The following is a 72,089-nucleotide window of genomic DNA, read 5'->3' as shown; positions in this document are numbered from 1 at the left end:
ACTAGCTCGGACTTGGTTCAGGAACATCGCGCCGGGCTCGATCAAAAGTTGGGCACAGTTCATGGATATGTTCATGACCCACTTCATCACTAGTAAGAAGTTTCCGAAGTCACAAGAGAGCCTTCTGAACGTGGTGCAAAGGGAAAATGAGTCAATTCGGAGCTACATCAAACGTTTTAATGAAACGTGCTTACAGATACCGGATCTTGACCCAGTAGTGCGCCCCACTACAGCACGAAAGGGAGTTACACACAAGGAGTTCAGATGGTACGTCAGAGTAAATCGCCCGGAAAACATCACAGAATTCCTAGCATTGGTGGAGAGGTTCATAAGCACAGAAGAAAAGCTCAGCCAAAAACTGGAAAGCTAGCAGGGTGAAAAGAGGAAAAGAGAAGAAGAAGGAACAAGCAACGACAAGCACAAAAGAAAGAAGAGCAAATCACCGAGAAGAAGCAACTCACCTCGCTCGAGAAGTAAGTCCCCCTCTCAAAGTTACAGGTCAAGTCGGTGATCCAGGACCCCTCTTGTAGAAAGAACAAACTATACTCCCCTCAATGCAAAGCAAGGAGAAACCCTAATGACAATAAAGGAGTCCTCGTTCGTCAAGTGGCCACCAAGGCTACGGGGAGACCCAACGACTAAGAACCAGGAACCAGGAACCCAAAAGAGAGACGCTCCATAGTCGAGCAAATAGAACGAGCAGCCACCTCGACAGCTACCTGAAGAGAGACCAACCCATGGGGTAATCAACATGATCACCGACGGATCCATTGTAGCGTGGTGTACCATAGCAGCGGGGAAGACCTCGGCCAGAGAACTGAAGCACGAAGCAGAAAACCCATCGAAGCGACCTCAGGTGGAAGAGTCCATTTATTTCATCGAAGACGATGCGCGTGGGATACAGTATCCTTACGATGATGCTCTGGTCGTGAAGCTTATCATAAATGATTTTGAAGTGAAGCTGATCTTGGTGGACTCAAGTAGTTCGGCCAACATCCTATTCAAGGGGACCTTCGACAAGCTACAACTAAAGCAGAGTGACTTGAAACCAATAGATACACCCTTGGTGAGGTTCAGCGGCAAAGAAATTAGAGCCCTTGGCCGGGTCACGATACTAGTAGAGGCACAGATGTGGCCAAACGACGCGATTCGAGCATACTTTCCTAGTGGTCGTGACTCCGTCCCCCTACAACGTGAGTCTTGCAAGTGCTACGTGGCTGTAGTAAAAGGTATGGCAAAGTTGGCAGATGATGTCGAGTTAAAGCAACCAGAAGACTAAACTGAGGAGTGAGCTACCCCGATGGAGGAGACAGTTCATATACTAGTTTCCAAAACTGAGCCAAACAAGAAACTCTAGATCGGTGCTCTGATAAACGAACCGCTCCAAACACAACTAGTAAGTTTTTTACTTAATAATTTAGATGTTTTTGCTTGGTCCTTGGTAGAAATGCCCGGCATCAACCCTAGTGTGATTACTCACAAGTTAAATGTGGGTCATTTAGTCAAGCCAGTTAGACAAAGAAAATGCAACCTCACCCCAGAGTGGTGGAGGGTAGTCGATAAGGAAATTGGGAAACTCCTCACCATAGACTTGGTCGGGGAGGTCCATTACCTAAGTTGGGTGACCAACCCCGTGTTGGTGAAGAAGGCCATTTGAAAGTGGTGCATGTGCGTCGACTACACAACCTGAACAAAGCCTGCTCGAAGGACAGCTTACCCCATTCCAGAATAGATCGCCAGGTAGACGTGACCTTGGGGCACGAGTTGCTGAGCTTTATGGACGCTTACCCTTCTTTAAAGCAATAAAAAAGAATAAAGACTTTGTATGGACCAAGGAGTGCCAACTCACGTTTGATGAGATGAAAAAGTACCTAAGTACCGCATCTGTTTTGACCCGACTTAAGGAAGGTGACGAATTGAAGTTGTACCTCTCCGTGAGTGATGAGGTGGTCACCTTGGTATTAATCAGAGAAGTAGACCAGGTCCAATGGTCTGTCTACTACGTAAGCAAAGTTTTGTAGGACGCGGAGACAAAGTATCCCGACATCGAAAAGTTAGCATACACGCTAGTGGTAGCAGCTCAGAAACTATGCCCATACTTCCAAGCCTATACAATTGTCATCCTCACCAACAGACTTCTAAGGCACATTTTGCTTAAGCCTGAGGTGTCAGGTAGGTTGACAAAGTGGTCCATTGAGTTAAGCGAATATGATATCCAGTTTGAGCCACGTCCAGCGATCAAAGCCCAAGTCTTGGCGGACTTCATAGCAAAATGTACGTTCAGCACACTGGCCCCTGGGCTGATTGAACTCGCTAACGAGTTGGAGGAAGTGGTGCTGGACTGATACTATACAGCACCGGTCCCAGTCAGGGTTAGATCGACTTAGGACGAGGAGCCCTAGATTCTCCACGTAAACGGCTCGTCTAACTAGCGAGGAAGTGGTGCTGGACTGATACTATACAGCCCGAGTGAGGTGAAACTAGAATATGCCCTCTGGTTTGGATTCGAGGCATCAAACAATGAAGCGGAGTATGTGGCACTGATTGTCGAGGCTAAGTCTAGCAAAAGAAATGGCTATAAAACACCTCGTCACGTGCAATGACTCTCAATTGGTAGTAAACCATGTCAATGGTGACTATGAAGCTCGTGATTCAACCATTGCAGCTTACCTCGCCAAGGTCAGGGAAATCCTACTTACTAGGCAGATTCTGAGGTCCAAGAACGCTGAGGCCGATTCCCTGTCACACTTAGCAAGCACTAGCAACAACACAATGCGGATTGTATACATAGAAGACCTGCCTCGACCCAGCATCCTCAGGGGGGGGGGCAGAAGAGGTTGCTCCTATGTTACAAGCATAACTAAGTTGGATTGACCCGTTCGTTGATTATCTGCTCCACGGGACCCTACCAGTAGAACGCAATGCAGCTCGGAGGGTAGAGCGTCAGTTAGCTTGGTACGACTGTATAGGAGGTCCTTTACACTCCCCTACCTACGTTGCTTGTAACCTTCAGAAGCCGAATTAGTACTTCATGACATCAATGATGGACTATGCAGAGGACACTTGGGGGGCAGAGCGGTTGCCCAAAAAGCACTTAGACAGGGCTGCTACTGACCCACCATGAAGGCAGATGCACTCGAGCTCGTTAAGAAATGCGACAAATGTCAGAGGCACGCCAACATCCTCCATCAACCTGCTGCCGATCTAAAGTACCTGACCAGCCCGTGGTCCTTCGCACAGTGGGGGATTGACATCCTCGAACCATTTCCGTCGGCAACCAGGCAGAGATAATTCTTGGTCATAGAGGTAGACTACTTCACAAAGTGGGGGGAGGCTGAGCCGTTGGTGAATATTACAGCTCAGAACGTGCAAAACTTCTTCTAGAAGAACATTGTGTGCCTTTTCAGACTACCCAAGGTACTGATCTCGGACAACGATAAGCAGTATGAAGACATCAAATTCCAAAACTGGTGTGTCGAGATGGGGATTTAGCAAAACTTCACTTCGGTGGCACACCCGTAGGCAAATGGACAAGCCAAAGTGACGAATAGGGCTATACTTCACGGACTAAAAGCTCGCTTAGCGCGAGCTAAAGGGTTGTGGGTGGACGAGCTACCCAGTGTCCTTTGGGCCTATAGGACAACCATCAAGACTGCAACCGGTGAAACCCCCTTTAACTTGGCGTATGGAATGGAGGCAGTGATTCTGACAGAAATCGAAGTACCAACGTTGCGGCTCGAAGCATATGACGAAGATGCAAACAACAAAGAGCTCCAAACCAACTTAGACCTAATTGAAGAAGTACGCGACCTGGCCTATATTTGGAACACGACCTACCAACAACGGGTAGCTCGGTACTATAATGCCTGTGTCAGAAGGCGATAGTTTCAAGTTGGTGATCTGGTGCTCCAAAAGGTAATGATACCTGAGCCCGACATAGGTAAGCTCGGACCGAGCTGGGAGGGTCTGTACCGGGTGAGACGAGTGTTCGAAGAGGGCACATACGATCTCGAGACTATGGAAGGGAAACAAGTACCTCGAGCTTGGAACGTTGACAACTTGAGGAGGTACTATCTATGAGCTTGCGACTCCAGTCCGACTAAAAAATTTTCTAAGTCCACAAGATCATCGAGTTGGTCAAAAGGACGTCGAGCTGGAGAGAGGACTGTGAATCACTCCCAAAGCCTAAGGGCTATGGTGTCGATATGATCTCGGCACAATATAAGTCCTAGTCTTCTCTTCGGCATGGGCATATAAGTCCTAGTCGCCTCATCGGCATAGGCATGCTAAGACCTAGTCGCCTATTCAACACGGTCAACCTAAGACGTAGTCGCTTCGGCATAGGTAACCAAGAACCCAGTCACTTCGGCATGGGCAAACAAGTAGCTCGTGCGCAGACAGGTCAGGTATATACCCTATAGTGTCTGTTCACTTCAGTGTACATTCAGATCGGGTTACCCCTACTCGGACCTAGCTCATCAACTTGACACTTCGGGAGTGATCCACACTTAGAAAAATTTTGCACAACAAAGACTTTCGAAACTACTACATTGTATTAATGAAAGAGAGTTTGAAGTACATGCAAAAAAAAAGAAGAAGAGCTACATCTACTCAACCGAGCTCGGAGGCTCAGGACATCATATATGTACGGGGGGTCCAAGAAAAGAGGTAGATAAACATCAGTAGATATGGGGCTCCTCGTCTCCAACAGTAACTCCGGCAAGCTGGTTGGTCTCCATATAATCCTTGGCAGCAGCATTTCCATCTCCCTCCTCTGTTGTCTCTTCATCGAGGAGGTCATCATCACTCTCCTCCTCAGAGTCTGAGTCCTTGGCAACCTCCCCAACCATCTCCTCGATAACTCTGGACGTGGTGATAGCGCTGAGGTCGAGCTTGGGGAACTCGCGCCGTGTCAGCTACCTGCTGAGCTTGAAGCCCTTGTAATAGGCCGTTGTGCCAGTCTTGATCAGTAATTTGCGCAACTCCTCCGAAGACTTATACTGCTCGATGACTTGAACCTTGGCATCCTTGATCGCATCTTCGAAGATCTCTGTGCGCTCCTTCATAAGCTCTTTGAGGTTCAACTTCTCCCTCTAGAGAGCCTCCCTTTCCTCCTTAAGCTTCTTCTTATCCTTCCTCTGTAGCACAATCTGCTCCTTTTGAGCTCACACATCCTTCTCCAACTTATGAATTTCACCACGAGCTAGGTCTAGTTTGCGCTGAATGCTCCGGTAGGATTCTTTGGCCTGAAGGGCCCGCTTCATATGCACCTCGGATTGGCAAGCTAGAGAGTGAATTGTAGAGTTCACCTACCAAGGAAGAAACAAAATCTAAGTAACAAGAAAGAGTGGTAGGGAGCCCGTCCAAGGATCAGATACGTACCACCATACAGTGAGTAGCCGCTTTGCCCCGAGCTAAGCTACCGGTAGATTGGCCCATTGCACAACCTCCTCGGTGAAGACTGTATCCTTACTCTTGAGGAGACCAAGCTTTGGGGTCAAAATGCTTCGAGCTGCTCGGGAGGAGACATCCCCCGAAGGGGTGGCCACCTAAGTGGACTAGGGCTCGGTCACTATAGCCTCCTCGGGTAGGTGAGGTGGAGAAGCCCTACCTTGGTCTTCCTTGACCAAGTCAATAATGAGAGGATGCTTGGTGGCGGCAGTGTCGACGTTGGATGTGGTGGCGGCTTCATGGGGACGGGCCTTCCTCTTCTTCCCCCTCTTCATACTTTCGAAGAGCTCAGTAGCAAGGATATCGGCCATGGCTCCTACAAAAGGTAATGAACATATTGGTCACAAGATTAAGACAAGTTGCAAAAAAGAAAACAAGTGTGTGCACCAAGATGGCAACCTACTAGGAGGACTCAACCCAGCTTGTAGGAGCTTCTCTTCAGACATGAAGTTTCCGAACTTAAACCCGAGCTTCGCCCAAGAACGGACTTCCTCCTGTGTTTCTTCGTCCAACCTGATGCTGGGGTCCCGAATGACAGGCCTCCAGTAAGTTGGAAATGGCCACCCTGAAGTATTACGAACCATAAAGTAATGCTTCTTCCAGGCCGAGACTTTGTTGGGGAGGTCATGCAAAATCTTGTAACCAGGATAGGGAGACATGTAGTAGCTCCGCCTATGCTTCGAGAGGACATAGGCTGAGTTCTTTTTGATAGAGTAGGTCAAAGAAAAAATGTCGATGGTCAAGGGCCGGTGGTAGTCATGAAAAAGGGAGATGGTACCTACAATGTTGCGAATCGAGTTGGGGTGGAGCAAATCTATGGCGATGTCAAAAACTTTGACGACCTCGATGATAAAGGGGTGAAGTGGGAAACGTAGCCCAAATATGAGCTATTCCTCAAACACCACGATCTCATCGTGACCGTGGTCCCAAGGAAACCTTCCTAAGGGGATATCGTATACAAGGTTGTTAGGCAGGTTGTACTGAGCTACCAAAGATAGGAGTCTATTAGCCGTCATTATGGAAGGACCGAAGTTGTCTGGTCCCCAACCCTGACGCAAAGTGGAGGCCTCTTGCTTGAAGCCTCACGCTCCTGTTGAGGTGAGTCTGCCTCGGACGGGTTGGAGTCCAAACCCCACACTGAGGCATTCACCTCGGCAGGGTGAGACTCAGCAGCCTGCGTCGAGGTGCCCACCTCGGCCCCAACGAACTCTTCACTACCATCAAAAAGACTACCTAAGCTAACACTAGACATAGGAAACGGAAACAAAGAAAGATGAACTCATCAAGAAGATCGAAGGAAGCAAAATGACCTTATATGCAAAGGAAACTAACATCGACCTAGAAGACTGAAGCGACCTCAACAAACTCGAGCACACAATATGTGGTGAGAAAAATGGGCCCCTCTGGCCCTTATTTATAGCCACCACGACCGAGACTCAATGGTTGAGATCTACATGATCCGACGGCTCCTATGAAAACTGGTTGTACACCACCCGAGATCAAAATCGATTGAGCGCACGATTTGACATCTGCGGAGTTTATAAATGGCGTGGCGTCCACCATACCTAATACGCAATCTGGTGTATTCCCTAGTTGAGCCAAACGGGTCATGAAGGTCTGACCGAAGAGCCACCCTCCAAACCACCTAGAAGTCGTGCTAAATCCACCTAGGCTCGCCATGAACTCCCCGTGCCAAGTTAGGACCCCTGGCACGAGGAGTGGGGGAAAATTGATGAGGGGTGATTTGGCCCGACTTAATAAGTAAAGGACAAGTGGACGTGGCCTACTAGGCAGACGACAAATCATGTGGTTCCACGTCAGCAAATCGCGGAACCTTAGGTGCTCGGTTACTTCGGAGCTGGAGCACCTCAGCACCCACGTACGCCAAGGTGCCACATAACCAAACCTAGAAGCTCGCCAATTGTCTCTGAACTTCTCAAGATCGCACCACGTAACTGTAGGCATTATCCTCGCCCCACCCGAATTGGAGGGAAACAGTATGCCTCATTAACTAGTACGTTACCCTCCTTCCAAAGCGGAACGGATCCCTACCACACGGGTCAAGGATTCTAGGAGCGTTTCTTGAAACCCACGGCAGCCCAGCTATATAAGGGCATCAACCCCCAAGACCCAGGTACACACGATTACTTTCTCACTAGCTTACTTGCATTCAAGCTTTCAGCTTGCAACCGGAGTACAATACTAACTTAAGCATTGGAGCGACCTCACCGAGTTAGCCACCCCGGGTTCTCTGATCCTTTGTCTTGCAACTTGGTCCATCTCACTACAGGACTAGTGTCTAGGTAATCTTCTAGCTAGGAGCTTCCAAGTCGCGCACCATCAAGACTTAATACATATATGATCAAAAAAGGAGATAAGTTTCAAAACTGTTTCTTGCATATCTTTGACATGCTAGTGAACATCCTCCTAGCTATTTAAACTATTTACTATATTAGCCGCATCACAAAAAACAAATAAGTCCTTGATTTGGAGTTGTGTGATGATGCGCAATCTGACAGCTCCTTATTGGCGGACAGCTCAGTGGTCGAGTTGATGAGGTTGCCTGTTTGAGCTGCAAAAGACAGTATCAGAGTATTTGGGTTGCTTTACCCAGGGTGGGCACTCTAATGTTTAAGTTAGCGAATTGGAGAATTGAGAGAGCTAGGGAGCATGTGAGCTTAGTTGCGCATGTACCTTCAAAGGATGGAGGTGAGGCCTTTATATAGGCTAGATGCTGTGAGCCTCACGAACCGTGTCCGAGATCGTCGACCCATGTGGGTCGAAGGCGGCTTCATGCCTGGAGATGGAATCCATGTAAAAGGATGATGCTTATCTAGTCTCGCCCGAGACGAGCATGGTGAGAACCGACCCATCTAACGTGGCATTGTAATCTTGGGGGTGTCAAAGACAATAAGGAGGAGGTTGCCTGGTAGGCCGCTAGCTGAACTTCAGGTTAGACCGACAGAAGCGAGTCGCCTCGTATGCCGATGTGATGTCTTGTCAGGGCCAGGAAGGTTAGGTGGAAGAAGCTTGCCTCTTACACCGACTTGAGGTTCCGACTAGCTATTCGTAGTTTGGCCTACCAGGGTAGTGCCAAGGTTGCAAGATGCCCGAAGTGGCCTGCTTGTGTGTTGTTGAGGTGTCGTCTAGCTGTCTAGAGATCCTATGTGTCATAATACTATTTAGAGGACCAAATTGCCCCTCATCAATTGCCCCCCCACTCCCAAGTCTGGGGTGGTCGGCCCGATTAGGGAGTAGTCATAATTCGGGATGATTTGGTCTGACCAATGGTTCAAGATCGGGTTGGTTTAGTTAGTTTGGCCTCATCACAAGGTAGAGTACCGGAGACGTGCAGATGCCACATAACCATTAGATCGCGTGGATGTCAAAAATGCGCTAAACTGATTTCTCCTCAGAATACGAACTGTTGTACCCCAGCGAACTATTGGATCCAACTAATCTCAACCGTTCTTAGTTTAGTCACTTGCTTATAAGTAGGATCCTCGGGGTCCCATTTTCCTCATCCCTGTCTTTGGAGTTTTCTGGTGAGATCATGAAGCTTGGCGTTATTGGGGTGCTTGGTCTTGTCGGCGAGGTCAGTCCACTCTTCTTAGGTGAGTCATTTCCCTTACCTTCATTTTCATTCACAATGTCTTCTAGTAGTGAGTCCAGAGAAGAGGGGCATCAATCCTTCCAAGCCGAGGGAACCTCGGCTCAGGACCTGCGTTGTTTACACAAGAGAGCCTCGTCTTCACGTAGGGTTAGGGCACCCAACCAGTTCGGTTCCATCAAGCTTTCCGCTAATAAAGTGTACAAGCTCACTACCCAGTATAGGATTCCAAATGAGTTTGGATAGTTTCTTCCTCTTGAGGGGTACCCGTGGGAGAATAGGGATGATGAGACAACTGTCTTCGAGGAGGGCCTAAAAGTGGGTCTTTGGTTTCCCCTTCATCGGATGATCCCCGAGGTGCTGAACTATTACAACATTAGTTTAGATCAGATCCACCCTAAATCCATTAGGACTTTGGTCAGCACTATTTCATTTTGTCACCACGACGGCTTCCCCTTAGATGTTAAGACCTTCATTGGCATGTGCCACATAAAAAAAAAACCTTCGAGCACTCCCAGGATTTATAGTTATTACTTGTCCTACCAACCTAGGTGCAAACTATTGAACGACTTCCCCTCCAAGACGCTAGCCTGGAAGAGGAAGCATTTCTTTCTTGACCTAAATGGTGGGTGGTAGGGTTGTTCACAAATAATGCCAAATTGACCAAACCGACCAACCCGGCCCAACCCAACCTAATTTAGTCGGTTTTCCTTCACCACCGGTTGGTTTCGAGCTGTGAAGAAGGATAAATCGATAGTTTGGTTCGGTTTCGATGTTCATGTGTGAAAATCAAAATTGAACCAAACCAAACCAAGTTAGTTAGTTACTAGGTAATCCCTATCCTAGCTTCTTGTTTCTAGTTAGTTACTTATTTTTAACATTAAAGAACAATAAAATAAAACATTAGTTACATGGGAATTACTTTTGTCTTTAGGATTATTTTCCTTTTTTGAGTAGGAAATTTTACATTAAATAGGAAACATTGAATATGTCTATGGAAGGAAAAGGTAAAATTTGTCAATTTCAAAAACCATTTTGGGATTGGCAAGCATTGCAAGCAAGACCCCAACACTTTTAAACTTCCCAAAAAATGTATTATATATGATATGTATATTTCTGAAATGTACAATTCAATTTTAAATGTATTTCCAAAAAATATATTCTCACTAAAATATATCACAAGTATATATTATATATATTTAAAGCAGAAATATATATTTCAGAAATGTATATATATATATACATATATATATATATATATCAGTTTTAAATATATTTCCAAAATTTCCATATTCTAAGACATATTTTTATATATTTCAGTTTTATTAATGTTAGATAAAAAATAACATATATAGTTTTTTGATTAAAACCAATTAGTTGCTTTTTTCTTAACTTGTTTCATTAGGGATGTTCATCTTGAGAAACTCAAAATCATTATAAATTTATAATGGTATTTTATTTTCAGATGGATCCTAAAAGAAAATGTGTATGGAGTTGATGAAGTTGAAGATCCAGTAGCAATGGGCTTAAAGCAACAAGATTCTAAGGTTGCAAATCCGGTAAAAAATCCCCTTGCTCCTCATAAAATTACTAAGACACAGCCCATTAAAAAAAACAAAAGGCAAGGTTCTAGACTAAAATTGGAAATTTGGGATCATTTCACTAAAATGGAGGATAATGATGAACCTAGGGCTGCATGTAACTATCGTGGCAAAGACTACACATGTGACACAAAAAATCATGGCACTAGTAACATGTAGAGTCATTTGCAGCAACAGTGCATGAAATATTCTTATAGGGTTGACAAAAGACAAAAGACATTATCTTTTGAGCCTAAAAATGAGGGAGGAGAAGATGGTCTCACTACTGGTAAGCTAAAAGCATTGACCTTTAATGTTGAGGAAGCTAGAAAGGAGCTTGCTAAAATGGTTATAATTGATGAATTACTATTTAGGATTGTGGAGGGGAAGGATTTAAGAACTACTCTTGAGCTTTGCAACCTAAGCTTATAGTCCTATCCCATATCACACTTTCTAAAGATTGCATGAAAATTTTTCTTGAGGAAAAGATGAAACTGCAAAAGGTGATGGAAAATTAACGTATATGTCTTACCACTGATATTTGGTCATCAATCCAAATTTTAAATTATATGTGCTTAACTACACATTGGGTTGACAGTGAATGGAACTTGAACAAAAACATTTTAACATTTTGTCAAGTTCCTAATCACAAGGGAGAAATAATTGGTAAGACTATTGAGGAGTGCTTGCTAGAGTGGGGCATTGATGGAATTTTTACAATTACTATTGATAATGCAAGTTCTAATGATGATGTAATTAGATATTTAAAAAGAACTAGGGATTGAAAAGGCACCATCTTAGAACATGAATTCATGCATGTTATGCTCATATTGTGAGTTTGGTAGTGAAAGGAGAAAATAGAAAATAGGAATCTTGTATGCCTTGATGTTGAGACTAAGTGGAATTCTTCCTATTTGATGTTGGAAGTTATTGAAAGATTTGAAAGAGCTTTTGACCGATTAGGTGAGGATGACCCAAGATATCTCTTATACTTTGAATGTGGTAATGAGGATGAAAATGAGGAGAGTGGAGGTAGAAATAAGACAAGAAAATGGAGAGAGAATAAACGTATTGGCCTCCTAATTATGATGATTGGGACAACACTAGACGTTTTGTGAAGTTCCTAAAGTTTTTCTATAATGTAACATTATGGTTTTTTGGATCTCTTTATGTCACATCAAATGCATTTTTTCATGAACTCGTGGTATTGCAAAATAGGTTCGTTTGTTTAGAAGTGGAGACAGTCTTTTGAGTTCTATGGCAGAGCACATGAAACGAAAGTTTGATATATATTAAGAGAACCTTGAAAATCTGAATTTCTTGTTATATGTTGCCATTGTTTTGGATCCTTGTTATAAATTAAAATATGTGAAGTTTTGTTTTGATCAAATATATGATAGCTAGAGGGCAAGAGAGATGACCGAGAGAGTAGAGGCAACTCTTAATTGTTTATATTACCATTATCATGATCATGAATGGATTTCAAATTTTGATGCAGGACATGAAACATCAGGTTCAAGTAAAGTTTCTAATGAGATGGATTTTGATGATAATGAAGATGATACATGGAGATTCTTAGCATCTAAATTTGCAAAAGCCAAGTGATTCATTTGACATTTTGATTTGGTGGAAAATTAATTCTCAAAAGTATCTTATACTTTCTCAAATAGCAAGGGATGTCTTGGCCATGCCAATTTCTATAGTTGCTTCTGAATTGGCATCCATCACAAGTGGGCGTTTACTTGATCAATTTAGGAGTTCACTATCTCCAAAAATTGTAAAAGCTCTTATATGTGGCCAAGATTGGTTATAGTGCAAACCAATCCCAATTGATGTTCGAAAAGCTATGGATGAAGTGGAAAAATATGAAGAAATTGCATTAGGTAATATTTATGATCTTGTGAATAAACCTTATTTCATGATATTATTTATAACTTATCTAATTTTTTAGATTACATACTAAAATTTGTTTCTTTGTTTTAGAATTCTCGGGAATAACGAAACATGTGTAATTAAGTGATGGCGAATGATGTTTTGGTAAGTCTTAATAATCTTTACAAGTGTAATTATTTTTTGTACAATTTAAAATTTCATTTTCCAAGTAATGTGACAATCTAAAACAAAATTTTCTTGTTTATTTCTTAACAATTAAGTAATTGGCAGGGCAGCATTTCTTCTTTAAACATGAAGTTCCAAAGTCCATTAGGCCACCTAGTTTTTGAATGGCTGCAAGAAATTTTGGATTAGTGATTAATGAACAACTTTTGTTATTAATTTTTTCATTTAAATTTTATCATTCAATGGTTGAAATGATGTTCAATTTATGACATTTTTTACACCGTAATTGTTTTTAAGTCCAAAAGTTAGTGATGTTCAGTTACAAGTATAAGTTTTATTGTAACTAGAATTTTTTTTAGAAGCCAAGATGGGTTTATTAGTGATGTTTAGTTACAAGTTTAAGCTTTATTATTAGTGATTTTAGTTAAGTTTATGGCTGAAAAGAGGTTCTGTTATAGGTTTAAGCTTTATTAGAAGCTAAGATGGCTTTATTAGTGATATTCAGTCACAGGTTTAAACTTTATTAGTGATGTTCAGTTCAATTTATGGATGAAATGATGTTTAGTAACTTCAGTTACAGGTTTAAGCATTTTTAGCAACCAAATTGGGAGAGATTTTGCTAGATTGCTAGTGTTATTGTAGGTTGTAGATGAATCATTCAGCCAAATTGGGAGAGTTGTTCTAGCAGCCAAACCGACCCTTCATGTTTGGGTTAGTTTTGCTTAACGGAAGGTTGGTTTCAGTTTGTTCTTTAAGTAACCTGACTAGGTCAGGTCGGTTGAAAAAAGAAACTATTAAATTGACTGGTATGTCCGAAAGCTCGTCGTTAACCACTTCGAAACACCAGTTTAATTATTTGTAAATTTTTTCGTTTGTCAAACAGCTACAAACATAGTAAATGGGTAAGAACGGGTCGTATCCACAGGGAAGCAAGCAAAAAATTAATATATACTTAGATCCGGACAAGAGAATGCAATCGGGAATGGAAGACAATACGAAAATAAAATTTATTATTGTTGAAATTAAAAGTTTTGAATTTAAATAAGACAATAAATAAAAAAATTGCGGATCCGGATCAACAAGGGATATAAAAGAAATAAAAGTGTTGAAATTAAAGTATGGGAATCAACAAGGGATATAAAAGAAATAAAAAAAAAAGATCAAGAATCCGGATCCGGTAGCGGTAGTTGCAAATCGGCCAGACAACTTGCAGAAACCCCTCCTGACAAGAAACGAGCGTCTGTTCTTTCTACAACTCTCGAACCCCTCGAGACACCTTAGCCTTGAACCAAACGAATCCAAATCTACAAAATAGAGAAATGAATAAGAATTAAATCTAAAAGATTGCAGAAATAAAAATAACATAAAAGAAAATAATGGTTAATTAGATCCAGTGGTGGTAGTTGCAGAATGGTTGAACAACTTGCAGGAACTCCTCAAGAAACCTTAGCTTTGTTAACTGAGTGGCCAACCCCTTTCTCAAAGGCCCCTGGGGTCCTTTTTATAGAGAATGGTGGATATAACTGGAATTAGAGAGAAAGAGGGGAGTGGAAGTTGGGTTTTAGCAAAAATATGGGTGCCCTAGGGTTTAGAATGAAGGGTTAGGATGGTTCTAGGATGATCCTAAGGCTGAGAAGAAAAGAAGAAGGCACCCAATATTATGTAAGGCTGAGATTTAATGGTTAAAGGCTGAATCGTGAAGATTAGAAGTTAGGTGGCTCCTAGGGTTAGAATGCTAAAAAGAGAGTGCCCTAAAATGGATAGTGGATATTAAAAGGGATGGAATGTGAGGATTTAGCAGTTAGGGGTGGCTAGGGTTTGTTAAGAGTGAAAAGAATGGGTTAAAAGGAGCCATAGGGTTTGCTAAGGCGTGGGGGGCATGCTAATACAGTAGGAGGGGTGCCAAACTGGGTTTAGCAGATAGGAGGCGCCCTCCTGCTTTTAGTTTTTCACAAAAACACCCCCTCTCTCAACTGGACTTCACACCTGCTTCCCAAAATTTGCATTTCAGCCATGAAAACTTTCTACTTTTCCCTAGAATTTGCACAGAGACCCTAAGAGGCCACAACATTGCATTTAACTGGGAAAAGGGCACATCTTGACTATTCTAAGGCCAAAAATACCCCTTAATTGAGGCCCTTAAGGCATCAAAATGCAGAGTTATCACACCCCCCAACTTAAACATTGCTAGTCCCTTAGCAATGCAGCCTTAAAATTATATTGGTCATAGAGATTTTCCCATCTCATGATCCTCCCTGACAGAATTAGTCAAGCATCCTAATTCCAGCATTCTCAAACTCTATATAGATTGGTATTGGGTTTTAGGGGTAAAACCATCTTGTTTTGAATATTACAAATGCTAGACAGTTTTTGTATGCCCTTAGCTTCAATAAGAATGATGTACATTATGAGTTTATTGTAAATGAATAAAGTACATATTTGATTCATGTTCCTGCGGTGTGTTTCTGTGTAATACCCTTAAACTGGACACTTAATGAGACTCGTGTTAGTTTAGAATGTTCACAGCTAGTGGATCGGTCTGGGGAGACCTATCCTGGTAAGGCTAACACTGATGTGCCACCAAGTCGGTTGGGGTGGCCTGTCTCAGCCGCCAGGGTGAGACCCAAGGCACATGCAGTGTAGGATTAATTGAATCTTTGAAGCGGACCAGATTTCCAGTATTGCCCTGGACCTTGGAGATTAATGGGAAAAACTAGAAAGTTACACCCGACCCCTAGACTCAATTATGATACTGCACTAGATGTCGGATTGGGCTGTCTTTGATGTACCATTCAGTGAGATCCTTAGCGGGGGTCAAAACCTGGGTATGTTGGGACAGTCTGAGAATTCATCTGAGTGGGTGATCATAGTGATAGGATCAGCCCCTTTGTCCGACAAAGGTAATGATCGGGGATGCACTCTCACTGATAGAAACCAAGACTGCCGGCAACCGATTTCAATCGTTGAGATTTGTTTTTGCAAAATATATAAAAGTATATATATATATATATGTTATGGTTTCCAAAATGTTTGCAAAAGGTTTTAATTCCCGGGATCCATATAAGCAGAGAGTGCAACACTGTTCCTTGCAGCCGAGGGAGAGGTCCTCTCTTGTTGGGCACTATTTGATCATTATGGGCTAAGAGGTTAAGTGTAACACCATAGAGGGTAATACCTGATAGGCTAATCTTGCATCTGCCCACAGTCCCTGGGTGTTACAAGGTGGCTTGGCCCAGGGACCACTTAGGGTAAGTGTTGGGCCCATAGAGCCCATATGATGGGTTTCAGGGGGTGCACTGTCCATAACAGTGTATTCTGCCAGGCCTTGTAACAAAGGCTGGGCCAAACCCATGTGGCTTATGTGTAGATCAATGTTTGGGTCCCACACCATACAAGGAAGCCCAACTGGGCAGCAGTTAGGAAGGCTAAGTGAGCACATAACCTTAATGGGCCTAAAGCCCATTTCGAACTGGGCTAATTTAATTAGTTATATATGGGTCGAATTCTGGGATGGATTAGCAGATAGGATAGGGTCTTAACCCTATCCACTCAGAGAGTCCATATCTGAATGTGATTCAGATTTGGAAACCTCCTAATGAGATTAGGAGAAGGCTGATCTAATCTGCAAATAAGATAAGGATTTATCCTTATCACCTAAAGGGATGTCTGATCCAAATATGATTTGGATCAGCAACTCCTAATGGGATTAGGAGATGATCCTTTTAAGGTTACAAAAGAAGGAGGGGGCGGCAGCCTTTAGATGACACATATTCTCATCCTCTTCAGAGCTGAAATCACAGAAGAAAGAATTAAGCATCCCTGTGAAATTCTTTCTTGCCGCCTCCTTCCTGTTGCCGCCTACCCTGCTAGTTCGATCTCCAGTTCAGTGGGAGAAATCAAGATTCGATCTTGACATCAGTTCCTTGTGAAGGGACTGATAGGAAGCTGTGCTCACGTGCCATCCTGTTACTTCTTGCTAAGGATTAGATTCTTGGAGAGAACACTGCTGATTCTGCTCCATCCTACATTGTGCCATCTTCAGTGGGAGCAGTCTTTGGATCCTTTCTTGGGCATGAACACCTTCGTTGGGAGATATTATTTCTCCGTATCATGTATAATCATCTCCTACTGCTTTTATTCAGATCTGGTTCAGTTTATGGTTCAAGATTGATCATTGAAAATATGATTTTCTAAAATAGGGAATGCGATTCCCAGTTGAAGGGAGAGAATTTTTTGAAATTCGCCCACCTTATTCCGCAAGATTTGGGCATCCATACGATGGATCTTTCATCCCTTCAACAAAAACATGGCTTAAAAATCTAATTTATCCTTCCATTTGCATACTGTCTTGATAAGTTGAGATTGATTCTTAAAATCAGACATGTATTCTTCTTATCATTTTTGACAATGGATTTCTACCCGTGAACTTGATTTGCACACTTTTTTTTATTGTTATCTTCCACCGTTTGACGCGAATCTCGACACTTGCCTTAGGTGAAGAGACTCGGTTACTAAGTGTTAGGTGAGTGTCTTTGGCATTCCCTTTTCCGTTTGACGCGAATCTCGACACTTGACTTAGGTGAAGAGACCCAGTTACTAAGTCTAGCGTGTCCATTGACCTTTTATTCTCTCTCTCTCTCTGTTTTTTTTTTTTTTTTTTTTTTTTTTTGTAGAAGCGCAGTTCAGGGTAGTTCACTATCTCTAATAATTTTGAAGATTTTTTTTTGTTTAATTTCTCAATCTCTCTCTTCTTATCTTGGCAGGGGAAAACTTGGGAGTATATTCAAATTTCTAAACAGTTTCGAAAATATTCAAATAAGACCATTTTTTTACACCTGTCACTCGCTACTAATTTCTACAGAATTCAATATTCTTTTATCAGTTTCCTCAACTTTTTCTACTTGGGAATCTCTTTCAATGGAAAATTTTTTTAATTTTCAATGAAATTTTAATTCTACATATTTAAAGGCTTAGCTTTTCAAATTTTTTTTAATATATATATATATATATAAATTTTTCTCTCTCTTTCCTCACCCCCCAACTTAAATGCCATTGTCCCCATTAGCATAACTAGACTGATGTAAAAAGGGCTTGGGCCAAAGGGAACAATTAATAGGCTTTCCTGAGGGGTTCAAGGTCTGCCACCTGGTCTCAAATCAAGAAAAGAAAAAGCTCAAATCCTAAATGAAGAAAAACTAAAAATTACGTTGGGTTGCCTCCCAACCAGCGCTAAGTTTAACATCTTCAGTCGGACACATTCACACACTTCTTCCATCTACACTCTCCGACACACTTTCATCTTCATACAAACAGGGCTCATATTGGACTAACCAAGGGGAAGACAGGGCATCTAAAAGATCATCAACTACATCTATCTTGCACTCATCTTCCCCTAGGTTTGGATGCTTAGAGGCACTAAAAGCATTTAACGGGGCTTTCTGCTCTCCAAATGAAATGTCTATTTCTCCCGATTTACAGTTGGTGTTTGTATTGGCTGCTGCTAAAAACGGACATCTTAAGATTATCGAGATATGGTTCAGTTCCTCGGTTAGGGGCATGTCTAGGATGATAAAATCCAATGGAAAGTGACAACCCTCTACCCTAACAATGATGTCCTCGATAACGTTTCAAGGAGTCTTGACCAACCAATCAGCGAATTGTAGAATTATCGGAGTAGGCTTTAACTCGCTGATCCTGAACCTATCATAAATAGACGAAAGAAGATTTATATTGGCCCCAAGATCCAATAGGGCCCGCTCGAATGTGATTCCAGAGATGACACAGTTTATGAGAGGAGCATCCAGTTCTTTCAACTTCTGGGGAGGTTGGTTTAGGAGAGTCGCACTTACATTTGCCCAGACCATCACTTTTTGTGGGGCCGGTCATGGCTCCATCATTTGAGTGCATAGCTCTTTCAAGAACTTGGCATAGGCTGGGGTATGTTGGATCGCGTCGAGGAGAGGGAAGTTAATATGGACTTCCTTGCTCTCCTCGTTGCAAATCTCTTTGTTCTTTCGCACCGGCCCGACTGTGAGTGCAGTTGGAAAGGGAACTATGGGTTGGTTTACTATAGGCTCTAGATATCCTTTCCTTTTTCTCCCCCCCCCCCAACTTATGGTTTTCTTGCTCCTTTTCTTCTTCATTAATTCTCTTTTCCTCACACGGGTCCTCTAAAATCCTCCCACTCCTTAAGATTATAATAGCCTTGGTATTTTCAAGCTCAGGGTTCCTAGGAGGTGGTTGAATCTGCTGTGGAGGAAAACTTGGTGGCTGATTTCTAGGGTTCACAACTGGTTGACTCGATAGTTGCGCTACTTCTCTCCTCGCCTTGGCTTTCGCCAGCTATTCTATTTGGCTCTCTAGTCTATCGATGGACTATTGCTGATTTAGGATCAGCTGGTAAAGCTACATGAATTGGTCATCTACTGTATGGGCTTGAGGAGGTTGTGGGTAAGCTTGATAAACTTGAGCTGGTTGATTCCTAGGGTACATCTACTAGAATTGGTTTTGTACTTGTGGCCTTTGAAATTGTTGGGCCATGGATTTAGATGGATGATGATACTGTTAAGACTGTGTATAGGTTTGACATGGTTGAGTTCCAGGGTAACCATTGTACTCCTAGTGGGTTTGGGCTTCAGACCATTGGGAGTGCATATTTGGCAGGGGGTTTCTTGGGCTTGGGCCCTGTAAGTGAAGTTGAGTTGATTCTCCCACCCAAGGTTATATGGGCAAAAGAATGGCTTAGCATTGGGTTGGAAAAATCTATTGGCCGCATGTACTTGGTTTGGATTGACTGGTTAACATGGGCTCGCCGCAGGGCACTGGCTAACATGATGGGCCGAGCTTAGACAGATGGAACATGATGGATAGTTTGATAAGGTTGGCTATGGGCCACTTTGTTGACGACGTGCAAGGACTTCGTCAAGTCTTTGGGCCAAACCATTAATCTTGTCCAGTTGTCAGAGACACATTGTTCTAATCAATTTGTGGCTTAGGTTGGAAGTAGTTTCTCATTCAACAAACTCCATCCATTGATTTCATTTTCTCTTATTTTGTTTTAACCCCTTCTCTTCTTCTTTTTTTTGAAATTTCAAATTTAGATTTTGAAATTTCAATTCTGCAATTTAAACTCAAATTTAAAATTTTAAACTTTTTATTCTCTTTTTTTTATGTTTTTTTTATTTGAAATTTGAAATTTAAATTCAAATTTAGATTTTGAAATTTAAATTCAAATTGATTTTTCTTTGAAATTTGAAATTTAAATTCAAATTTTGATTTTGAAATTTAAATTTCTAAAATTTAAATTCATATTTGAATTTTTAAAATTTTATTAAATATTTAGTTTTTATTTTTTTTGAAATTTGAAATTAAAATTTTTGAAATTTAAATTCAAATTTAGATTTTGAAATTTAAATTCATGAAATTTAAATTCAAATTTGAATTTTTAAATTTAAAAAAAAATGCAAGAAAATCAACCACACGACCTAGGGTTTCCTAAACTAATGGTTCAACCAATGTGAATATTCTTAGGTTCACTTGGAATTACACCACTTCCTTTGGTTAGCCAGGTAAGAGGTGGGGATATGGGAGGCTCCCCTTGATCTCACAAGGACCTAATTAAGTAACCACAAACCCGCTTAGGCGTAGCCGTTTGACCTCTTTCCTTAGACACCAACCGTTGGTTATGGAAAGTAATTACAAGTTTCCAAAAATTCAGCACACCTTTGAACCAAGTGTGAGGCTACCCTAAAGGATCTTACTATCCAAATTTTAAATTAGGGTTAGGGTGAACCGCACGTGAAGGGTGGTGATTTTTTGGGCCAAGGAAGGGTGATGAAATCCCCACCTTATCTTATTTAAGTTGGATGCCCTTAGAATGGATTAATGGAAAGAAACAAAATAAACAAAGCAAACGCAACTAATTGCAATGCATGCACAATTATCTCTAAATGCAATTCAGCAATACAACATAAAAGAATAAAATAAACGAAGCACAAGAAGCAATTAAAATATAAAGAAACCAAGCAAATTCATAACTAACAAAATAATTTCAGCAATTAAATAATCCTATATGATGCATGCTCTAGAACATATCAAATCCTAGATGTTGGAATGCGAATGCAAAACATTTAAAATATTAATTATTTTTTAATATTCTTTTCAAATTTTTTATTTTTTTTTAATTTTTTTGAAATTCAAATTTTTAAATTTAAATTTCGAAATTTGAAATTCAAATTCAAATTCAAATTCAAATTCAAATTTAAATTTAAATTCAAATTCAAAATTTAAACTCAAATTCAAAATTTTAAACAAATTCATATTTAATGATTAATTATTCAATTAAATAACTAAAAGAAAAGAAATTAAATAAAGCAACAAATAATAATTGCAAACAAAAAATAAAACAACAATTAATTGTGCTAAATAGAATTAACTACCAAAACTAAATTCTAACAAACTAATTGCTAATCTAAAAATTAAACAAAAAATAAAATGATCAAAAAGAAAATTATGCAAGAAATAGATAAGATAAAAGAAAAAAAATACAAATCTAAAAAAATTAAACCAAAAATAAAATAAACAAAAGAAAAAAATATGCTGAAATTTTTTTATTTATATTTTTTTAGCTTTTTTAATAAAAGAAAAACACAAATCTAAAAATTAATGAAAGAAATAAATGATGCAAAAATAAATAAAATAAAATAAACAAAAAATTATTTATTTATTTATTTTCTTTTTTTATCTGAAATAAAAAAATGAATCTAAATTTTAAATCAAAAATAAAATAATCAAAAGAAAATTATGCTACAAGAAATAAAATAAACAAATTTTTTTTTGAATCTGAAATAAAAGAAAAACACAAACCTAATAATGCAAAAAAAATCGAACAAGAAATTAAAATAAAGAAAGAAGAATATATCTAGAAACAAAATGGAAGAAAAATAATACTAAAAAAAGTAAATAAATTGGATCTAAACAAATTCATTAAACATTCGAAAATCACTATTTAACAAAAAAAAGAGTTCAAAAATAAAAATAAAAAAATCAAAAGTAAAATGGAACAACAACACCTGAAACGCAATCCAATTTTTCTTCTCTTCTCTTTCGTCCCGTAATGCTCCGGTACCCCACCTTTCGCTATTATGTCTTGCAAAATCAAAGAGAAACTAGAATTAAATTGAGATAACGGATCAAGTAATAAAATGAAAAAGAAAAAAATAATGAAACAGATCCGGATAAAGCAAATAAAAATTTTTTTTCGTGCTTCCCTAGCAATGGCGCCAAAAACTTGGTGTGTCCGGAAGCGTGTCGTTAACCACTTCAGAACACCAGCTTAATTATTTGTAAATTTTTTCATTTCTAAAACAACTACTAGCGTAGTAAATGGGTGAGAACGGGTTGTATCCACAGGGAAGCAAGTGAAAAATTAATATATACTTAGATCCGGACACGAGAATGCAATCGGGAATGGAAGAAAATACGAAAATAAAATCTATTATGCTGAAATTAAATGCTTCAAATTTAAATAAGACAATAATTAAAAATCAGAATTTAATAAAGTATGGGAATCAACAAGGGAAATAAAAGAAATAAAAAAATGATCCAGAATCCGGATCCGGTAGCGGTAGTTGTAGATCGGTCAGATAGCTTGCAGAAACCCCTCCTGACAAGAACCGGGCGTCCATCCTTTCTACAACCCTCGAACCCCTCGAGACACCTTAGCCTTGAACCAAATGAATTTAGATCTGCAAATCAGAAAAATGAACTAGAATTAAATCTAAAAGATTGCAAAAATAAAAATAACAGAAAAGAAAAGAATGGTTTATCAGATCTAGTGGCAGTAGTTGCAGAATGGTTGAACAGCTTGTAGGAACCCCTCCTGACAAGATCTGAGCGTCCTCCCCTTCTACGACCCGTGAACTCCTCAAGAAACCTTAGCCTTGTTAACTGGGTGAATTGACAAACCCCTTCTCCAGAGCCCCTGGGGTCCTTTTTATAGAGAATGGTGGATATAACTGGAATTAGAGAGAAAGGGGTGATCCTAAGGCTGGTTCTAGGGTTTAGAATGAAGGGTTAGGATGGTTCTAGGATGATCCTAAGGCTGAGAAGAAAAGAAGAAGGCACCCAAAATTATGTAAGGCTAAGATTTAATGGTTAAAGGTTGAATGATGAAAATTAGAAGTTAGGTGGCTCCTAGGGTTAGAATGCCAAAAAGAGAGTGCCCTAGAATGGATGGTGGAAAGTAGAAGGGATGGAAGGTGAGGATTTAGCAGTTAGGGGTGGCTAGGGTTTGTTAAGAGTGAAAAGAATAGGTTAAAAGGTGCCCTAGGGTTGCTAAGGCGCGGGGAGCATGCTAATACAGTAGGAGGGGCGCCAAACTGGGTTTAGCAGCTTGGAGGCGCCCTCCTGCTTTCAATTTTTCACTAAAACACCCCCTCTCTTAACTGGACATCACACCGACTTCCCAAAATCTGCATTTCAGCCATGAAAACTTTCTAGTTTCCCCAGAATTTGCATAGAGACCCTTAGAGGCCACAACATTGCATTTAATTGGGAAAAGGGCACTTCTTGACTATTCTAAGGCTGAAAATACCCCTGAATTGAGGCCCTTAATCTATCAAAATGCAGAGTTATCACTGACCCAACCCATCCCGTGAACAACCCTAGTGGGTGGTTATTCCTGACGACTTGAAGAGAGGGAGTGAGGGACTCCGGGGAGGACACTCTAAGTGAGCAGCTACAAGTGAGGGTGTAGGTCCTAGTGGACCGGAAGTCTAGGCTAAGTGAGTACTTAACCGAGGAGAAGATGATCCAGGCCAGGCTGAGTCCTCTGGATAGGTCGTCACCTCAGGCTTGGGTATTTTCTTTTCTTTTCTTCTTACAGTTTGGCTAGCCCTCGAATTTCTTATGCAAAATATATGTCAAGTGTGCCAACTTTCGGGCTATTATAGGCCATGAAGAGAAAGAAGAGGAAGGTACCTCACCAAGAGGCACCTCAGGTAGCTGCTCTGGAGGCTATGGTGCAAACTATTGAGCCCATGCTTTTCGTCGACCTGGATGAGGGAGACCGGCTAGAAAGGACATCAACAGAGTCTGAGGTTACTCATGTTTCCAAGGAGCACCTTCCACCACCCGAGGTCGGGGCATCTGGAGGTTTGATCGCCAACATCGTCCCATCATGTTCATTCCGACCCTCGTTTTGGACTCATTTCCCTTAAATATTTGTAGTTGAACACCTTGACACACTCTTTGTTGGGGCAATCTGAATGTAACCTGGCTCCGGCACAGGCTGTGGAAGAGGAAGTGGTAGAGTATAGATCCCGAGTTGAGCGGGCCGTTTGTTTCATAGGTGAACTGAAGGGCGAGATCGCGACTGAGCGGGACCGTAAAGTGGACCTGGCTTGGGAAGTTGAGAAGATTACCAAGAAGCTCGGGCATAAGGAGACTGAGCTCTCCGAGTAGGGGTGCAAGTTCCTCGACAACGTTTGTGCTGTCGATGTTCGTGTAGTTGAAGAGTTTAAGACTTCACCCAACTTCTTGAAAGAGATGGAGGAGTTTGGGCCCGACTCTTTTTGTCAGGGCTTCAAGCTGTATTGGATGCTTGTTGCCTCGGTATGCCTAGAGTTTGACCTCAGTAAATTGAAGTCCTCAGCATGCACCAACGGAATGTTGGCTAAGTCAAAATGTTGTCGAGGTATCGAATTACCACCATGTCTCAAGGTCGGCATAGGGGCCATAGAGCTAAGAACGGTTTAGCTTCCCCTTGTGTACATTTTAGCCAAAGTGTTCATCGATCGACTAGACCAAGTCACTAGGGCGAGTGGTCTTACTTTCACACTTAGTGAATTTTTGTAATTTTGGCAAATGCAACTCAAAACTTCCGAACTCTTTAAAAGTAATACCTCCTTAGGTTGTCAATGTTCCACGCACGGAATTATTGCCTCTATTCGAACATTTCGAGGTCATATGTACCTTCACCAATCACTTCGAGAATTCTATAGGGGTCTTCCCAATTCAGACCTAGCTTTCTTACGCCAGGCTCAAGTACCATAACTTTCTTGAGTACCAGGTCACTTGGGCATTATAGTCTCGAGCTACCGGTTGTTGGTATACTGTGGTCTGAATATAGGCCAAGTCACGGACTTCTTCTACCAGGTCGAAGTTAGTCTGTTGCTTGTCCTCGTTAGCCTCCTCATCATATGTCTTGACTACAAGGTTGGCACCTCAACCTCAGTTGGAATGACAACCTCAGTCCCGTATGTAAGGTTGAAAGGAGTTTCCTCGGTCATTGTCTTGATAGTAGTTCAGTAGGCCCATAGGACACAAGGTAGTTCATCCCCCCACAAACCTTTAGTTCAGGAGAGCCAAGCTTTAAGTCCGTAGAGTATCGCCCTATTTGTCACTTCGGCCTAACCATTTACTTATGGGCCACCAAGGTGAACTTCTATTGGATTCCCATCTTGGCACACCAATATTGAAACTTGATGTCTTTGAATTGCTTCTCACTGTCCTAAATTAACACCTTTGACAATCCGAATCTACAGATGATGCTTTTCTAGAAGAAATTATATATGTTCTGAGCTGTGAAGGACACCAACGGCTCAGCTTCCACCCACTTCTTGAAATAATCGACCACGACGACCAAGAACCTCCTTTGCCCGGTCGCAGGTGGAAAGGGACCAAGAATATCTATCCCCTACTATGCGAATGGTCGGCAATGGGTTGGTGTGGTATGTTAGCATGCTACTGGCACTTGTCACACTTCCGGACCAATTCTATTATGTCCACCTTCATCATGGGCCAATAATTTCCTTGCTGAAGTGCTTTCTAGGCGAGCGCTCTACCCCCCAGGTGACTTCCACAGAGTCCTTCATGGATCTCGCGTAGCACCTAGATTGCTTCAGTCAAACACAATCAACGCAGGTAGGGGAGCGTGAACAACCTCTGGTATAGTTGCTCACCTATGATTACATAGTGAGCTGATTGTCATTCTACCCTCCGAGCTGCATTATGCTCTATAGGTAGGGTCTCGTGGTGTAGATAGTCAATGAATAGATCCATCCAGTTCGACTCTACAGCCAAAACGAGAGTGACCTATTCCGCCACCCTTTCTATACTAGGTCGTAGCAGGTCTTCAATGTAGACAATTCTCCTAGTAGTGTCTGTTACACCGACTAGCTTTGAGAGTGCATCGACCTCTGTGTTTTCAAACCTTGGGACTTGCTGAATGTACCAAGAGTGAAAGTTGGCAGAAGCTCTCTGACCTTGGCCAAGTTGGCCAATATGGCAGGCTCCCGAGCCTCATATTGCCCATTCAATTGGTTGACAACCAATTGTGAGTCGCTGCAGACGACTAGGTGTTTTGCACTGACCTCCTTTGTTAGGAACAGCCCGAATATAAGCACCTCGCATTTAACTTCATTGTTTGAAGCTCGGGACATGAACCAGAGGGCGTACTCCAACTTCACCTTGCTAAGTCCATAGAAGATCATCCCAGCTCCTTTTCCTCGCTGGTTGGATGAGTCATCCACATAGAGGATCCAGGACTCCTTGTCCCAAGTCGGATCAAAGGCTGTACACATTGATGCCTCTAAGGTGGTCACAAACTCGACAACTTCAAGGGTTGGCGTGATGAACGTACACTTGACGATGAAGTCATCCAGGACCTACGCCTTAATCATTGGGTGTGGCTCAAACTGGATATCGTACTCACTAAGCTTGGTTGCCCATTTTACTAGTCTACCCTAGACCATGGGATTCTAAAGGACATGCCTAAGGGGTCGATCATCAAAACCACAATTATGTGGTCCTCAAAATAAGGTCACAACTTGCAGGGTTCTAGCACCAACAAGAAGGCCAGCTTCACAATGTTCGAGTACCTAATCTTTGCGGTGTGTAGGACTTTAATCACATAGTAGATAGGTTGCTGCACCTTGCCTACTTCTCAAATAAGGACTAAACTGACTACTCGTCACTTGCAAAGAGGTAGAGTTTGAGCTCGTCTCCGGGTTCCGGCCTAGTTAACATAGGTGGCGAATTAAGATACCTATTGAGCTCATTAAACGCGAGTTGGAACTCTTCAGTTCTCTCAAAACCTTGGTTTTTCTTTATGGCTTTGAAAACTAGAAGGCATCGCTCAGTCGATTTAGACATAAACTAGTTCAGAGCGGCTATCTGGCCTGTTAGCCTTTGCACTTCTTTTATTGTTTTTGGTGGTCGCATATCTAAGATGGCTTGAATTTTGTCCAAGTTAGCTTCAATGCCACATCGGTTCTCTATGTACCTGAGGAACTTGTCCAATGTGACCTCAAAGACACACTTGTTCAGGTTGAGTTTCATGTTATACTTTCTCAAAATATTAAAAACACAATTTAGGTTGGAAATCAAAGAGTTCAAAAATTGTGTTTTTACTACCATATCATCAATATAAGCTTTAATTTTATTTCCAATCAAATCAGTAAAAAAAAATTTACAAGGCACTGGAAAGTTGCTCTAGTGTTTTTTAAACCAAAGGTCATAAATTTGTAACAATACAAGATCATCTCAATTACAAAGGTAGTTTTCTCCTCATCAGTTGGATCCATCTGGATTTGGTTGTAGTCGGAGTACGCATCCATGAAACTCAATAGCTCAAACTCTGAGGTCACATCTGCCAAACGGTCAATTTTAGGGAGTGAGAAGTTGTCCTTTGGGTAGGCTCTATTGAGATCGGTGTAGTTGGCGCACATGTGTCACTTGCCATTGGCTTTCCTCACTAGCATTGGTTGGCAATCCAACTCGAATATTGGACCTCTAACAAAGTCTATTGCGAGGAGCTTCCCGACCTCCTCATCTATTATCCTCCACGGTTCCTGGGCAAGGTTCCTTTCCCTCTACCGGATTGGTCTGACTAAAGGGTCAAAATTTAATTTATGAATTATGATAGAGGGGTCTATACTAGGCATTTCTATTGCTGACTAAAAACTACATCTAAACTTTTAATTAAAAAATGTACCAAGTCAAAACACAATGGTTCAATGAGGCAAGCTTTGACTTGCACTATCTTCTCAGGGTCGATATCTGAGACTGGAACGAGGACAGTGTCCTCCAAGGGGTGAGCTCTTTCGTCGCCATTCTCCGGGGGCGGCTCTAGGTCGATGTCAACGGCCTACTTTCCCTTGCACTTTAGCGCGGCCACATAGCACTTGTGAGACTCGAGCAGGTACGACAACGGGAACTTCATTGCCAAATAGTAAGTCGACACCACTGCTTGGAGGGCGTACAAGATAGGTCGGCCCAAAATGGCGTTGTAGGGTGAGGGCGTCGCAACCACTAAGAAGTCATAATCAAATTGTTCTGAGTTCAACGCCAAGCCCGCCATTATTGGCACCCTCACACGGCCTAGGGGCCGGACCACCTCTCTACTAAAGCCAACCAAGGGGATGTTGGCCAATTGTAGGTCCTTCCTCTAGAGTTTTGTCCACTCGAACGCCTTTAGAAAAATGATTTTGGTCGAGCTTCTAGAGTTGACCAGAATCTACTTTACCTCGAAGTCATTTATTACTAGCTTGATGTGGGCATCATCATGCAGATACTGGATCCCACGGGCATCATCCTTTGTGAAATAGATCACCTCCTCCACACAAGGGTGCTTCGACGGGTTATCATCCTCATGCTCGAGCCCCAAACTAAATTTTTCCCCGTTGAGGTCATGCATCTTGCTACTATCGACCAACCTTTGATCATGTTAATGACACTAGGGATGGGCCGCTCTGCTTGTGGTGGATCTCGAGGAGGCTGATCTTTGTCTTGATTCCCATTCGATTGTGGCACATCTCTTGGCTGTTCGGCAAGTCATCTACGGTCATCCCTCTTGATGAACTACTTCAGGTACCCTCGGTGGATCAGCTCCTCGATCTCATCCTTGAGGTTGCGGTAGTTCTCTGTATCATGGCCGATGTCCTGATGGAAGTGGTAGTACTTGTTGGGGTTTCTATTTACAGGATCTCCTCTCATCCGGGTGGCCATCTAACATACTCGATCATCTTAATCTGCAACAATATCTACCCCTTCATTGCATTTAATGTTGTATAGTTTCTATTCTAAACAAGGGGAGGGGGGGGGGAGTGTGTGAATGCCATCCAGAAGATCAGTCGCTTCTGTGTGGGGACCTGCTCCTCCATGGTAACCTACTGTGCCGGTTGACTTGTTTTTCTGGCACTACATGTTGCTTGTTGCTTGCTTCTTCTTCCTCCGACCTCTTTCGCTTGCCGCCTAGCTCTAATCGAGATCCAAGCGCCTCTTCGACCTTTGTAAACTTGGCCACTTGATTGAGGAACTCCTCCATCGAGGCCAGAGGGTTCAACTCAACCTCCCAGCACAAGTCCGAATTCCAGATGCTATTGACCACTGCAATGAGTTGTACGACTGGGTCAAGGTTTGGAATTTGTAATCGCTCCAGGTTGAATCTTTTGATGTAGTCCCCAAGCTTCTCATCTGGTCACTGGACAACATTTAGCAAATAGGTCATTGACTTCAAGCTCCTCTTGCTTGTAAGATTCCAAACTATAGGCTTTAAAATATTTAGGCCGCAGGGCTATGAGGATCTCGGCTGCCATTGGTGACATGTGGGACACAGCTACGCCAATGAGGCGCCAATGTGGCTCGCCTCCTTTTTCTCTTCTTGTTTCTTCCCCACCTCCTTAGCATTTGGAGCGAGGCGAATCCTTCCTGTGGTGCGATGTGTGCATCTACAGTACCTCCTTCGGGGCCCTTTAATCGAGCTAGTGGCCTTAGTCTCAATTGGTGCAGTGACCCTCTCAATTCCTCCATTGGGACCTGGTTCTGGTCGTCGGAGCAACGAGGTTGATCAGGCACCAAGTTCTGGTTTTGGTTGTTGGGCTATTGATTTTGGTTTAGTCTAACATTTTAGTTCTGTTACGGTTGTTGCTGTTGTTGATGTTGCATCCTTTCCAAGGCAGAAAATCGTTCATCCCATGTCCTCATTTGTAAGTTCATCCCGCGGACATACTGCACCAATTTATTGAACTGGAGCACGTCTAGAGGTATAAACTGGGTCATGCCACCCGCAGCCCGGCACGACCTTGTTAGACAGTTATGCCCTTAGCTCCAATCAGATTGATGTACCTTTCGACATTTATTGTAAATGAATAAAGTATATAATTGATTCATGTCATTGTGGTGTATTTCTAGGTAATACCCTTAAACTGGACACTTATGAGAGTCGTGTTAGTTTAGAATCTTCACAACCATTGGATAGATCTGGGGAGATTTATCCTACCAAAACTGACATTGATGTACCGCCAAGTTGGTTGGGGTGGCTTGTCTTAGTTGTCAGGGTGAGACTTGAGGTACATGCAGTGTGGGTTTTCTTGAAACCTTGAACCGGACCAAAATTCTAATATTGCCCTGGACCTTGGAGATAGATGGGTAAAACTGGAATGTTACACCTGACCCCTAGACTCAATTATGGTACTGCACTAGGTGTCAGATTGCGTTGTCTTTGATATGCCAATCAGTGAGATCCTTAGAGGGGGTTAAAAATTGGGTATGTTGGGGCAGTCTGAGAGTTCACCTAACTGGGTAATCATAGTGACAAGATCAGCCCCTTTGTCGGAGAAAGTTCATGATCAGAGAGTGCACTCTCTCTGATGGAAACCTAAACTACCAGCAGTTGATTTCAACCGTTGAAATTTGTTTTTGCAAAATATATTTATATAGAGATATACATATACACATATATATTATGGTTTTAAAATGTTTGCAAAAGGTTTTAATTCATGGGATCCATGTGAGTAAAGAGTGCAACACTATTCCTTGCAGCCGAGGGAGAGGTCCTCTCTTGTCGGGCAGTGTTTGATCATTATGGGCTGAGAGGTTAAGTATAAGACCATTGAGGGTAATACCTAATGGGTTAATCTTGCATCTGCCCACAGTCCTTGGGTTTTCATAAGGTGCCTGGACCCAATGACCATTTAGTGTAAATGTTGGCCCCATTAAGAGACCATGGTGATGGACTCAGGGGTTCACTGTGTCCTATAGCGAATTCAGCCAGGCCTTGTAACAAAGGTTGGGCTGAACCCATGTGGCTGATGTGTAGATCAATGTTTGGGTCCTACGCAGAGCCAACTGGGTAGCAGGTTAAGAGGTTAAGTGAACACATAAACTTAATGGGCCTAAAACCCAATTTCGAACTGAGTTAATTAGATTAATTAAATAGGGGTGGATCTAGATTTGGAACAACAGATAAGAGGATAATTCTTATCTACTTAAAGAGTCCAGATCCAAATAAAGATTTGGATCAGGAAACTCTTAATTTGATTAGGATAAAACTGATCTTGAAGTGTAGATAAGATAAGGGATTGTCCTTATCACTTAAAGAATCCAGATCCAAATAAAGATTTGGATCAGGAAACTCCTAATCAGAGTAAGGTGGACATGAAAAAACACACCAGACATATCACAGCAATATGCAGAGTTCTTCCATGTTCTTACCGCCCCTACCAAGTTCGATCTCCACTTGTGGGAGTGATCAAGAATTGTTCTTTATATTGCTTCTTGGTAGAAGAAGCAAACTGAAGTCGTGCTCACCAGCCCTCTACTCCATTCTTGCTGAAGAATTCGGTTCTTGCTGAAGAGCCATCCTGTTGATCCTACTTCACCACACATTGTGTCATCTTCAGTGGAAGTGGGTTTCGGTTATCTCTTTGGGCATGAACACCTTCATTGGGAGTTACTGCTACTTCGTATCAGGTATATCCCTCTCCTCCCTTTTGGTTTCAAATTTGGTCCAGTTTGATTCAAGATTGATCCTTGAAAATGCAGTTTTCTAAAATAGGGAATGCGATTCCCAGATGGGAGAGAGAAATTTTTCCCAACTTTCTACAGGGTTCAGCCATACATATGAAGGATTTATCATCCCTTCGGTGATATCAGAGCTAGGTTCAAATCTTGAACCGAATTAAACCAGATCTGGATCTGTGCAAATGGGCAGAAGGCGTTCTACCCGATTTTCGTAGTTAACGTTTTTCTAGGAAATCGGTTCCCAGTTTTTGGGCGAATGATCTGAAATTAAATCTTTATTAATCTAATTTATATTTAGAATTGTTCTATATATTTGTCTTGGATTTTGGGTTGTTCGTATGGTGGAGATCGAATTCTTTTTGGCGCAAGAAATCTGTGCACCTGCTGATTTATTCAATTCATTCTTAGTCTGTAATTAATTTTTTTTATTTTAGACGGAATGTATAGGTATTCGAATCTGATGTAATATTAATAGAAAAATTAGGTTTTCTATTTTTATTTCATTTGAAAATGAAGCTAAAAGCGCAAAGGAGAGAATTTTGCATATTTGGGTTTAGCGATCTGCGATTTGCAATTTTGGAAACTGCATACTGCGAACTGATCTTTGTTTTGCAGGGTAGCAGCCTTGCGAACAGCCCCCTTTTTGATTGATTACTGATTCTTGAATGTCATATATCAGTTGTTTAATTTCATATCATCTTCTTGAACTAAATCTTGAATTAAACATCAAACCCTAGACCCATTCGAACCAGATTGGACCAAACTGGTTGGGCTGAATTTGTGGTTCGATGGGGGCTTTTCTCAGCCCTATAATTTCCTCCATGGGCCGAGGGATTGATGGTTAATTGCAAGATGCAATTCGGCCCACAACTGTAAAACCCATTTTTAATCTGTTAAAACTACTTTAGCCCAATTCAGCATAAATGCTATATGGGTAGAACTGCTTTTTGCACTTCAGCCCATATACCTAGATAATATTAATTGGTAATATTATGGAATTAAATGGGCTCTATCTATGGGTTTTACAATTATTTAATTGATTGGATCAATTATAGATTCCATGCATGTGATGTGTGTGATGTGATGTGATGTGTTGCGTACATGGGCCATAAGTGCTTGGCCCATGTTAATTTGATAGTGGCTCTTTCGAACACCATGGCTGAATGCACATCATTGCCATGGTGACCTTAAGATCATTGGATGATCTCCTCTTCTTAGTGGAGCCTACTTCAGTTTCTCCCCAAGAGGAACACCCCGCAAGAAATTAATAATTTATTATTTGAAATGTATAATTTATATGAATCTGAAGTAATAGGAAATAATTCTACAACTTGTACAACATCTTCTACTTCTGAACTTGAGCCCAGTAATAGAAGAGAAAAACTTTTTTATTTAATAAGTAGAAGGCAGAAATCTACTACTTCAACAACAAGTTCATTTACTAAAATTAATTTGTATTTACAAGGAAATTTTTCTATTTTAGGTGAGGGAACAAATAATTTTGATATTTTAGCCTGGTGGAGTGAACATTTAAAAAATTATCTAGTTCTCGCCGCCATGGCACGTGATCTACTAACCCCTCCGGTGTTTATAATTCCATCGGAGTCTTGTTTTAGTGCAGGTACCAGGGTGTTGAACGACAAGAGAAGTTGCATGAACGATGAAAGTATAGAGATGTGCATCTGCTTTAAGGATTGGCTGGATGTTGAAGATAGATTGCAAGACAAAGGAGGGCATGACACTACACCCGATATTTCACCTGAAGCAGATGATGAAAGTCATGAACAGTAGTTGACTAGTTGTATAGAATTTTTTATTTTTTTTCAAATTATTATAATTTTTTTAATTTTATTTAATTTATTTGATATTTTTTAACAATGTAATTTTGTATTTTCAATTTGTAACTATATTGTATTTTTTAAATTTTATTAATTTATTCCATTTTCATATTTCATTCATCCAACTATCCAACCATTGTATGCTTTGTAATTTGTATCATTCAAATTTAAATAAAATAAAATTCCTATTTTTCTTCCAATTTGTTATTCCATCATTCTTATATGGTTAAGTATTTCTTTTATTTATGTGTTAGATTTCTCATTTCTTATTTCTTAATTTTTCAAATATTTCCAAAGCTCAAAGGAAAGTTAAATATTTTAGTTTTACACTTTTACTTAGAAAAGAAATAAAAATTTTCAAAAAAAAAAACAAAAAAGTCAAGAAACCAATCTAGCCTGGTTCTGCCCATGCTCAAGGCCCGCCCTATGGCCCAACCCGACACGGCACAGGCCCATAGCCCGGCTCAGGCTTGCGGCACGGCACGGGCCCACATGGGCTTGGGCCGTGGGCTGTGTCGGGTCGACCCCCAAACTTTTCACTGGGGAGAGCACCCGACATGGCCCACTTCACACCTCTATCCACGTCAATCCCAACAGGAACCGTCAAGGGATCGACTAGAGGGAGAGGCGCATTCACATTTGGTAGAGGAAAGGCGGGATTTTGCATGGCGGGAAGGCCTAGCAAGGTCAGGGACACGATAAATTGCCCAATAGTCACAAAGGGGACCTCGGGGTGTGCTACAGGTTGGTCCTACCCCCCTGCAGCTGGGTTATTGTTGACAGGAGTGTTGCTATAAGATGCCATTGAGAGTATACTTAGAGAAAGAATGTGAGAGCACGACTTTTGTATAGAGTACCCATCAATATGTATCTCATATACATTTTGATTCCATGTTTCTCATATACATTTTATGGGAGATCTACATAGTCGATATTAAATGTCTAATTTTTGCATTTTATATGGTAAATAAATTGAAAAAAAAAGGCATCAATATGTAGACAACAATTGTATTTTTTAAATAATTAAAAAAATATTATTTTAAATATTAAAAAATAAAAAATTAATATTTTAAATATTATTTTATTGATAAAAATATTAAATTTTTAATTTTTAAATAATGAAAAAAGAGTTGAGAAGGAGAACCATCAGAATTATGCTAGAATTAACATTAAAAATTATTATTTTATTGATAAAATATTAAAAATTTAAAAATTATTAAAAGATTAAATAAAATGAGTGTAATTGGACCAATGTAACACAGGTGCGTTACATTGAAACCTTCCCACAAACTGTCCACACCATAGTGTGGACCATCCACAAGAAAATACTATGGATGATAAATTAGGGTGTGGCATGTCCCTGTCCATGTTATTTTGTGGACGAGGACCGTCCACACATAGCAGAATACCATATCTTACCATTGACAAGACCAAAACGGTCCCGTCCACGATATTTACACGCTACAAAACGCCACCTTAGTCATCCTTTCGAAAACCGAACTAGACCGAATGGTTAGGTTGGTTGACTTGGGAACAAATCAGGTAACCGGTTCTGTTTCACCCTAAAGCTGTTCCTTAGTCAAAAACTATTGATTTGGTTAGCAACCCGCTGACCTAGGCAGTTGAACCGTTAATTCATCAACTCGGACAATAGTTTTTATCCTTTTTTCATTTTTTTTTCAATGAAAATGGGCCATCCATTCAAATTAGATGGTCAAATCGTTCGGCCCAAAAACCGGTGACTAGAATGGTTGCATGTCCAGTCTGATTTTTAAAACTAATATGCAAATTTGGTTGCCACAACCAAAGCCAAAAAAGAAATCATTGTAATTGGCCTAATGGCATTACTAACAACCAACAGAGAAACGAGAATGAGGAAAATATGAAAAAACAATGAAATTATAAACGAAATAGACCAAAAATGACAAATAATCAGAAAAATAAGAATAAAATGAGTTGCTGTAAAATAGGGAAGAAAAAAAAAAGAAATATGAGGATTAATTTACTCTTCAAGAAATGCCTCAAGCTTGGGACAGGTCTATTAGCTATACATGCTAGTGCTAGCTTAAATGATTGACCTTGAATTGCAAGAAAACATAGAAAACAAAACAAGACAAAACCCTAGCCTAAGAAAATAAGGAGAGGGGGAGAGAAAGAAAGAGAGAGAGATGAAGAGAACCAAAGAGAAAATAAGGAGAACCAAAGTAGGGGATTAAATAGAGCGATTTTAGTAAAGTAGGGGATTAATTCATAGGCTATCATGCCATTAGAAAATAAGGAGAACCAAAGAGAGCATCAAGTAAAATGATCATGGGAGAGTGAAAATTTAATTAGTTATCATTTTATTATTTTCTTTTCTCAAACGTGTAATAAATGATAAGCTAGAGGAATACGTGTGAAGCTTGTGCCTTCACACACTCCCCTTTCTTATATAGATATAAATAGACGTTGATGCATGTAGCGAAACAAAACAAAAGAAGATTTTTGGCTCGAAATATATTCTACCACAAATAGAGCTGGGATTGTTTGCTCTACATTTTGATATAATTCCTTACTGAAATAAGGTAGACAATAGGCATTTAAAAGTAAAACATTATTGTACTTATTGCATAATACATATATAATGATTCAAAGCACAGGTATTTAAGCCTGAGATCAACATCCAGCATGCATGGCCTAGAGAAAGATTATAGGCTAATTAAGTTTGAAGTTTTGCACTGGAAGAGATTTGGGCCATGGGAGGCTGTTCCGGATCTGGGCCAGTTGGAACAAGTCTCTTAAATCCAAAATCCCTTGTGAGCATTGAACCATAATCCGATTCCATGGCACGGTGGTGCAAGGGATTTGGGCCAGTTGGAACAAGCCTCTTAGATGCAAAACCTCTGGAGTCTGACGCCATTGGAGTCTTGTGGTGGTGTATGGGATTTGGGCCAGTTGGAACCTGCCTTTTGGATGCAAAACCTCTGGAGTCTGATGCCATTGGAGTCTTGAGGTGGTGTATGGGATTTGGGCCAGTTGGAACCTGCCTTTTGGATGCAAAACCTCTGGAGTCTGATGCCATTGGAGTCTTGAGGTGGTGTATGGGATTTGGGCCAGTTGGAACCTGCATTTTGGATGCAAAATCTCTGGAGTCTGACGCCATTGGAGTCTTGAGGTGGTGTATGGGATTTGGGCCAGTTGGAACCTGCATTTTGGATGCTAAATATCTGGAGTCTGACGCCATTGGAGTCTTGAGGTGGTGTATGGGATTTGGGCCAGTTGGAACCTGCCTTTTGGATGCAAAATCTCTGGAGTCTGACGCCATTGGAGTCTTGAGGTGGTGTATGGGATTTGGGCCAGTTGGAACCTGCATTTTGGATGCTAAATATCTGGAGTCTGACGCCATTGGAGTCTTGAGGTGGTGTATGGGATTTGGGCCAGTTGGAACCTGCCTTTTGGATGCAAAATCTCTGGAGTCTGACGCCATTGGAGTCTTGAGGTGGTGTATGGGATTTGGGCCAGTTGGAACCTGCATTTTGGATGCTAAATATCTGGAGTCTGACGCCATTGGAGTCTTGAGGTGGTGTATGGGATTTGGGCCAGTTGGAACCTGCCTTTTGGATGCAAAATCTCTGGAGTCTGACGCCCTTGGAGTCTTGAGGTAGTGTATGGGATTTGGGCCAGTTGGAACCTGCCTTTTGGATGCAAAATCTCTGGAGTCTGACGCTATTGGAGTCTTGAGGTGATGTATGGGATTTGGGCCAGTTGGAACCTGCCTCTTAGATGCAATGGGAGGGTCTGGAGACTGTGCTGGATCTAGGCCAGTTGGAACAAGCCTCTTAAATACAAAATCTCTTGTGAGCATTGGAAGAGAGTTTGATCCTATGTTAGGGTCTGGAGACTCTGCTGGATTTGGGCCAGTTGGAACAAGCCTCTTAGATGCAAAATCTCTTGTGATCATTGGATGAGATTCTAATGCCACGGAAGGCTCTGGAGACTCTGGAGTAATTGGAACAAGCCTCTTAAACCCAAAAGCCTGAGAAGTTGATGGATGCGAATCTAAAACCATAGAATGATGCAGGGGTTGATTAATTATGGCTCCATAAGCACCTTGATAAGAAGAGGATAGAACTAAAAGAGTGAGTACAAACACATTCCATATGTAGACCTCCATTTCTTTTCCCATTCTCAGCTCCTTCTCTGGAATCTGGATACAGTACCCTCGGCTTCACCTCTTATATAAGACTTTGGTATGTCACTATGTATTAATTTATTCATGTTCTTATTAGTTATGAATTAAATTCGAAAAATGCATTAAATATAGAAAAATGGTTAAGTGCAGATTACGTATTTTCACATTAATGACCAACTAGGGATAGAAAAACGTTTCCCATATTAACCAAGAAGAAGAATCGAGACCAATTGGTATATGGTTCTACATCAATTTATTTCCATGGTGAGAAGAATTGCATTGGACTCCAGATCTAATACACAATCTAATGGTCCAAAATCATTTGATATTGCTGATTTTTTGATACAGATAATCTCTTAGGTGGGACACTTTCAATGATGGGTCCAGGTGCTCTTGCCTTGAGAGTGTCTTCACCCTACCATAGCACTCCTTAATTTACTGAATAGTTATTAGAATATGGTGGTGTTTGGCACGTTTTTTTATTTACTTTGCAATTATTCTCTGTGCTTTCTGGTATTTTCTTCTTAAATTCTTTCCATCTCTTCAGGCAACCGTAGTCCATGGTTTATTTATGGACGGCACGGCACTAGGGTGCAGTTTTACGTGGGCCTGGGTCAAGAATTTGTTAAATTTTGAAAGAGTGTGGCTTGAAGATCTGGGCCTGATGAAGGGGGGAAATTTGAATCCAATTTGCAGCCTTAGATGTCACACATACAACTTGTGATCCAGATGGAAGATCAAGTTTCTATCTTCTATAGTATTACTTTGTAATACTGGGCCAATCGTTATACACTATGCCAATTCCTGTAAGTTTGCTTGTAAAATACCTCTGTTATTTGAATTTGGTCCCTTTTTATTAGGGCTGCAACTTGGGCTGGGTTAGCCGGAATCCAACCCAAAAAAACTAAGGCTGGATTGGGTTTAGGGAAACAAACACGTTGTATCGGATTTAAATCGGGTTATATTGAAGTCCAATCTTTAGAAAACCCATATGATCTGAATTCAATTATATATATATATATATATATATATATATATATATATATATATATATATATATATATATATATATAATTACGCCTAATCAGTCTTGCATGGGAAAACCCAATATCTAATATGATGATAGAAGGGATTAAAAGAAAATATAAATATTATATCATTTCCTTGAAAAAAAATATTGATAATTGTTTATTGTTGATTGTCAATTTGTACTAATAATTTGCTGTTAGTTTGTCAATGAGACTTAATGGATAAAAATATGAAAAAATCCATGATGCCACTAAAAAGACTTTGACCAATCAAAACCCACCTGATTAATTACCATTTTTTGATGTCTACCGATTGATTATAAGTTTTTCTGGTATCATATCATTCCAGAATCATAATCACATTTCAAGAAACACAAATGGACTCTATTTGCAAAATAAAAGCAACTAAAGGTTAATTACATAGTTTTGATAATTCCCTCATTTAACTGAGAACTAAACAAAAAAAAAAATTGCTGCACACTGGCTACATTTGTTATGTAGACTTAGCTGTAGCTCATCGGTATTTTGCATGATGTTGTTGGTTAATTACTCCTTTGGCATCCATAAAAAGTGTTGCTATATGAATTTTCACATTGGGCAGGATTTTTAAGTCCATAATGATTGGCCCAAAACTCAGCTTTACTTGGTTTGTTGGCAATTTGGCATGGCAAGATACTTTTTGAATTCAATCTTAATTATTTCGTAACAGATCCTATTTTGTGATCCAGTCTTATTCAAAAATCCAACGGGTACCCGAATTCAGTAAAATCGAATTGGATTTGAATTCAGATCGGATCATGATCCAATCCGATGGTTGGACAGTATGAACTAAATTAACTTTGAGCTTGGGTTAGGGTTGAGGCCCTGACCAACCTAACCCCATCCAAACTCAATTTAACTTCATATTTGCATGTATAAATATTATATAAATATGCATTTATGCATGTAAATATTTGTGTATATGCAAATTCATTATTCATGCATAACTCGTGAGACTCACGAGCTGGCTATATATATATATTTGATATTTAATATATATAATAATATATATATAATAAAACTATAGAAAATAATATATATAATAAAAATATTATAATTCTTAATTTTTTAAATATAAAATAAAAAAATTATATACAATTTTTATTTTTATAAAATATTTTTTCTAAATATTTTTATGATAAAATATTTATAAAATATATAATAAAATACTTTTATAAAATATAAAACGAGCCGAACTCGAGCTTATGAACTTTTGACTCGAGCCGAACTCAAGCTCGAGCTTGAGCCTGGTACTATTCGGCTTTGCTCGAATCCGCCCCTAACTGTGTACTTCACATAATAATGCTAATATTGAATTAGCACGAACCCTTAGCCTTTATTTGGGAAGAATGCAAATGCCAGTTCAATGGATATTTGCAGTCTGGTTCAGTTTTGCTAGTGTTTGTTAAGAGTGCATTTATGCAGGAGCGGAGTTAGGAAATTTTCATGAGGAGGGCCAAAACCTAAGATGGATTGGGGGGAGGGGGGAGAATAAATTTGGAGTCATAGGGGGCCAACCCATTGGGGTGGGGAGTGGGGGAAAGGGAAATTTATATGGAATAGTGGAGATTTTTGGACCATAAGGGGGACCATGGCTCCCTTGGGTCCCCCTTGGCTCTGCCCTACATTTATGTCTTGAAAGTGGCAGCAAAAACATATTTGAAGACATATACTTGGATTCAAAATGAGGGAAAAGTTTGAATCTACAAAATGGATGCAAACTTTGCACTCAAAGTTGATAAATGCTAAAAGGTATATTTCAACCTTGAGACTTATGTTTGTACCTTTCATAACTAAAAATCATTTGGCAAGAGTACAAAATTATCACTACAAAACTAAGCCAACTTTGCATTTTCATGAACTAGACATATTTGCATTTGTACTGATCATATTTATATTTGCACTCTTCCCAAATGAAGTCTTAGATTCTAAAAAACTAAATGCATTTGGTAAAAGGAAGTAGAGAAATTGGGCCAACCCAAACCCAATCTTAACCGAAGGGTTGACTTCAATCTGACCTAATCCGGCCTGACTTGTACCCTACTCTCTATTGTGAGGGCAAAGAACATAACTTTTTTTTGGTGTTTGTTGCATGGCAAAGAATGTAACTTAAATTACTTCTTTTAAGTTTACTTTATTCCATCTCATTAACTCTTATACTTAATGTATTAACTCTCATTTTCTCTTTTTCTCTCTAATTATGAGGGTAGAAAACATAATTTGAACCAATACTTTTAATTTCATTCAATTAATTCTTTTTCCCTTTTTTTTGCAACTTCTTTTATAGACATAATATAAGAAACTTAAGCCAAAGAAGTCTAGCGCCTGGAATTCAAAAGAAAAGCACAACTAAGAGTCATGAGACGAATTTTTGTAGTCCACATTGCTGTTTCTACCCATTTGGGTGATCAATACAATAATAGAAATTAGCATACAACTGTTAGCTGAGGGTGTTTATAGTGGAACAAGCAACACTTTAAAAATGCATGTGTAGAAGGCTGTTTGTAGAAATGTCAGTCTCTAACATGCCCCCTCATGCAAAACCCAATCATTCATATACCTTGTGCTGAAATTTAGTTAACTATAATAATGGGGGCAACAAGGATCAAGCACTAAACCAAAACCCAACCACTCATCAAGGATCAAACACTAAACCAAAATCCAATCACTCATATACCTTGTGCTGAAATTAGTTAATTATAATGGGGGCAACAAGGATCAAACACTAAACCACTTGGTCAAACAAACTTTGGTACCATCTCAAAAAAGGATCAAGCACTAAACTACTTGGTCAAACAAGCTTTGATACCATCCCAAAGAACCGTTCAACCTAAAAGCTTAAACTGTTAAGTGATCAAGTCCCTGAATATGTTACGGGTCAACCTGACCCGTTTCTACCACATGGTATTCTTGATAGAGAATATTTTCTTGGCATTGTTGTTTTCGGGTATACAGATTGACCCGACCCGCTTTTGTATTTATAGGTGAGGGTAGGAGGACAGTATAAGTGAGGGTGGGTAAGGATCAATATGAATGGGTCAAGTGGGTCAATATGGGTGGGTCAGGGTTTGGGTGGGTCATGACTAGACCTGTTCATGGGCCGGGCCGGGCCGGGCCGGGCTCGGGTCGGGCTTTCACTTGTCACTAATGAAAATATACTGGGCCCGACCCGAGCCCGGCCCAACCAACGGGCCTATAACTTGGGCCCGAGCCCGGCCCTGGTAAAAAGCCCGACCTAATTGAAAAAAAAAAAAAAACAATTCTCCCTATTCAAATTAGAATTAAAAATTCAGATAGTATTTTTTTTCTATTTAAATGAACAATGAGCCTACAAGATGGTATTTTTCCCTTTTCTTTTATATTTTAAAACACAATTTTACATTCTTAAATCAAAAAATTTATTCAAATGGACATAATCACATAACTAATTTTAAGTTTAATATTAGGTCGGGCCGGGCTCGGGCCGGGCCGGGCTATTTTGACAAAACCCGAGCCCGGCTCGAATTTATTGCGGGCCGGGCTTTTTGGCCCGACTTTAAGCCCTCGGGCCTATAAGCATGCTCAAGCCCGTCCGGGGGTCGGGCCGGGCCGGGCCGGCCCGTCGGGCCACCCGGCCCATGAACAGGTCTAGTTATGACCCTTTACCAAGCATTGATGGTGGGTCATGGTAGGTTGGTGGGTCAAGATGGGTGAATTGGTTTTCAACCCTTACCCAACCCAACCCAACCCAACCCACCCATTTGCCACCCCTAACTGTTGACCTGTGAACTCATCTGGGTTTACATCCATCTGGGCTGTAAACCAGCAGGCCTTTGCAAAGTGGCAAGAAAAAAAATGGGTTCCCAAGACTCCTTCAACGGTGCACAGATAGAACAGTCTGTCTTCGTGTAGAAAATGGAGTTTATCCCTCGTGATACCCCTCCCACCAAGCCCTTCACATGAATACGTGGAACTTAAAAGGCGTTTTTGCCTTTCAAATGATATTCCATTTGTTTGGGAATGTGTTTTGTGAAAAATCTGTACCCTGAAGCCACAGAATATTTAGCATTTCTTGATCCCCTCCATAATAGGATATCTGAATTTTGTGTGGAGGATCTGGAAATCTGTAAGATGTGATTCACAGTTTCCTCAGAGAACCAGGATGTAATATTTCGATAACTTCTAAGTTTGATCACAGCCAGAAAGAAGTCACAGCTCCCAGCTTTGGGTCTTCAGAAGTTTGTGAGAGTGAGCTTTCCCAAGAACCAAGTCTGCAGCGATAGTTGAATACCAAAGGGATTCACCGATCACCCCACCCCCCCCCCCCCCCCCCCCCCCTCTTGAATCTTGATGAATAGTTGAATACCACCTCAACTACCGTCGGGCCAGTAGAGAATTCGGAGCCCTCTCCTTTCAATATCTGTCCCCTTTACTTCAGATCAATAAATGGGAGACCTATCCCCCTTGTCAACAAAGTAACACAGTGCAAAGTGCAAACCATAAAAAATTTTAGAATGACAAAAGGTCGAGCCGTTTCACAGCATCCCATGGTTAATACAGATGAAATGAATGGCATTAGGTGACACCAATTTGTGCATTCAACAATCTCTTTCCTGCCCCTAAATGTTACAAAGTTATTTGTACCACGATGATTCAAATAGTTTAAAACAAATGTAATCCAAACCCAACTCCCAACTCTCTGTTCTCTTTTTTATACATGGTAGCAAGCATCATATTTGTTTATTTGTCAACTTCATTCACGGCGTCTACGCTGTCGAAAATGTCTCAGAATGAAGCTGTCTGCATAGAGAGGATAGTTCTTCTTGATGAGTCCCTTTATGCATTTCCAGTATGAGAAATCTACCAATTCCCCATCCTTCCGTACTATGAACAAACAACGTGAACCTTCAAAATCAGGATGATAACCAACCTGTCCAAGACAAACCAAATTTTGCATTATCAACACACCCAAAGCAAATCAGAACATAAACCTAACCAAATCTGATCAAAGTTGGCATTATTATAAAGCCTTCGGTCCAATAAAATGTAGAGTTTAAAGAATAGAAATAAATGCAGCAACACACATGTATGTATATTGGTTTCCAAGTTAAAATGTTTATTTAAGGTCCTCTATACTTCATATGTTTTGTATGGCTTGCCATTTTGGAAAGTAGGCAAGGATGAAATCCACTGCATCATGGTTGTAATTTATTAACATCACTTTCAGCCATTGAATCAAGACTTTGTACTGCAGCATGGCTATACAAGTTAAACAACATTTGTTCAAGAGATAAAATGGCCTGTACTGTCGAGTGACAGAACTTGGGCTGAAAAAACTTGTTTAACATCATAGTTGTCAAGGTGACGCCTAGGCGACAAGGCGCCCTTGGAGGCTCGCCTCGCCCACCAAGCAGTTTTGCATACTGTGTAATAAAATACTTTTTTATTGTTATTTTTTTTTAGATTATAATTATAAAATAGACATTATTAAATAAAAATATTCATTTTTTGTGTTTATAAACTAATTTCTTTAAATTTTGTCTAATCAACACATTTCTTCTTCTTCTTCCACCTTTTCTTTTCTTCTTTTCCTATAACAAAAATAGGGGTTCAGCCCCTATATTTTTTGAATTTTCTTTCCTTTCTTCTTTTTCTTCTCATAAATATGTTGATTTTCTGGACTTAAACATGAACTTTATAATTTTCCTTTGAAAATTATGGATAGTTATTAAAGAAATTTGGTTATGGAACCTAGGGAACTACCCTAGGATATGTGATTTTTACTTTAAGAAAAAAAAAATCCATCACCTAGGCGACTAGGCGACAAGGCACCCCCCCTTAGCACCTTGAAAACTATGTTTAACATGTATATGTTAGCACTAAAACAACCATACTAAGCAGCAATGATTGTCCGGAGTGCATTAAAATGAAAATATTTGAAACATTTTATTAGGATCTATGTTAACTACATTTGATTTATTCAATTTGCTTATTTTAGTTTTATTAAGTGTTATATCATTTTCTCTTAAATGTTTTTTCCTTTGCTTTTAGTCAGTATAGTATGGTGAGTGGTGACCTCTTCATTCTGTGGGGTGGCCCAAAATTGTGACTTAATAGTTAAAATATATCTTCCAAAATAAATTTTAGCTTTTTGTTATTGGAAATTAGACTTATTATATAGAAAGAGAACTAAAATTAACAGAAACATACTGTGATGTAGTTGATTCCACATCCAATCTTTTTTTCATACTGTGGATGATATGGAAGTAATCTGTCCAGAATTGTTTTTTCATGCTCAGGGCTCAGTCTGTCACCACTTCCATATCTGCAATAAACAATCACATTTGCACATGTTAAAAGAAAACACACACACAAAAAAAAAAACAAAAAAAACAAAAAACAAAAAAAAAGACGACTGCATTCACAGGTTCTGGAACATGAGTACTAGAAGACAGCAATGATTCCTTTCAGTGTACTGAAACATAAAAGGAATAATAATGTAAAAAGTTTCACTCCAAACAAAATTCACCTCTTCCTGCAAATATTATAGCGTGGACAAACATGTCAGCCAGATTTTTTCCATTGGAAAATGGATCCAGATGTAACAAATTAACTATGATGATCTCAGATGCTGGAATGAAGTAATTCCCCTAATCCATTTTAAAGTTAGAAATATCTGGAGGTCTGTGATTCCTCAATTATACTCCTAAGGCTCTCTTAGTTAATGACTGAATAAAATTATTTTTTTATCAATGAATAAAATTATCATATTGCATATCTTCTCTTCTTTCTTCCATTCTTTCTCCAATTGGTCATTGGTATATTTTCTGCCAGATGACCAGGGAGAGATGAAATGATAGCTAAAAACATTTAAGACAGAAGAACATGGGTGAACTCCAGTAGAAGGGGACATCAACTCCTAAACTGGGGAAAATTATGCAGGAATTCCAATTCCATGCATCTCCAAGGGCTATCAAGTTAGTTGTCAATATGGCTGCAAAAGGATTGACTGGATATACTTTGACCAATTAACATTCAAATTCAAATTCACATGTTATCAACCTGATTCAGATGAGACTCAGATCAGATTCAGATATTTCATACAATTAATAAAACAAATTAAAACAGTCAGAATACTTTATAATATTAATAAACTGAACTAAAAATAAAAATAACTTTGATATTTTATAGCACGAATAAAATGGTTTGAACTGAACCTACAACTTTTTGTTAATATATATTGGTAGAGAAAAGCACAGAGAGAGAGAGAGAGATGATGTTGAACAGAACGAATGGCAAAACAGAAATAATGTAGCTGATATAGTTGGATATGTCGAATTGGATTGGGGTGGAACCATATTTGAATTCAGTCAAATGGATACCGTTTTCAGCCCCAGTTACCAACCCCAAGCATAGTAGTTCAGTTAAAAGATGAACGATGCAAGTTATTTTCCTTTTTTGATTGGTTTGAAAATGATGCAAGTTGCAAGAAGACAAATCCCCACAATCTGTTACAAAATTAACCAGTTCTGACTTCTGAGACCTTTTTTTTGGATATATTGGATAGAAAGAGTTTATTTGGAACCTTCTCGGTTAGCAATACATCCATAATATATGAACAGTTTGGAAGCACATGATTTTAGAACTCAAAAGTAATCCTGAATGGTAGCCCATTGACCTTCAATCACAATACACAGTTTGATAGCAGAATTTTTTGAAAAAAAAAAGTAGGATTGCCATTTTCTATCAGTAACAAACTTAAGTTCATTTTTGTCAAAGAAGAGAACCAAGATTGTAGTAAATATATGCAAAAAGGGGGATCTATCACTATAGAAAAACGCCCTATGTACACCAACTTTACCAAGCCCATCTGCAACCAAATTTCTCTCTCCTGGTATCCCTCTGATTTGAGCCAAAAGAATAGAAGTGCCCTATCTTATCTCATTGAGGTAGTGCACTAACTTCCAAGGCCTGCCTACTTTGCCTCTAATTAATTGCATTTGTTGAATTTCCTTCAACGATCAAGCATCTCAAATGTTTCTCCTTAGTTGTCCTGACTCCAGTAAGGAGGTTAAAGTCTCAAGAGAACTACCCCTTGAGCTAGGGTGCAAGTGCAACTTAGGTTGGGTTGGTTGAAGGATTAGGGTTATGATTGGAAAAATCCAATATGATATAAAGTTGGGTTAGGTTAGGGTTGATGCCTTTGGCAACCCAACCCAACCCAAATGCAAAGTATTACAGTAATAATTATATATTTTTGTACATTATGCATCATACATGTATTGGTTTATGCATTTAAGTATGTTTACATAAAAAGGAGAGAGGATGATGATGAAAGACAGCTTATTGTACAATATTACCAAAATATGGTGTTTATTTATCATTTGCATATGCAATATATGTGTTTGCATGAATATGATATCATGTATTTAAGCATGTGTTTGTAAAAAATCTGGGAACTCACTAAAGAAAAATAACAGTTAGATTTAACTCATAAAATAGAAATTATCAATCTAGAAATTGTTAGCATCCATATCTCAATGCAGCTATTGATTCCTCCTTGTTCTTTCAATGTTTTAGTAACTTAGGGGTTGCTCAAATCTCTCCAGAAATTGATTTATTTATTTTTTTATCAGCCTTCAGAAATTGATTTATTTATTTTTTTATCAGCCTTCAGAAATTGATTTATTGTATCCTCTATAGCTGTAGAAGGCTGATCTATATTAAAGGGACGGGAGGTCTTCCTCTCAAAGCTTCAAAAGAAACTTGTTACCAAATATGTATTTGTTACTTTCTTCCAAAATAGCCATGACCCTTCATTGTAGGAACATGCTAATAAGGTAGCTGGGCACTACCAATTTGAGACCAACCAGATTAAACGTGTGGCAAAGTTGCCTTGTGATCAAGCAGTCAACAGAAGGTGGATCACAGATTCTCCATCCCTTGAGGCACATGATGCACATCTGAGAAGAAGCAAATGATTTTCCAATTGTTTTTCTTAAGTATCACAAGTATTAATTCTGCCCAATAAACTTCCCCAGTAAACAAGGAAAAAGGTCCTGACAGCAGAATGGAGAACCAAATCCTGTCAGGGAAAGGAAAGCTACAGGGCTAGATGTGATGAAATGATTTATTAGGAAAAAAAAAAACAGAAGTTAGTTGCCAAATTCAATAATCAGTTCAAAAGGGGAAACAAAAACTCCTCTAAGAGCCCCAACAAGAGAAGCAACATATATTTTCAATTTAAGATAAAGATTCTAATAAATCATGTGATCCCCTACTCCAGAAGAAATTGGAAACCATAGCATGCTGATTTGGGGAACAGTGATAAATTCTAGGGAAAGAGAAGGATGAGAAAGCCTCCCACCAGAAGTATTTATTACATAAACACGACCATAATTAAGAACAAAAGACAGCAACTACACATGTAAATGGATTGGCATTATTATATCCATATAACTTGGAGAAAAAGAACAATGACATCATTGATTTTCTGAATAACCTTAAAGAAAAAATACTACTATTTAGCACATTTAATCCAAGTGCAAAAATAAAGGAGATAAGGATAAAAAATACAATAATTATACAACAAGGGAAACAAGTAATATCAGTTCTCAGTAAAACATGGACTCAGGAGAAGGCTGAATAATGTATTAAAAAGGTTAGGACTGTAAAACATAGAATATATCGGACACAGAATGTAGTTCAAGTTCCAAACTATGCACTACAGAGATGTACAATATAGTGGGATCAAACAAGTAATTATTTCTCCTTATGTATATTGATTAGTGTGTACTACCTATTTTTAATTGTGGCAATTGTATGTAGCAATTAAAATTAGGGTCTCTTTTTCTTTATTATTTTGAATCAAGGTCACTTAAAAAAAATACTACAGTACTATAGTCAGCATTTAATCATTTAATGTAAGCTAATGTCATCTTGCCTGGAAGAGGTATTTCCGAAAGAATGGGTTCACAAGAAATCCCTCTACTACCAAATCAGAGACAATGGGTATTGAAAGCAATTTCAACTACAAAAAGTACTTTCCTTAGTCGACTGTGATCATAAAGAGACATATAACGAAGTTGTATCTCTCATATTGTTAGCAAATCACTCAACATTATTTGAGACACAATGCTTGGGTGGAAAACTCAATGCAAAACTGGTTAAGAATTAAGATACCCCCCCCCATGGCAAAGTTCTTGGCGTAAAAAATCAGACCAGCAGTATGGCCCAATGAGAGTCCTACAAGCAGGACGGATTAACCTTGAATGTTCAAAAAGGAAAAACCAAAGTAGATTAGCCAAATCTTAAGAGGATTGAAGGAGCATAATGAAAACACACTGCCTAAGCTAATCCAGTGGATTCTCTGAATACTTGTGAATACTTGTGATATTGCAGTTGGTCATCAAATCTAAAGTCCCACTTTCAAAATTAAAAGGTATTTGATATAACTCAATTGATCACCCAGACTCCCAGTTGACAATCTTGGTGAGAACCATTCAGCATAATATTAGCAAAAGAAGAAGAAACAAAAGGCCTACATGTCAATGACAAATTTTTACAAACAAATCAGTTTAGCACACAATCAATCTCTGTGAGATGAAGAAAAGACCTCACTTTCCAGAGTGAAGAATCATCCTGACAAAGCCAACAAGCGGCACAGTGTCCTCCAAAATCTGGTCCTCCCAGTCAACCCATTCCTCGTCCTCCCGCTGCCTGTAAATTTTCTTCCCTTCGTCCTCCAATCCCTCGTTGTCGTCCGAGAGGCCAGACATGCCTCCCTTCTTCGACAATACATCGCCGTCGTCTATTGGTGATATAGTAGGCTTTCTTAGCAAATCTGGATTATAGGCGTCCTGGCTCCTGACACTCCCACTATCGGATTCAGTTTTTAGGGCATGGAGACGTGGGTGAAACAACGGGCTTCGACGGGGCGGAGAGTACAGAACAGAAGGCGGGAAATGGAGGGAAATAAGGTTTCTGTGAAGGTGAATGGGCGGTGCGTTAGACATAGAAACAGCCATGGCCGAGTGCTGATTTCAGGTTGTCTTCTATATATGCTGCATCATCTCATACCATTCTTTTCTTTCGTTCCTTCAGATTCAGATTTTGATGGAGAATTTGATTTACTGTCTCTCTACCCACTCCGTATGTATGATGATCAAAGTCAGCAATAACGGATAATGGTGTGTCTGTGTTTATACTTGGCAAACCTTACACTATTTGTAAATTACATAAACATCCCTGCACTGAACTGTAAATTTTTATTCCATAAATTTTTTTTTATCATAAGAGGTGGTCTGATCAGCTATGATCGAAAGAGCGGGATTTAAATAGCAAAAAACAAATCGGGTGGGTAGGTTGGAAAAACATTTGTGGAAATAAATTGGGTTTAGAGATCTCCTTATGTTTAACCAAGCTCTCTCGGCTAAGCTAGCCTTAAGATTTTGTAAAAAATAAGAGAGTATGGGCTAATGGCCTGTTTGGCATATCTTTTTGAAAAGATCTTCTGGTAGCTCTTACATGTAAAAGATGCATCGAGCTTTTGCATGAAAATTTGAACAGTCCAAAGCACATTTGTCATATGTATGTCTTTCCGCGTGAGATTAAAACGTGAAAGACGCAAGAACCTTCATTTAGAGCTTCCCGAAATCAGCCCAAAATGGGATTCTCGCGTCTTTTTGGCATTCCGTCTTTTGGCGGTTAGATCTTTCGCATGTCAAATGGAAATAAACCAAAAATCAATCTTCCCGACTTGTAAACAACCGAAAGACTGCGCGAAAAGATGTGCCAAATGGCCCCTAAGTTAATTGGAAGGAGATACCTAAGAGGTGTACTCTTTTGGACAACTAAAGTTTGGGATTTAAGAGTCTTCTTGTAGGTAGAGATGTCCTCATAAAGGGGACTTGTTGGAAGGTTGGCAATGGGACACAAATTAGCATATGTGATAATCTTTGAGGTTATGTTTGGAAACGATGCAAATGGAGTGTAAATCCCGGTTCAAGGTAAATTTGTACTTTCGTTCATTTTTGCCTGTTTGACAACATTACATTTTTAAATTGACAAATGACATACCAATGCATATTTACATTGATAATAAGATGTAAAAGTACATCGATAAAAAAGAAGTAAATTTGCATTCAAGTGGGCTTTTGATAAAAAAAAAAAGCAAATGATTATTGGAATTCGTGTTTGCATCCATTACAGCTAAAAGTCTGTTTGGTAAGAAAGTAAATTTGTCAATGCAAAATTAACTCAACTTTGCAATTTATATGAACCATTTTACACTCTACATATTTGCATTCGCACATATTCGCATTGTTTCCAAACGCAACCTGAGTAGAATCTTTTTCATGCTTGAAGCTATTGACCTAAAATAGTGGGTCTTAGATCTAATTGATCAATAACCATAGTTAGAGCAGAGAGAAAATTAGGGAATTATTTAACCAAGTCATAACTAATTTAATCTGTAGTTTGGAGCTCCCTCGGTTAGGATGGTCAGGATCGGCTAATGTGAAAGTATGATGCAAAGGGCAGGTTCTCAGTTAAGTCTACTTATCTATTATAAATCATATTCTTCATTAAACCTGTTCACGGGTCGGGCTTCAAGCCCAACTTTACACAGTCTCGGGCTAAGGCTTCGGGCTGGGCCCATTAGAATTTTGACAAAAGTCAAGCTCGAGCCCGGCCCATGAACATGTCTATTCTTCATTGAACTTGGTCAATGAATATGTTGAGAGTGATGTAGCATACATTATAAATTATAGGTGCACAAAAGAAAAGAAAATGGAAATAGTAAAGAGCCAAAGAGCGAGAAAGAGAGAGCACCAGATTTAACGTGGTTTGGCCAAATTGCCTATGTCCACAAGCGACAACTCGGAGCTTTTTTCTTCATTATAAAACAAGAGAAATTGCAATAGAACCTAACTACAATCAACACTCTACACAAACCACTTTTTGTTTAATGTTAAACTCTTTAAGCAACCTCTTTAGTCAAATACTTTCTTTACATGCTTGTGTAACTGACATATATTCTACTTCTGTTGTAGACAAAACCACTACAGATTACAACTTCGGTGTTAACTCACTACACCATCATCTAAAGAGAATACATAGCCAATAGTTGATTTTCTATCATCACGATCTCCTGCATACTTTGCATTCACATAATCAAAACTTCAAGATTTGGCCACTGTAATAGATAAAAGCCTTAAAAATACCCTTCAAATAACAAATAACAAAGGATCCTCTTTATCGCAATCCAATGATCTCTTCCTAGATTTTCTATTAATTTACTAATTGCTCCCACTACTTGTGCAATGTTTGGTCTAATACACACCATGGCAAACATAAAGTTACCTATTATTGATGAATGTGGTATATGGGATATTTTTGCCTTCTCCACTTCAGTCTAGGAGATTGATCTGAATATAACTTGAAACTAATAGGAAATGAGATACTGGAAGGTTTGGATTCTTGCATGTTGAAGTGACACAAGACCCTTTGAACATAACTCCTTTGAGTTATTCATATTTTCTTATTCTCCATGTCCTTATATACTATCATCCCAAGAATCTAATTGGTTCCCCTCATATCCTTCATGTCAAAGTCCTTAAATATATGAGTTTTTAGTGTTGTAATACTCTATTTGTCGGTACATGCAACTAGCATGCCATCAACATATGATAGTAAAATGATGAAGTGACCATCACCGTTGAATGTGTAGGCACAATGGTATGGTTCACATTTGCTAAAACCCAAGCACATAATAAAGGAACCAAATAGTTTATACCAATACCTTGGCGTTTGCTTTAGATCGTAAAGCAATTTAGTCAACTAACAAACTAGACCCTTTTTATCTTCTTTGACAAAGCATTTAATTTGAGTCATATAATTCTCTTCTTCAAGATTACCATGCAAAAAGGCAATTTTGACATCTAAATGCTCAAACTCCGAGTCAAGTATTACAATCATACTTAATACAATACGAATAGTACTTAATTGAACAATATGAAAGAATATTTCATTGAAGTCGAAACCTGATTTTTGGGAATATCCTTTTACAACTACTCAAGTTTTTTATCTTTCGACATTCTTGCTACTGTCCTTTTTGAGTTTGTACACCCATTTGCAATCAATGGCCTTCTGATCCTCGGGAAGTTTAACTAACTCTTAAGTTTTGTTTTTCTTTAGAATTTTCATTTCCTTCTTTATAGTTGTTTGCCAATGACAAGCTTTTGGACTTTCATAAGCCTCTTGATATGATCAAGGCTCATGTTTTTCTATAATGCAAGCATAGGTTGTTATATAATCCTGGAGCCAAATGGGAAGTCTTATAGCTCTCCTTAATTGATCTTAACTTTTGTAAGTCTCACTCCCAAAAGTTTCAAGATGCTCTTCATTAATTTCATCAACAATTGCATCCCCACTACAACCTTCTTTGTTGTTTCTGACTTTGACTATGTACTTTCTTTATGCATTGAATTGTCATTAAAGACAACATCTCAGCTAATAAGCATCTTGTAGGCAATATGATCCTACAATCTATACCCCTTTGTTTCTTCTGCATAACTAAGAAAAATACATTTTTTTAGATCTTGTGTCTACCTTGGTCTTCTACTCATTAGGAATCCAAACATGAGCATCACAACCAAATGTAGAAAAGAGTAATCAATAGGTTTTCTAATCATACCTCTTTTGAAATTTTGCAATCAAGCATTGTAATGGGAGAGTGGTTTACTAAGTAACATGCAATTAGACCCATTCACAAGTTGAGCTTTGGACCTAAATTTACATTGTGTTGGACTCAAACTTTAGGCCGAGCTCATTCAAATTTTGGAAAAAGCCAAGCTCAATACTGACTTATGAATAGGTCTACATGCCATATAGACTCTTTCTCTACAAAAGCACCACTCTATCCCAACTGCACTCAACATGCTTCTTGTTTGATTAATAAGTGTATAGTTTAATGCCTTAAAAAAAGTGTATAATTCATTCATTCAACAACTTTATTTTGTTGTGGGGTTCGAGGAATTGTGTATTATCTCACAATACCATGCCCATTGCAAAAATCTTCAAAAATTTTCAAGGTATACTCCTTCCCATTATTAGTTCTCAAACACTTAATTATGTTCCATTTTGGTTTTCAACTAGAGCTTTGAATTTTTTGAAATAAAAAAAAGGTATTACTCTACTTTTAGTAGCTTTCCAAGTATTAGAGTGTGTTAGATCTAATACTTCTCCACTTGTTACCTTAGACTTTGGAGCTCTATGGTGTTTTTCAAATAGGCAATCTTCACAAAAATTTAAATCAATGGATTTTAAATCAAGAAGCATATTTCAAGTAAGTACCTTTATTCATTGCTTGCTCACATAACCCAAATTGTGCCAAGCCATAATTGAACCAGTCACAACATTTGCAACCAAAGATTAAAATATTAGTATCGTGTATCTATACGCAGGCCCGTGCACAGCCCACGCACGCACATGCAGGCCCGCGCACAGCCGCCGCTCGCACACGCCCGCCAGCGCATGCTCACACACGCCGCACACGCCCACACGCACACGTAGGCCTGCGCCCATCGATGCTACCCTCCCACTCGGTCGATTGCACAAGGCTGCCATGGTGCGAGTCGGTGTGAAAATCTAACTCATTCAAACAGCCTTACCTCCCCTCCTTTTCAACATAACAACCCTTGGGGAAATCTAACTCATCAAAACAACCTTCCATTATCCCATGTCTCCACACCCACCATATCCCCATAGAGGTTACCGGTGCGCATTGCCGACTACACATTGTGCCCCTGTGGCCTGCCATTGTGCGTGTAAGTGTGGTTGTGCATGTGTAGTGCACAACGAGCTGGCTGTGTGGGCGTGCGTACGCGGGCGCGGGCCTGCGTGTGCGTTCGTGTGCGTGCATGTGTGTGCGGGCGTGCGTGTGCGAGCATGTGCGGGCATGGGCCCGCGTATGCGAGCGGCGGCTGTGCGCGGGCGCGGGCGTGCGAGCGCTGGCCTGCATGTGCGTGCGTGCGTGTGCAGGGCTATAGCACTACCACTTTGAAAACACATGGATATGAATATAGATACAAACATGCTTTGAAAACACATGGATATGAATAAAAGATATAGAAACACGTGGATATGCTAGGAAAATACATACAAATTCCATAAATACATCAATTACACTAGCTTCAAGGTCAAAATAGCCACAAATAACATATGAATACATAAAAATGTATATTTTAATGTATATATGAAGAAATATATTACAATTAGTATAACATAATGCATAAATATCATACAATTTTGTTGATAATCCATCAGTCGAGAATCCAAAACTTATATAGATTTTTACAAATTAACACATGCATAAAGTTATTATTATGTTGTATTTTATTTAGGTCTAAGATACAAGCATATGTAATTATTATGCTTTAATTACTATATCAATTATTTTCTATTTTACTACTCTTACTTTTCAACATTAACAAAAAAGTCAATTAAATATTAAATTTTGAAGTGTTGGATAAATAATATATTTATTTTTGTAAATGATAAATCTGTTATTATAAAATATAAATTAAAATATCAATTGATAATTTATAAAAATATATAATCTCAACATAAAATAAATCATAACTATAAAAATTTGTAAGAAACTATCATGTGAAAATTCATAATTTTTAATTACTAAAATAAGTATCCATTATTAATATTTTTATTTCTATAACCAATTTTATATAAATGTGAATTATAGATTTGATAGATTCAATTTAATATTATATTCTTAAATATTTTATAAATAGTTTTTTTGTAAATAATAAATATGTTGTTTGTTAATGTAAATTAAAATATCAATGAATAATTTATAAAAAATATATTAAAATTTTAAGATACATATCATGTACAAATTTATGAATTTTAAGTACTAAAATAATTATAATATTATTAATATTTTTATTTGCGTAGATTTATTGAGAGTAAAAATCAAATTTTATAAAAATGTATTTTTGATAGATTATTTATTTAATTAATGTTTATAAAATACTAACTTTTAATATTATTCCTTTTAATTTTAAGTTAGAATTGTCAAACATATGGTATTGGTTTAGATTGCATGTTAACAACGAAGCTAATAAAATTTACTTTATTTCATTTACTCTCACAATTTAAATGTGGCTTAATGGTTTAAGATATAAGGCAAAAAATGGCTTAGTTGTTGGGACATGAGTTCAAATCATGATATTCGTGTTTTTCCATAGTATATGTACTCGAATCAATGTGTATCACCATGTATTAGTTTGTATCGGCTAATATAGTGCGATGCACACCGATACTCCTATGTACCATGCTAGTTGTAGCGTATTTTGTATCGGTGGTGTATTGAATTGATATTTTAAACTTTGTTCGCAACAATGACATCTTGTGAATTATGATCACAGTATCTTCAATCAAGTGGTATAAGTTTCTTTATAATTTTCCTTTTGCAATCAACATAGCTCCTTTACTAATCTTTAACTAGCATTTCTCTCCAGAAAATTTGTAGTCATCTTCATCAAGTTTTCCCAATGACAATTTTTATAGTTCAAGAACATGTCGTATTATAAAGATTGTATGAATGACACTATCAAATATAGTAATTCTGATGTCTCCAACTCCCACTATTTTACATGTGTTGTTGTCGCCCATGTAAATAATCACACAACCACAAGATTAGCATGTGTAGAACCAATCTCTACATGGCATCATATGGAAAAAAGGCACCTAAATCCAATATCTACTTATACTTTGGTCGTTTACAAGGATCGCTAAACAACACATCATCATCTCCTGATGAGTTGTTTTCTTTTGGATTGTTTCCTTGGAAAATCTTTGAATCAAGTTCTCGATCAAAGTTGGGTCAACTTTGATTTGCTTTGGGTTGTCTACAATCTTTTCGAAAGTGACCCTTATTGTCGTAGTTCCAAAGCTTGAGTCCCTTCTTTTTGCCTCTCGACTTGGATCTTGTTTGATTTCTCCTATAGTTGCTTTTCAATTGCATCTCTAGAAGAACTTTCACCAACTTTTCTATGAAGTTCTTTTGTAAGCAACATAGAAACAATAGATTTCAAAGATAAATCTTTTGTATTGCTCAAATTTGTTATCAAATTATCCCAATTAAGAATTAGGCATGGAACAAAACAAAAGAACAACATTTTCTTTATCGTCAATACGTACCTCAACAATTGCTAATTTGTTTACATAAGTGTTGAAATCATTCATATGTTCCTAGAGAGGTTCCATCCTTCATTCTTAGGTTATAAAGTTGTAGTTAAAGGAATATTCTATTAGTCAAGCATCAATTTCCCTTCATAGATATTTTTCAACTTGTCCCATAAACTCTTCGTAGTGGTTTTATCGGATAATATGTTGAATAATACAAAATCTTCTAAGGCAAGAAGAATATCTACTAAGGTTATCTAGTTTTTCTTCTCAAACTCTTTGTTCTTCATGTTCTCAAACTTCTCCTCTTTTCTTTTAAAGGCAATTGTATAATCTTCTTTCACCATCACAACATGTATCATCAACTTCCAAATTGCATAGTTGGACCCATTAAATTTTGGAATATCAAATCGGGTAGAGCTCGAATTTACCATATTCAACATGTGCAACACTGAAACAGCAAATACAAATTTTAGTAGAACCCTAGGTCAGAAATATGACGCTCTTATACCAGTTGTTGGGAGTAGCACAATGGACAGTATAATCTATATGTACACAAATGGAAATAGTAAAGAACCAAAGAGAAAGAGAGAGAGAGAGAGAGAGAGAGAGGGCATCGGACTTAACATGGTTTGGCAAAACTGCCTACGTTCATGAACAATAGCTCGAAACTTTCTTCTTCATTATAAACCAATAGAAATTAAGATGGAACCTCACTACAATCAACACTCGGCACACACCCTTACACCCATTATAGGGAATCCATACCCGATACCTAACACCCAACAATCATACAAGAGAATGAGTTGAAATGAATGGAATGATTTTTACAAGGCTAAGGGTCACCCCTATTTATAATAACAAGGAGGGGTATAATGGGTATTTTGAAACAATTTTATACCTTACAATTAGCCGCCCAAATGAAGAGTTAGGATTAAATTTATATTTCAGTCTATTGTATTCACAACCACAGTATTAGTTGGTTTTATAAATAATTTTCACTACTTAAGTTATTTTCAGTGGGCCAGCTTATAGATAAAATACAAAATGATGCATTCGATGGATTAATCGGGGGGACTGATACCACCTCAACATAATATCCTCAAAAATAAAAAGTTTTATTTGGCAATGTTGCTTAGAGGGCATTGTAGTTCAAAGTAAATTGGTAAGTCGTGGTTAAAACTTAAACAAGTTCTCAAGCCTCACCTTTCCAGTTTTGCTACATTAGTACCGAAGACTAGCCTCCACTTTTCTTTTTCATTTTTATGCTTTGGGGATTGAAATGAATTTACAAGTGCCCTGGCCTATGGGTTGTCTTACTGGAGGAGTCTTCCCAAATCTCAAGCATTGTGAAGGGCCCCGTTTGGAACTTGACATGTTTATTCTGATTATTGATTAGTGTTTTTAACCCAGTTTCACGTCTTGTTGTGCTCTTAGCAATCCAGAGCGTGACCAAATCTGCCCTCACAATGCACAACAATGAATTCACATCTGTGCCCCACAAACGCCCTACAGGGTATCCCAACCGTGTATTGGGAGCATCTCTCATTGACAATTTCGGGAGATGATCCCAATAAACGCTAAAATGTGCATGTGTGTATAGATATGATCTCCGCAACAATCGCACAGTTTGTACGTATAATGTCATTGATGGTGACTGATTCTAAATGTGTGGCTGTAGCATCTTGTAGGTAGAGCATGGGTATCAGATCCTCCGGACCCATTCAAAGCCCCTTCAATCATTCTGGATTAATAACCACGTGGATTATTAGGTAGGGACAAGATGGTATTCGCGCATTTGCAGTGGGTGTCCACGGTTCGATTAACCAAACCATGGCCCTTTTTTGTAAATCGAACTGGTAGTACCGGTTTTTTCATTTTGCCAAACCGAAACCGAACCGGTACCACCGGTTAACCAGTCCACCAGTTTCAGTTTTTTATATTTGTAATATATATTATATAAATATATGTATAATATTGTATTATAAATAATAAATGATATATAATATATTTGTAAATAGATCATTATAAATATAATATAAGTATATATTTATATATAATGAATATATATTTATATAAAATACATAGAAAATATGTGACATATATTAAAAATATTTATAAAATATACATATAAACATATACCGGTTGGTTCGGTTAACCATCGGTTTTTTTATAGGTTAACCGAAATCCGAACCGGTCCTTCAATTTTTCAAAAATCCCGAACCGACTGGTTCGGTTAACCGCATTTTGTGGTTCGGTTTTCTCGGTTCGGTTCTATTTTTTGGTTTTTCGGTTTTTCAAAGACCCCCCTATCTTTAGTATGTTTTTGTTCAATCCCTTTAGGCGCCAGTGGTCTCTCCCGATAAGCTGCTCTCCTAGTATCTGCTCTATTCTGATTTCCGAAACACCTAATGTGTCATGTGTGGACCTCCATCTCTCTCTCTTGTTAGTTAGTTATCAATCGAATTGTAAGTATATAAAAGAATAATCACCCTCCATTTGTTGCAACATGCTTGGTTGTTTCGTGGCTTCTATCATCTATGATCTATCAATAGAACAACGGGAATTAGCTCCTCTCTGAAAACCAGAAGAAAGGGGCTAGCGTCTTAATCATTTGGATTTTGACCTCGTTGTTATTTCAGAGGCAAAACCCCCAAAAAAATTGTTCTCTTGTATTTACTGGTTTTGGAAAGCAGATCATATTAGTCAATGCTAATATGATCATATTAGATGCTAATTGTTTCTAATAAGATCCATCATTACTCTTGTCAATAAGATCTCTCTCTCCCCAATAGTCAATGCTTGTAATATCTTCGCTTGTTCCATTAAATCCCAAATTTATACCTACATATTAAAACATGGTTGTCCAACATTGTTCTTTTTACTTTTTTTTTTAAATTTCTTTTTTCCAAATGCTATAAATTCACAAATATTAGGGATAGCAAATACTTCTTAATTACTAACATTCAATGTACTACCCTTACATGTCCTCATGAAATGAAATTTATTAATATGTTGCAATCTTGGGTGCTCATCAATTGAAAAGAAGCTTTATTAGCCTTCGTGATTTCTAACCTGTAATCTAGACAAGTTTTACCCAAGTTGTTATTTTATTGGCAATTTCTTATCGAAGTCTTCTCGTAAGAAAGTATTACGGAAATAATTCTAACAAATAGGATTAAGCAAGAAACTGTGAGAGGCTGGTTGAGATTGAAATGAAAAGCAATCTTTCTTGAGTTTTAATGTTAGAGTCAAAGAGCACAAACAATCTTGCAGACTGACCATAATAAGCAAGATATTTATAGTCCTACTCCCCACCCTAATATACTCTATTAGCATAAATTCCAAGGCTTCTAATGTTTGGTAAAGTAGAAATCCACTAAAAATTGAATGATTCATTTATAGGACAATATACATGATGTTATAATAATTTTTATTACAATAATTATTAATTATGATAATAAATAGTAATTATTAACATTAATAATTTCTCTTTGATTACTATCAAAAATAACTTTTGTTAATTAGAGCCTTGTTTGATTGTTCCTTTGGTGGTATTATTTTGCTCATTGATTTTAATTCCCGTTATGATGCTATGGCTCCACGCAAAACATCATATAAATGATTTGATTTTTGACCCCAACATGATTTTGGATGCACCACACCTAGGCAATTTTATTTGATATGGGCACACCAAGTGTGATTTAATTTGATATGACCACTTCACATGTTGCATCCCTTATGTGTATAAGGTATTGATGGAAACATGAAGAAGACTATTATTTGAGGTAAGGATGCTAATGGATGAAACTTCATTGCATAGGTAGACTTTCGATTGATGGATAAATATAAAATTCAATATTATTTTGCAAATGGATAATGAATAGTATAGAGAAGTTAAATTTTAAATGATTAAAATATTATGTATTATTAATAAAATAAATAAAGATGACTTTAATATTATATTTCATGAACAAAATGAATTGAAAATTACTTATATGAAACTTGCAACATTCAAATCAACTTCACAAACATATAAAATATAAATTTTCATTGTGTAAAAACATATATCTTATCAAAAAAGTTAAACAGAATCCAATTGGATTGTATCAAGTTGAAGAGGCATGAATCCATATTTGATCTAATTATAAATGAATCCAATACTAACATATAACTTTAATCACTACAAATAAAAATATTAATCATATTTTAATTAAAAACTTAAAACCAAGGTAGCATGGACAACCTTGTTTTAATATATAGATGTGTATCATTCTATGGCTTATAAAAATATTTTTTAAAACAAAAAAGTGAAAAAATTATGGCAAACCAAACCTAAACTGAGTATGGTAAATTAGGATTCACCTTGACCTAATATTAGGGGTGCAACTTAGACAGGCCCAACCTAATCCCAAACCATCCCCCAACCTGAAATTTTACATGGGGCTGGGCTTGGATTTTTGGTCCTTCAGCTGGGCCTAGGCTTACCCTTTAGGTAATCCGAGCTATCCATGTTTACAAGTTCCCCCCACCCCCCTAAAAATTCCTTGTTAGTTCTACCGCTGAATTCAAAATGTCAGTCGTTAGTGGGTCCAATCCCATCTTTGTTGAGAACTTGGGTCATTTAGCGATGATTAGCTTATTGAGGAGGATTGAAAGAGGAGATTCAAAAACTTTTTGCTCCATAAGGATGATGTCTATGAAGTTCATTAGTAAAGATGTCCAAGCTTAAAATTCAAAATTAGAATATATTAGTTTAAGCGATGCATTTTCTGTTAAAAATCCTATATTTAATTCCAATAAAGATATTTTTTATCGGAGACATTGGAGGAGAATTAGACATTATAAATGAATTGTTTTTATTGCACTTAATTTATGGAGAGAAGAAAGAATTGAGGGAAAAAATTAATATAAAAAATAAAATGAATCAACCCATCTACAACATACAAACCTCTTCGACCTGAAACAATTGAGATGAGTGACAACCATTCCTCTGTTTGGAAACCTTTCAAACACAAAATACACATTATCGATGATGAACTCAAGCACTTGGATGGATACAAAAGATTTCTCCAACAATGGTCTTGAAGAGGACGAAGCTAGACATCCTTGGACCAAATGTTTTAAGTGACAACTAAAAGATTAAAGCACCATATGGTTTAGAATATCTATACAACTGCTCAAGTACTCAATAAACAAAATTCATCGGTGTTAGAAAAGGACAATGCAAACAAATAGAAAATTATATGAGAACATTAGGAATTGATAGAATAGATTAGGATGGAGCTAAGAAGGGTACTGAGAATCACTGATATTCTAATCATCTTATATGAAGATGAATCTCCCAAGATGATAGAAGATTGATGAGAAGTTCTTGGACGAGGATAGAATGGACAAGCTACAAAAGTTCTACAAGAGCTATAGTAGTGAAAGAATGTAGAAGTTTATCATCTTGAATTATCAGAAGATGTATGAAATTGGCAAGTATAAATTATAACATTATTTCCATTCTTTAATAATTAAGTTTTAGATTTCAAATTATACAGTCATAGAATTTTAGGCCCTGTTTGCATAGGCTTTAAAAGTACTTTTTGTACTTTTGATAGTATGAAAGTACAAAAAACACCACATCGTGTTTGGATGGCATACTTCATATTTTGGCTTTCACACTTTTTAAAAGCACAAAACCCCCCAAAAACACGAAGTCGACCACCCTTCAGGTAAAACCCCTCGATCGAGACTCCCTCATTCGCTTGTCGTCTTTAAACCCTAACCTCTTTGCCGCCACGGGTTCTTGCTTTGTCATCGCCCATCTCTGACTACCATTGCCACTGGAAATCACTGAATCACTGACGGAAGCACAATCCTCACCGAAATCGCAGGTATGAATCCTAGTTTCATATTTCCCCCTTTCTTGTAATGTTTTTCTCCATTTCATGCAATATCTTCAAGCTTAAGGGTATGTTTATTGCATGTTTACCACCATCGGAATCACTATTGTCGATTTCTTTGTTTCCTAAACTATTCTTGAAGCTTAATGGTATGTTTTTATAGCTTGTTTACTATAATGTTATATATAGCACTAGTGGGAACCCGTGCGATGCACAAGAAAACTTGAAAGATTAATAATCAAAATTTGTTGTTAATTCACTAAAAGTATTCAAAGTTATTGTTAATATTTAAAATTTTAATAATTGTATTTTTCATTTAATGTTGATTTATAGAAAATAATTATTGTTAATTTAATATGAACAAATATTTTTAATAAATTTAATTTCACTAATCATTTGTAGTAATTTTAATAACTGTTTTTATTTTCATTATTTTTAAATGAAATATTGATTGACTTTAAATAAATAAAAATAATTACAAAAGCTAACATTTTTATTAATTTCACTAATAAATAACAATTATATAGGAATGGCAATGGGGTGGGGCACCCATCCTTGTCCCCGCCCTCTAGTCAAGACACTCTACCCCATCCCCGCCCATTCCCCAGTGTCAGGTGGGTTCAAGGCAAGGAAACCACTTTGTTTTGTTTAAAGGTTTTTTTGGAGACTTTCCTTTTAGTGTTTTTGAATGCATCTTAAGTCAGAAGGGTGGCTTCTTTGTGTGCCCGTTTTTTTTTTCCTTGAATAAAATTTTCTTTTCCTATTCTTCAAAAAAAAAAACAGGCAAGGCAACCACTCTCTGTTTGGGATGGGGAATCCTCAAATTTTCTCGCCTCGCCTTAGTGTCGGGTGAGTTTAGGGCAAGGCACCCACTCCTCATCAAGGATGGGGAATCCTCGAATTTCCCCTCCCTGTCCCTAGTGTCGTGCGAGTTCAAGGCAAGGCACCCACTCCCCATCAACCTAGTATTCAATTTGATGACAAAAATGATTAAAAGGATATACCGAGTATCAACAACATGGTAAATTTCTAAAAATACACTAAATTGTCTTTAATTTTCAAAAATGTAATTTTATGAAAATTTTGAAAAATTTATTACATCTTTGTAATTTTGAAAATTTATTTTTAAATTATTATTAAATAATTTATTTTACTTTTAAATGGTTTACTTACAGAATTACACTAATTTATCTTATATTTTCTAATATAAACTAATCAATAATTTCATTTTTCCAATATTATACTAATTTATCTTAATAACTTGTGTAATTATTAGTTCAAATTATAGTTTTCCCTTTCCCATAGTCATTTTTCTTTAATAATTTTCAATAATTTACAATGAAAATTACATAAATTTTAAATAGTTTTCCAAAATCAATCAAATGTAATAAATTTTCCTAAAATTTCCAAAATATTCCAATAATTTTTAATAACTATTTAATACACTTTAAATAAACTTTCAAATATTTTCCAAATGTACAATATTATTTCTTTTAGTTTCCAAAATGTTATTTTAAGAAAATGTAGTTTTATGAAAATTTTTTAAAATTTTATTACATTTGTGTAATTATGGAAATTATTTTTAAAATTGTTATTTTAAATATTTATTACATTTGTGTACAATATTATATATATATATATATATATATATATATAAACCACTTCGTTTCCTAAACCAAGTGCCCATTCTAAGTGGTTGCCATGTGTACATGTGGCATGTGTGTGTACCTTTAGTGTATATAGGTGGCTAATCATGAGTAATGTGGCCTTTGTCACGTATAAGATCAAATGAATTACATGACTGATATGGTGCTTTTGCCAAACAAAAAATGGTACTTGTATTTTAGAAAGCATGCTTTTCAAAATTTTTTACTCAAATGGTTTTCAACGCAAAAATACCAAAGTAAAATGCTGTATTTATACTTTCGTACTACTAGCTTTTTTATTTTGTGGGGTGGGGGTTGAAAGAGAATGCATTTATTAATCATAAAACATATGAGTAATACAATAAGGGAGCAAGCATATCCTTTTTTTCATGGAGGAACCCAATTTAGACAAAATGAACCCTTGTCTTCATTTAGGTGAAGAAAATGGGCAAAGTGGGTTATTTTGAACCCTCTCTATTACCATTAATTTGAAATCCTATTAAATTTCATTAAAACGAATAAATACACTAAAAGTATATAATAATATAATATTAAGACTTAATAATCATATCATAATTATAAATTATTATAAATAAAAGTATAATTTCAATCCATTTAAAAATTAATTATATTAAAAACTTCACAATTAATTAATAAAAGTTTTACAATTTCAAAATTAATTTTTAATAAATTTAATTGATATAAATAATTACATTCATATTCAGAATTACAATTAACAACAAAAATTCTACAATAGTAATAATTAATAGACATAAATAGAAACTAAGGAAAATATATTATTTTCAAAATTATTTTTATTATTTTAAAATCCATTTGGAGAAATAAAAATATTAAAATTGATAAAGATTCATTTTTACTAAAATAAATTAAAACTAATTTATTAATAAAATTAATAAAAAATGCTTTAATTTCACTTGAATTTGAGTTTGGATAAATTGTACCTTTGGAGCCCTAAATGGAATCTCTACTAATGAAGGTATGGTTCCAATGTGATGCAAATATAAAGTGAGGCCCCGTTTGATTCACGGGAATAGAGGTCTGGAATCAGAATCGGAATGGGTTATTCCGATTCCAACTGTTTGGTTGGGTGGAAGGAATCCCATTCCCATTTTCATTCCTGTTGGAATGACATTCCCCATTTGAGAGAATGGTCATTCCCTGCCCCTCCCATGGGCTGTGTTTGGAAATGATGCAAATGGAGTGTAAATCCCGGTTCAGGATAAATTTGCACTCTAGTTCACTTTTGTCTGTGTTTGGCAATATTATATTTTTGCATTGACAAATTAACAGACCAATACATATTTACATTGATAATAAGATGTAAAAGTACATCAATAAAAAAGAAGTAAATTTGCATTCAAGTGGGCTTTTGATACAAATATATATATATATGCTTTATTGAAATTTGTATTTGCATCTATTACAGCTAAAAGTCTATTTGATAAGAAGTTAAATTTGTTAATGCAAAATTAACCCAACTTTATAATTTATATGAATCATTTTATACTCTACATATTTGTATTCACACATATTTGCATCATAACGAAACGAGACCCTGAATTACTCCAAAACAGACTATATCTACTATTGTTAATTAAGACGAGAAGCATATGATACAAGAGGAATCCTCCTCCAAAATCCAAATCCCTTCGGGCAACGCCTTCAAAAAACATCCCTTCAGACAACAAGATTTTTTGCTATATTGGTTAGTGCTTGGAGTATTCTGATCGATTGAGCCAAGTAATTGCTGGATTAAACAAAAAAAAAAAAAGGTTTCAATTGCCCCCACACCCACAACCTTGCATTTGTATGAATCTCCCATGACGCTATTAAATCCAACATGGCACATGGGATGCGTTATTCAATTGGGACCCTCTTATTTTTTTATCTTATCTGCAATAATCCCTAATATATAGTTGACTACATGGCTTAGAGATCGTAATAACTGTATTACAAAATACAGATATATTCTTTGGCGAATATTATTATTATGAATTTTAAATAATTCAATATCATGGCGTTAGAAATGACACATCCATTAAGATTTGAGACCCTTAAGATTAAATAAAATGTCTAATTGAAGTATCTTTGAGAGTTAGAAATAGACGAACTTTTTTTAATTATATATATATACGGTGACCCTAGCACCTCCACGCCGTAGTGGGTATTATATGGTTTTATTGGATTATTAAAGGCCAATTTGTCATTGGGTCACTTAAGATGAGTCGTGTGGGAGCAAAGGCGATTAGCAAAGAAGATAGGTGGGTGCAGATGATATACCTGGCAGTCCGGTTGGGTTGGGTCAAGGCAATTTTGGATGGATGGTTAATATCAATTTGAAAGCAAGCATTGGTTGAAAAAGAGGTGACCTGATGATGGGTCAGATTGTCTTCTGGTTTGGGTCACTAGATGGGGATCCGAGTCTTTTCCGAGGTGGGTCGGGTTAAATTCACGGGTCGGATTGGGAGATCTATGGGTTGATCATCACTTAATGCCAGATGAGACTACTCAGGAGATGTGGTGACCCAAGTTCCTAATCCAAGGTCAATGAATTTGTTTTTGACAGCTATCAATTGATTTCTTTCTTTTTTTTTTCATAGAATAGAATATCTCTTCTCTTGGCATAGTAGCTGAAAGGCGCTATCACCTCTATTTCTTATTTAACAAGAGATTAATTACCAGTTTACCATAACTGTATTATATATGTAATTTCAGTAATTAACTTGTTATTATATATATACTGGTAAACAAAAGCTTGAGCCGACCAAGGGTGGCAATTCTGGACCCCACCCATTAACCCAGCAACCTTTTCAAATGGGTTAGGTAGGTTTGCATGGTCCCCAAGCAGGATGCATGGTCGTCACTGGCTAAGCTGTGGAGCACTGTAGCTCTTTTTTTTTTTAAGGTAACCAGAACTACTGTTATAAGAAATACAAATATGAAATTGCTATGTCATATTAATGCATGAGATAGACCATATATTTGCTATGTCATGTCTTTTGAATCCCATTATCCTTCAAACAAAAGCTCTGCACACTTGTTATCCAATCACAATCGGGAAAATCTCCCACACATGGGAGATGCTCCCAATGTATTACTGGATGCTTGTACTTGCACAGTGTGTGTAGAGTTTATCCAATGTATTACCAGGTTGAGAAAGTTATAACAAGTTGTATTTAAGAAAAAAAAAAAAAACTCCCATTGTAGTGCGTTTATAAACCAAATGAAACACGAATGCAACTACAAATCAAATACACCTTAAATTAAGTATTAAAAACATGACCCAGTGAGATCTTCTCTTAATCCCTTCCCTCTCAAAAATTAGGGTCCGTTTGGTTTACCGTTAGAATCGGAATCAAAGTCTTTTAAAATCACAATTAGAATGGATTGTTTTCATAACTTATTTGGTTCAGACAAAAATGAAAATGAAAATTGGAAGCAGTAGGAATGAGATTTCATTCCCCAAAAAAGGAGCAGAAAATAGGATTCTAATTTGTCCAACCAAACAGTTAAAATCCAAATAACCTATTTCAATTCCGATTCCAGACCCCCTATTCTTGCGAACCAAATAAGACCTTAGTAAGTTAAAAAAATTACACGCAAATAAATATCAACTCAACGGTAAGGAATGAGTTCTTGTCAAAATTATAACATCAGCAATGCAAATACACTTTTTTTTTCTCCCAAAATAGTTCGCCATAGCCCGTAGATATACAAATACTCGTTAATTTGTCTCATGTGATTGATTAACAATTAACAATAATATAAAAGAGGAGAGTAGGAGACCTAAGTCTTCTCTTTGCAATTATATATTAAGATAAATTTTCTTAAATACCAACAAAAATAATAGAGTTGACAAGTCAAATTAAATTCATCTGCCTTCTTCCTCTTGGCTTATTCTTTTCCTTCAAGTTTCTAGCATTTCAATACTTCCCCAAGGGTCGATTTCATCTAGAAGAAGATTATATACTTGTTCGTTTATTTTTGATCTAAAGTATACTTGTTGGGTGCGTCTTTTTGAGAAGATTTTTTTGTAGTTCCGATAGTTAAATGATGCATTGAGCTTTTGATATAAGATATAGGCAGCCCGAAGATAGCTTGACAAGTGTGTGTCTTTTCGTGCGTCTGCCTATATCTTTTCGTGTGAGATTAAAAAGCAAAAGATGTGGGAAATCAGCTTAATTTCCTGAAATCAGCCCTAAATAAGCTTCTTGCATATTTTCGATGCACCATCTTTTGGCGGCTAGAACTTCTGCAATTCAAACGGGAATAGACCGAAAATTAGTCTTCTCGACTTGTAAACAGCCAAAAGACCGTGCAAAAAAATGTGCCAAACAGGCCTTTACTCTTTACTTCGTTCAAGCTTTCGCCAGCTCAACACTAAGTGGGTCGACCCATGTCAGGTCTAGTGGGGATCCTTGTGCTTAGTTGGACCGGATCCACGTCTACCAGTTCCAGCCCTACACGTATAGAACACGCATTCACCCGTTGACTTGTTGACCACGCTCCATTATAGGCGAGATCCACGAGCCCATGATCATGAGGGATTGAGGGTATGTTTGGATGCAATTCTTTTCAAACGCAAGCAGGCATGAACGGGTAAGTGCATGACAAATTGACAATACCATGATACCACTCCTTGGTGGAGTGGGATCTATTTTAACTGTAAAGTTGGGTACCATACCATGATACCACACGTAGTTGTAGACTGTAGATATTGTTTGATAGATGTTGTAGACTGTAGATATTTCATATTGGAGACGTTAATGGGGGTAACCAAGGAACGACTTCACTCCTCTTAGTCACCTCACCATAATGAGTTGGAAATGGCACGCTCCCCCTTGGCCTGGGTGGGTGGGTGGGTAGGTAGGTGTCTATTAGAATTATAGATCTACAGTGACCAAAATGTCCCTATTTGGGGACGCGTGGGCATCTTGGGAAGTTGAACGGTCCCACGACCCGCTCCCAGTGGGACGTCCCCATGACATCTGGGCTTCTTCTACCTTGCTTTTGTTAAAATCAGAAGGAATTGGGTGTTAGCTTTTGGAAAAGCAGGACAAATAATGATAACGCAAACCAACCGAAGCTTAGGGTTGGAAGCGATGGGCCCATCATCTCTCACACTCCCACCAATCTGCCATGACTGACAGCTAACCCACAACATCAATACAATAATACAATGACACGTCACCTTTCAGGCTTTCACCAAATAAAAACCCTCGCCTTTGCGCTGGAGGCCTAATAAAAAGAGCCAACGGCGAGAGAAAAGGAAGAAGGTCAGGTGACCTCCCGCGACCCAGCACTTCCCCCGCTAAGGGGTGGTGAGGGTGGGTGGGTCGGGGCCATGTCGCAACTCAAGTCGCCACCGTCGTCGCTTTACAAGCAGCGCTCCTGGTCTTCCGATACGTATCGGGATGAGGCCTGGCTGAGACGAAAAGGCAACAGCAAAAACAACAGGAGAAGGCGGAGCAAGAGCGTTACGGACGAGGACCTCGATGAGCTCAAGGCCTGCATCGAGTTGGGTTTTGGGTTCGATTCCCCCGATTTGGACAGCAGGCTCTCCGATACCTTGCCAGCTTTGGGCCTTTTTTATGCTGTCAACAAGCAGTATAACGATAGCGTATCCAAGTCATCTTCTTCGTCCACCGCCGCCTCTGAGTGCGATGCCTCGTCGCCCCTGGGTAGCCCTCACACCATATTCACTCCAGGTAATTGTCATCTCTCTCTGTCTCTCTCTTTCTCTCCCCTCTCTCTGAGAACTGAGATCCTGAATTGCACCGTTGTAGGTTCATGTGTTTGACGGACCCGAACTGGGTCAGATGGATGGGCTTTGTCCTATCGTTAGAGTTCCATAATCTAATCTTAGCTGCCTGTTGTCAGTGGATCGCGAGGTGGTGATGTGGGTTTTGGTTTGCATTTCTTTCGCCTTTCTGATAGTATGCCCTCGTATTGTATATTTCTACTGCTGTTCTGTTAGAACTAGCACATGATCTAGGGTTACCACTTACCAACAGTCTGCATGTTTGGTTGGTTATTCTCTCTCTCTCTCCATGCCTGCTGCTTTGGTTTTTGGTATAACTTTGTCATCGGTTTTTTACTCAATTGATCCATCCAGTGGTAGAATTTTCTTATCTGGGCCTTTGCTCTCGGTTTTAGATGTGCTCTCGGCTTCTCTGGGTGATTCTTTGCTTCAGAAGAATACATCCCTCCGTAACAAGTCTAACTTTGTTTTTCTTTTCTTTTCTTTCTTAAATGGTGAAGGTGACAACCCTCAGCTGGTGAAGACGAGATTAAGGCAGTGGGCTCAGGTAGTTGCTTGTTCGGTGCGGCAATCTTACTGATTTCAAGCGAGACGAAACACCGTCTACCATCCTTTGTTGGAATTCCCCACCGACTTTGTTTATTAATTGAAAAACCCAAAAAAAAAGAGCCATTAGACCAACTCTGCAAATGAAGTAATGAATTTCTTTTCTCTTTTTATGTCTATATTCCTTATTTGCTTTATGTTTTAGTTTTCGCCTTTTTGGCCTCGTAAGGACGACGAAGTAGCATTTTTGTCAAAATAAATAAATAAATATAAAAATTGTGAAAACTAAAAAAAATACGGGGTTATTTTTATTTTTCCTTATTTTTCTGAATAAATTGTTTTCCAAAAACTTTTTTCTTTGTGGGCGCCCATGTGTGTAGGCTACGTTTGGTTGCACGTAAAATGAAGAAAAGCAAACGATTTTCTGAAAATTGTTGTCTTGTGGTGTTTGATTACAAGTAAATGGAAGAATCTGGAAGGAATAGAATCCAGGATTTCTAGCGAATAAGAGTATTGAAGGAAATCATTTTTTTCCAAACAAATGCAGCCTTATCATAACAATCAGGAAGAAATGCATTCAATCGTTTCCTGACAAGAATAAGAATCTGCATCTATTGATGCGAGTGGACTTTGTCTTACAGATTTGTTTTTGTTTTCTGCTCTCATTCTGTGGCTGCAGCCTGCTGTCTGAAAAATTATTTCCTTGTTCTTTTCCCCTAGTTTAGCGAGGTGGAATCCACGTGTGTATATGCCATTCCCAGGTCAGCCCCCATATCTGACAAATATGCTCGCTTAAGAATCACTAGTTACAATGGATATTGCTTATGCTTGAGTGGTGGAAAACATTTCATTTTAGAATTATTTTCAGGTATATTCCCTTGTGCCCTTCTTGGAAGAAGGTTTACATGATTACATCTACAGCATAGCAGAAATATTAAAAATAGGGTGATTTTGTTTCGAAAAATAATACATATTTTTGAAAAATACTTTTTGTGAAAAATAAATAAATTTTGCAATATAATAGTTATATGAAAAATAAATAAATTTTGCAATATAAGAATTCAACATGTTTTGGGTTGAGTTTTGAAAATAACAAATAATCTATGCCGCGAGAAGACAATATACTGAAAGAGCTTTTGATCAATCAAAATCTCCTTGCGAAAAATGCCACTTGAATGATTACCACTTTTTATGATCCCCATTCATTGGTTACAAGTCTTCCCAATATCATGCCTTTCTAATATTATTAATGTCAAAATTTGACCAACAGATATAGAGGGGCATAGAGGATGAATCAATGTGAGTGGTTGAACCATGTTGCTTCCTAAGACAGCGTGGGCATTTTTTAGGACCGATTTAAAAAAAAAAAACATCCATGCTTTCAAGACCTGTTTTTTATAAAAAAACATTTCTGTCATAAAAAAACATTTGGTAAGGTGATTTTTGTTATCGTTTTTCATGT

General features: G+C 38.2%; 3 protein-coding genes across 3 annotated transcripts in view; 2 read left to right on the top strand and 1 right to left on the bottom strand.

Annotated features, from left to right (window-relative positions):
• The window catches only part of LOC148803735 (uncharacterized), a 519-nt gene extending 149 nt beyond the window's left edge, over positions 1 to 370 (top strand). Inside the window, exon 1 of the mRNA XM_088897460.1 lies at positions 1 to 370. This exon is cut by the window's left edge and continues 149 nt beyond it. Coding sequence (XP_088753586.1) covers positions 1 to 370 — 370 coding nt within the window.
• A 42,679-nt stretch (positions 371 to 43,049) lies between these two features.
• LOC104601775 (DCL-like protein) lies at positions 43,050 to 49,724 on the bottom strand. The gene is made up of 3 exons (XM_010265237.3): positions 49,179 to 49,724; positions 44,769 to 44,883; positions 43,050 to 43,488 (listed from the first exon to the last, which is right to left on the bottom strand). Exons 1-3 carry the CDS (start codon positions 49,583 to 49,585, stop codon positions 43,312 to 43,314), a joined length of 699 nt encoding a protein of 232 aa, XP_010263539.1. The 5' UTR covers positions 49,586 to 49,724; the 3' UTR covers positions 43,050 to 43,311.
• Positions 49,725 to 69,574: 19,850 nt separating this feature from the next.
• Positions 69,575 to 70,806, top strand: LOC104601776 (uncharacterized). The gene is made up of 2 exons (XM_010265238.3): positions 69,575 to 70,028; positions 70,582 to 70,806. Exons 1-2 carry the CDS (start codon positions 69,665 to 69,667, stop codon positions 70,659 to 70,661), a joined length of 444 nt encoding a protein of 147 aa, XP_010263540.1. The 5' UTR covers positions 69,575 to 69,664; the 3' UTR covers positions 70,662 to 70,806.
• Positions 70,807 to 72,089: the final 1,283 nt, after the last annotated feature.

This window comes from Nelumbo nucifera, chromosome 1, assembly GCF_055504915.1.
Source record: "Nelumbo nucifera cultivar China Antique chromosome 1, China Antique-T2T, whole genome shotgun sequence".
NCBI lineage: Eukaryota > Viridiplantae > Streptophyta > Magnoliopsida > Proteales > Nelumbonaceae > Nelumbo > Nelumbo nucifera.
Note: the sequence above shows the minus strand (reverse complement) of the source record. Positions and strands in the feature narration are given on the sequence as shown.

Excerpts from the sequence above, each read along its gene's own strand:
- LOC104601775 (XM_010265237.3), bottom strand. The coding sequence starts at position 49,585 with ATGGCTGTTTCTATGTCTAACGCACCGCCCATTCACCTTCACAGAAAC. Across the intron at positions 44,884-49,178 it reads ATGATTCTTCACTCTGGAAA|ATATGGAAGTGGTGACAGAC; the intron begins GTGAGGTCTTTT and ends TGTTTATTGCAG. Across the intron at positions 43,489-44,768 it reads GTGGAATCAACTACATCACA|GTTGGTTATCATCCTGATTT; the intron begins GTATGTTTCTGT and ends TGTCTTGGACAG.
- LOC104601776 (XM_010265238.3), top strand. The coding sequence starts at position 69,665 with ATGTCGCAACTCAAGTCGCCACCGTCGTCGCTTTACAAGCAGCGCTCC. Across the intron at positions 70,029-70,581 it reads TCACACCATATTCACTCCAG|GTGACAACCCTCAGCTGGTG; the intron begins GTAATTGTCATC and ends TAAATGGTGAAG.